The sequence below is a fragment of the Nelumbo nucifera genome, chromosome 6 (assembly GCF_055504915.1).
Source record: "Nelumbo nucifera cultivar China Antique chromosome 6, China Antique-T2T, whole genome shotgun sequence".
Classification (NCBI taxonomy): domain Eukaryota; kingdom Viridiplantae; phylum Streptophyta; class Magnoliopsida; order Proteales; family Nelumbonaceae; genus Nelumbo; species Nelumbo nucifera.
This window is the reverse complement of record NC_142654.1, coordinates 32,732,373-32,804,461: the sequence shown is the minus strand read 5'-3', so window position 1 is coordinate 32,804,461 and position 72,089 is coordinate 32,732,373. Positions and strand designations below refer to the sequence as shown.

Genomic DNA, 72,089 nt, shown 5'->3' with positions numbered 1-72,089 from the left:
CCGTAATCTGTCATAAACTTCATCGCGAGATAATAAGTTGACACTATTGCACATAAAACATGTGTAATAGGCCAACTTATGATTGCGTTGTAGGGGGATGGAGTCATGACCACTAAGAATGTATGCTCGAACCGTACAATATTCGGCCACATGCCTGCCTCCACTGGTACTGTGACCCGACCTATAGGCCTAACTTCCTCTCCGCTGAACCCTACTAGTGGGGCATCTGCTAGTTTCAGATCGCTCTGCTACAGTTGCAACTTGTCAAAGGTTCCTTTGAAGAGGATATCAGCCAAACTGCTTGAGTCCACCAAGATCCGCTTCACTTCGAAGTCATTGATGGTCATCTTTACGACTAGAGCGTCATCATGAGGATACTGAATCCCACGGGCATCGTCCTTGGTAAAATAAATGGTTCTTCAATCCGAGATCGCTTAGGTGGAGTCTCTGCCTCGTGCTCTAGTTCTCGGATTGAAGTTTTTTCTGCTGCTACTATGCACCTCGCTACAATGGATCCTCTAGTGATCATATTGATCACCCCACGGATCAGTCTTTCTTCTAGTAGCAGGCGAGGTGGTTGTTCGGTCTGCCTACTGCTCTCCGGGGTGTCTTTCTTCCGATCTCCTTGTCGGTCCCCCTGTCCTATCTCCTCGTGCAAAATGTATTTTTTCAAGTACCCACGGTGGATGAGTTTTTCGATCTCGTCATGGAGGTTTATGTAGTTCTCCGTGCTATGACCATGGTCCCAATGAAAGTGATAATAAACATTCAAGTTTCTGGTCGTTGGGTCTCCTTGTAGCCTGGGTGGCCATCTGACGATGGAGGAGTCTTTAATGGCCGTCAGGATCTCTCCTCTCTTTGCATTAAGGGGAGTATAGTTTGTTCTCTCCACTGGCGGGGTCCTGAAATGCCGACTTGACCTGTAACTTCGTGAGGGGGACTTACTCCTCATGCTCGGGGACTTGCTTCTTCGCCTCGGGGACTTACTCTTTTTCCTTTTCTACTTGTTGCTCGTTCCTTCTTCCTCTCTCTTCCTTTTCTCCCCTTGCTGGTTGTCGGTCTTCTGGTTTATTTCCTCTTTTGTACTAATGAACTGATCGGCCAGCTTGAGAAACTCGGTGATATTCTTCAGCTTATTTGCCATGACATGCCACTTGAACTTTGTGAGTAATTCCTCTACGTGCTGTGGTGAAACGTATCGCTGGATAAAGGTCTGGTATCTACAGGCATGTTTGTTAAAGCGCTTGATGTAGCTTCAAATTGATTCCCCTTCTCCCTACACCACGTTCAGAAGGCTCTACTACGACTTAGGGCACTTGTTTCTGGTGATGAAGTGGGCCGTAAACATGTCTGCGAACTACGCCCAGCTTCTGATGCAACCCATGTGCAAGGTTTCTATACGAGGTCCGGACTATTGCTCTGAATGTGGTGGAGAAAGCCACGCACATGTAAGGCTCGTCAGCCCCAGCGAGATGCATTTGGGACTGGAATGCGCCTACGTGACCGTTGGGGTCAAATGACCCATCATACTTGTCTAGCGGTGGTACCTTGAAATCTTTCGACATTGGGGCCGCCAGGAGCTCGGGTGACAGGGGGATGGCCAGCTCAACAGAGCAGGTGCCGTTCTCGTGGCCACCGAGCTTACCTCCTTTTCTTTCTCGGCCTTGATCTACTAAATGGTTGGGCTTCGCTGGTGGACTGTTCCTTGCTGAGGAACAACGAGTCTTGCGACATCGCCACTGCTACTTTTTTGGTGGTGCAACATTTGTACTGCCAGCCTCAATGTTGTTAGGTATCTCGATCTTGCTCCGAATGGTGGGGTGAGGTGGTTCAGGGGTTCTTCTTGCCACTTCTTCTTCGCTGCGTGTCCGATGCTAGCTGTTGCGGGAACCGAGGGGTCTCCTCTCAAGCCCGCGCCTCAGGCCCCGAGCTAGCGATCTACATTATCTTGATGCGGGAACTGCTGACTATGCCTCTTGGGCTAGCTGGGTTCAGGCATGTCCCTTGAGTTATCTCTTCGGGAAGCAGGGGGAGTATGTCGATCGCCTACTATACCCCGTGGTGGGGTCCGTCCTGAAGGAGGGACTAGTACTTGCAAAGTTCTCTCACCGTGGGGAGGATACTAGCGGTCGTTCTAATGAGCCTGGAGCTTATTCTAGCTTTGAGTCTACCCTTGGTGTTGATTTGTCGGCTGGTTCGGTTGTAGTGGTGGGAACTACTGCTGGTACTATTGATAAAAATAGTACTATTAGAATTGTTGGAATTGGTTGATCTGCTGCATTTGAATCTGCATCATCCAGATGCTCTAGACGAGGTCGTTAAACTGGGAGTGCCCGACCCCAGGGGGAATCACGGAAGGCTCCGAGAATGTGGCACTTACTTAGGGGAGCGGGACACTCACCTGTTGGGTAGTGTGTGGCACAGACAGTGATGGAACCCCGAAGACAGTCAGGAAGATGGTGAACTGGCCGATGGTCACCGAGGAACCCTTTGGAGTGATTGTTTGCTACTCTTGCCCCCCGGTGACGTTCATGTTGCTCTTTCCATTGTGGTTGGAAGATGCCATTGAGGTTGAGATTGGGATTGAGATTGTGACTAGGAGTGGGATGACCTTTCGATCGTTTCCCACAAACAGCGCCAATTGATGATGCGTGATACAGAAGCTCCTAGCTGGAAGGTTGCTTGGACGTTGCTCACGTGGTGAGCTGGATCAAACTGCAAAACAGGGATCAGAGAGACCGGGGTGGATGACTTCGATGAGGTCACTCCAATGCTTAAGTTAGTATTCTAGCTGGCTGTGGTTGTGAGTTAAAAGCTTGAATGTAAATAATCGCGCGTACCTAGGCCCTAGAGGGGTTGATGCCCTTATATAGTTGAGTTGCCGTGGGTCTCACGAAACGGTTTCGGGATCTTCGGCTTGAGTAGATGAGATCCATTTCCGCTTTAGACGGTGAGTAACGTATCAATCAATGAAGTCTATCATTACCGCCCGATCCGGGCAGGGAGAGGATAAGGCTTGCCATTACGTGGCGTGATCCCGAGAGGTTCGGAGTCCGCTGAGAAGTTTCTGGAGTCGATTACGTGTCACTTCGGTTCTTGGGCCTCGAATTGGCTTAGGTGCCGAAGTGCCTCTCTACCGAGGTGACTTTATGCCGAAGTGGCTTTGTACCGAGGTGACCGAACACCCGAGCTCTGAAGACTGTTGACTAGGCTCCTCTTGCTAAATTGTCATCCTATGGGCATATCACGTCCACATGATGTTTACTTGTTAGGTCGTGCAAAATTACCCCTCATAAGGGTCCATTTGATTTGCAGGAATAGCGGTCTTGATCATTCCGAATCAAACTACTTGGATGAGTGGAATTGTAATCTTATTCCCATTCCTGCAGGTAGAATGGCATTCCTCCATTTAAGAAAATGGCCATTCACTCCCTCTCCCTTGGCAATGAGAATCCATTCCAGCTGACTCTGATTCTGGTTCCATTCCCATCTGAACCACATAGATAAGAGGAATAGTCCATTCCGAAATGAATTTTGATTTTGTTTTCGACTGTGAAGTAAATGGAACCCTTAGATAGGCTGGAATATGATCTGCTTTAATCTGACATGTTCTAGTTCAGCTGTAGCCTTAGGCTTGTTGAATATTGTTGGGTACCAACAGGATTATACTGATTATACTTACCTAGGGGTGCTCACGGTTCAGATAATCGACAAAGCTGGGTTATCTTTTTGAAACCGAACCGGTACTATTATAAGTTTTTGCAATTCCTCGAATCGAATCGATACTATTGATTAACTGGTTGTCTGATTTCGATTTTTGATTTTTTTATATTTATAACATATATTATAAATAAATATATAAATATATTATATTATAAATAATAAATAATATATGACATGTTGGTATTAACCATTCAGATTTTTTTTTTTTTTTACCATCCGCAATGTATGGGCAAATTTCAACCCAAGCAGCTGCCATGTTGCTAATAGCCCTATTTACTCTTCCATTTTCAAATAAATCTTGGGTTACTGGCGTCTCTATCCCTTGAACGAGTTCAATCAGCTGCACCTTTTTACTACTACGCATCTGCTAAACTAACTAATCAGTGTGTGATAGGTGTTCAGGCCACATATAACTGCCCCATTGGAGTAGAAAATAGGTAAATTCATGTAGAAAAGGAACCTTATTAACCTGATTAATTAATGTTTTTTTCTTCTATATTCAAGTTATAAAATAAGCTTCTTTTACTTCTTTATATGTGTGTACCATTTCCTTGGGTGCTTGAATTCATAGGTGTTTGGCTTTCTACAAAGACAATAGGTAAAACCCCATAATTTATATATAGAACATTGCTCATAAGGAACTATACTTCCCTTTCTGAATCCCAAATTAAGCCTTCAAAAAACCACGTAAAATTAGCTTTAGTTCTGGAGTAATTTGAAATTGGTGTTTTGAAAATCGGACTAGAAAACTGGGAACTAGTCATTTGATTGGTTCTATTTTACCCCAAAACTGTTCTTTGGCCAAAAGCCGTTGGTTTGGTCAGTGAACTGTTGATCTGGGTGGTTGAATCATCGAATCATTGAAATATCTGGGTGGTTGAATCACGTTCCCTGTCCAGTCCAATTTTAAAAACCTTGCTTAAAATATCTCACCTAGATAGGTGCAAAGAATCTTAACATGAAACATCAAAATGAAATTGATCTTTCAATGGAGTGCTAGTGGGTGTGCAATTAATTATCTTGCAATGGATGTATGCTTGACAAAAACAGGCCATCCAGGGGTTGTATTGGGTCAGCCACTAGTTCAGAGGGTAGTCGGGCCTTAAATTGGTCCCTCTGAACCAATTTCGAAAAAAAAAGTAAAACATAAAAAAAGCACCAATACAGGCCGATACGCCCTACCTACGTATCAGCCCGTTTCGATATTTAGAACCTCGCAGCCCGACCCAACCCGAGTTGGTCGATTTTTCCAAACCACCAATCGGATTCAGTTTATATGAGAAAATAAACCGACAACTTGGTTCGATTTCAGTTTTATGTATGTTTAAGTAATTACTAATTAATCACTACCCTATATGTTAAATGTTGATATATTTTATTTGTGTTTTGTTTGAATTTTGAAAAAAAATGGTTATTTATGACAAACTAAAAACACAAAACCAATACAAATATAATACAATAGTATAATATTTAATTCAGTTTTGTATAAATTTAAATATGTATATTGATAAAAAAATCATTTTTGCATAAAAAACTAATTGATTTAAATATATATTTTGGTTTTGCATAAAAACAAAAAAGAAATAAACTTAAATATAAATAGATATTTTAGTTTAAAATATATATAAAAATCGACTAAACTGATAAACCGAACCTTCATGTTTGGGTTGATTTTACTTTAGGATTGATTGGTTTCAGTTTAGTCAATAAGTAAACTGACTAAATTGGATCAATTGAAGAAAATGACTCAAACTGACCCAATCCAACCCACCTTGTGAACACTCACTGTACTAGGTTAGGTCGTGGGTTTGCTTGCATCACACCAAGGTTCCCAGCAAGCTAATTCAAAACATGATAGAGACCCTGTACTAGGTTAGGTCTGATTGACCCTTCAGGCTTTTAAGACAGTCCAAAGAGAGGGACTGGTGATCCAATGAGCGCCCTCTAATCTAGCTGGTCAATGAATTGAATGAAAAAGAGCAGGACAGAGCGCGTTCATGGGTTCTTCACACAGAGACAGGCACACCAGTTAAAAAGCAGTGAAATGCATTCCCAGGGGCCAGAGGCCAGAGAGAGGTCCAGAGCCAGACCACCTTCATTGCCGTGGTACAGTGGGCGAAGGCCGAAGGGTCCCTTGCAGGTACGATGCCTTGAGACAGCGGAAGACTTCAAATTTTAAGGTGTCCCTCCTCCACTCCCACACCAATGCCCATACGGGTTCCGTACGGTACGCTGCTCCTGTAACACAAAACACTACAAGATAAAAGAAAGCTAAGAATGGAGCTTTGACGCTTTTGCTGATGCACAGGACGGTGTATTGTACCCTTATATATGGGCACCCAGCAATTATGGAGATGATGATGATGATAAGTGTATTAAGTAGGTTTTATGAATTGCTTAATTAGAAGTACTTTTTAGGATTTGAACAAGATGATCTCACCATTCTGGTCACTATTAGATTAATATAAATTGTTATCTCCACTTAAAATGTCAAATTTGATGTGTTTTACATACATATTGTTCTAATTTTGAAATCATACTTACAACATATTTCTAGCTAATTATCGATCAATATAGCATTAAACATAATGGCATTGTAAAATTAATAGGACTCATGTAGCTAACCCCATATAGTTGAGATAAGGCCTAGACAATGATGATGATGATTAGGTCAACTGGTTGTCATATGATTTATTTAATGAGAATGTTTCCATCTTATTCTCTTGTGCTTTGAAAAGAAAATAAGGCTGCGTTTTTTTGTGATACAAACACCGAACCGGGGTATTTATGCACCCCGGTTCGTGTTTTTTTGAAACTTAAAAGGTAATGATTATCAAAGTAAAATTGTATTTTCTGACACTTTTGTATTCTAAAAAGAGAGCATTACTGTACCTGTTTTTTATTTATTTAATAATAACTTTTTGACCAAAGTTGAGGCATTGGAGCATAAGATGGTTGGAGCAGTTAATGATGGGCCCACACCTTTGCACTGATTTCAAACAAACAGGATAAACGCAAAAACAGTTTAAAATGTGAACCGTATTTGCATTCGTAAACCGAAAAAATAGATAAATATATAATATACATATTTACGTTTGCATTTCAAACAAACGCAGCTTAAACTACAACAACAAAAGAATAAGAATAATTTAAAAATAACGGGGGGAGCGGGGGTAGCGTTTGTTTGGTCTAGAGTATCTATGAAAATCATGGATTCCAATCCGTTGATGGTCATGACCCGACTGATTTATCCTTGGCCAAGGAAAATACAACTTGTCATCATTGCACTCTTCATCATTTGTTTGATTCGTTTTTGTCGTCTCTTACAATTCTTCTACATCCTATCTGCATATTGTTGAATACCTTTTACTAATTTCTCTCACATTGTTTCTGAATTTGCACAGGTGTGTCCTAATCTGCACCATTATATTGTTCAGAGTCATTTTCCTGGATACTTGACATGTCCGCAACAATAGCAAGCTCAACATTAAGCAAAGCAGGTTACGTCTTCTTCTGTATCTTTTTATTGCCGTCCCTTCACCTAAAGTAAAGTTAAAGTTTAGGGTTAAAAAAAGACCACAGATGAAACACTCATTGGGTCAATGGTTAATCATTCAACCTGTGAAAACCATCCTTAGCCAAAGAATTCAAGGGTTAACTTCTACTGTTGAATTTGAAAACGCATCCCCTTAGGTCCATGGCCAAACAGTATTAAATACCCATGAGCTAGTTAATTCTGTTAGGCCAATTTATGAAAGATATTTTGTAATCCTCTTATTTTTCTTAGGTTCCTTACTGTGCAGATTTTTGTCTCTTCAAGCAACCTTAGCTTTTATCTGGAAATAATCATATATTCTTCTTTTAATGAATGATTGAAACTCCTATGCTGCAACTTTGCTTGTTCCATGGGAAACGAGAATCTTTTCTTTGGTGTTGGTGGGACTCCATTGTCTTCCTCTTTGGGCTTCATGAAACTCTGAGTCTCATAGTCTTTGAGTTAAAGTTGGGATAATGAACCTCTCTACAGCTTTTTTCTTCTTTTCCTTTTAATGCGCAAACAAAATGAGGCTCTTCAGCCTTATTCATATCATGACCTTTCTTTTAATTGTTCTATTCCTATTCCTCTTCTCTTTTGTTTTTTTCTTTCTTTCATGGGTGCAAGTGCGATTAAAGCTTCTCCTTCTTGCCATTAAGTGCTGTGCTTCTATCTATTTTTTGATGTCGTTGTGCATCACCCATTACACAAAGGGGCCACCCAAGATTTGATAAAAAATCATAGTTTGATTCTGCCAACATTAAGCCTATGCTGTCTCTCTCTGTGTGTGTAAGGGGGAGGTATCCATAATTTAATAGAATTTGCTGCCAGTAGTAAGTGCGTAAGTAATAATGGATGGATTGATGAAACGTGTTTTGAGAAGACGATTCCTGACACCGACAGCATAAGCAATTGTGGGGGCAATGTGAGTCCAAAAAGACTAAAAGATGCATGAAAATTGGATAAAAGAAATTGTTTGAAAGGTTAAGGATTAATTAAGATAGCCTACACAAAAGGTTTTATATACATACACTTCTACAAAGTGGGTATGATTAAGGTTCAAAGTATCGACATGTATCGGCCCATATTGATTGATATGTATCGTTTTGGGAGCTCTCTGATATGCCCTTGTAAGGAGTATATCGGGGTTCTGATCGATTCAGAGAGTAGAGGAGCTTTAAATCGATTCTCTAAACTGGTTTAAAAAAAAATATATCGGTATGGCCCAATTCACCTCTATCAGCATATCGGACATACCGACATTTTAAACCTTGGGTATGACAATTGAGAGGAGCTTTGTCCCTTTAAAGTTTTTGATCTATAAATTTGGATCATGTTGTGGGTACCACTTAAAAAAGCTCTACTGTTACAGTTAGGATCAATTATCTCTCTCTCTCTAATAATTTTCACTTTAGCCAAGAATATCTGCTAAGTAGGACCCTTTAAAACGATTTGGTTGGGCTCTGCATGAATATAAACCATATGTACATCATTCTTGAGATATCCTATTAATAATACCAACATTTTGTACTACATTAGAGTTCCAATTCAATTTACATATGACTTCTTTGATTTGTTTATTTATGAAAATTTATGATCTCCTCCATAAACAAGTATTTCCAAACTGCCTCTACATTCAGTTCTATCTCTTGCAAAAGCTCTCATTTTTGTTTTGCTTAGTAAAGGAAGAAAATATGTCTTAATTCTATGCATATAAACCTAACTGTTTAGTAAGAAAATAAGAGGTCAGATATATAATCAATCTATTTTTGTTAATTTGGTAGGTAAGCCGGGCATCTCATGTAGTCATATGTGATCTAATGTTCATGACCCTTCACCGCCCATTTGAGCTAGAGAGTTCAGTCCATTATTCAATAATTAAGTCATAGAAAAATATTCTCATTTAACTGCTATTTGAAGTAGTCAACAAGAATGACCCTATTAAAAAATTAAAAATTTTGTTATTATCGGTTGACACTGAGCCACTGGCTGGCTGTCTCTGATTAGTTAGAAGAATCCTAATCTGAATTTTCAAGATGTTGGATCACATCATTTCGTGTATGCTCAATCTCTGTTGTTACAGTATCAATTGATATGTGTGAATGTGTCTGGTGTTCTCTTTGATTTTATTATTTTCATTTGTATTAAGGTCATAATATGCTGCAAATGTCATTCTTGATAATTAGCTAGAAAGATCAATTCTTTCATGGGTCATAAGAAGAAAACAACATTGATTGAATACTCTTAATTCTTAACCACCCCATCTATAAAAACTTCTAATTAAATTATGAACTGTTCTACAAATACATATTTGTTGATAGCCAATGATATCATATCCATATCAATAGACCTCAAAATACATGCATACACTGATACAAAAAGAAAAAAAAAAAAGTTTGGAGAATTGATATTTATCGATACCTACAAGTGGGTATTGGGAGAATTGATATTTCATCCTTGTTGATAACCATCCAAATAAAATCAGTAAATATCTTTCCGAGATCATCAGATTTGCACAAAATAAAACAATGACTCAAGAATGGATGTTCTATCTACTGAACAATTTGCCCCAATTTTATTGCAAGCTTGGTTAGGTATAGAAAGGTTGGCCATTTGGTTTGCACAAAATAAAACAATGACTCAAGAATGGATGTTCTATCTACTGAACAATTTGCCCCAATTATGATGTTCTATGACACGAAGACAGCATAATTTGGTTTCACTTGACCAAGTAATCTGATGAGAGTGGGTTATTGGTCATTCATCATTGTCTTTTTCAGAATGAGAATCTTATAGTTAAAAATATAATAGAGGATTATAAGGAGTCCACTTTTAGTTTAACTTGGCTACGCTATATGTCTAAACCTAGCTTATATAAAAAAACAAAGAGAAGTAGAGTGCACAAGGGCTTAGCTAGAGAATGAAAACCTGCAGATTACATATTTTTTTATAAAGAGAGATGGCAGGCCGAAGGGGAACCGGCCGGAGGGTGCATTTCCCACAGTGTTCAGCTCTTATTGGCTCTAGAAGTTAGACAATAATTAAAAAAACATTTGAGCTTCTGACTTCTCGAGAAAACAAGAGCTGTACACAGACACAGGGCTCCACCCTGGAAGCGCTTTCTTCTGTTCGACTGTTTTATGTTATTGGACATTTGGACTCACATATGTCCAATAACATATGAGAGAGAGAGTAGACAATATGTGCTGCGACACCATTAATAATCTTTCTTACTATGGCAAGGGTAGATTATGTTGGCTCAGGCTTGTGATGAGCCTAAGTTATGATCTCAGGCTAAGACTTTTAGCAGTGTTTTAAGATTTGGCTTGAAGCGGATGGTCGGACCATGAAAATAAGAACCGGTGGCCTTTTCAGGCCCCAGTAAAATGGTTTTGGTGGGTTGAATGGGCAAACCGCCTGATTAACAGACAAAACCGGGACCCAGAAAGCATTCCAGTTTTTACTCCAGTCCGAGTCTAAATCACTGATTTTTAATCCATTACTAACCACTTGTTTAGGCTCAACTTAAGCCCGTTTTCAACATTTGAAACATCTAAATCTCAGAGTTAACATGCCCAATAAAGATAATACAAAGTCTTTATTTCAATTAGAAAGAAGATGGTACTAATTTGTTTAATCTTTTTGAAGCCCAAAACAAGATGGTACTTCCAAACCAGATCTAAGATTAATCCTATAGGATATTTGTCTAAGTTTGAATCTAAAATCTGATCTAATTTAGTCGATCTAAATTCGACCCATTTATAAGCATATGGTTCTGCCCAATTCAATGCATTTTTTTCTCTAGGATTATAGGTTCAAGCCACACAAGTTATCTCTAGTTTATTTTATTCATAATATGTAACAGTCTGATCATTTAAAGATTAATTTATTAATGATATATTGATCTGAGCCCAGTTTTGATCAAACGGATAAGAATATTCAATATAAACCTAGATACTATAAGATCAAATTGAAATCTAGGTATACCCAATCCTTTTCCAACCAGAGATAGAGCATGGCTAATATAACTCGATTGATCTCGTGAATAAGGAGATAGATCAGTTCATTCACAGCCCTAAGTGGGGACTTCTAATTTTTTACTCTTCCAAAGTGGGAATTCATTAAGTATGTGTTTGGTTTCGTTGGCGTTCATTGAAAAAATATCACCACATCAGCGCCACATAAACGTTGACGTTTATTGCATATAAAGCAAAATGAAACAACTATTTGGTTTCACCATTTATCAAATAAACGGTAAAAAACTAAAACGTTTTGATTTTTGTGCATGGGGCATTTGGGGAAATGCCAAATTCTTGTTTCCCCCAACACTCCAATATTTTTTGAAACCAAATGCTGATGTGTCACACTTTAATAGGTATTAATCTGAGATGAATAAAAAACGTTTAAAGTGAAACCCAACCAAACAACAAAAACAGAAAACGTTTAAAATAAAAAAATATAAATAAACGTTTAAAGTGAAACAACACAAATAAACGACCACCCATAAACATAGACGGAACCAAACACTCTCTTCCCTTATATTTGAGTGTCGGTGTTGATAACAAAAGAACTGAAAAATCAATCCATATATCTCTTGTACCTTACTACAACCATGGTGATTAGTAGTTGGCACATCTCTCTCTCTCTTCCATTTCTTTTAGGGAAGCAATCAAGCAAACTACTCTTTGGCAGATGCATTGTCTTCTCCTATCGTCCTTGCCAACAAATGAAAAACAGTAGCATTGATTATATTTATGGACAGAGACAAGATAAACGTACAAGGCTAGGGTACATCGTGGATTTGTGAGAGTGCCTTCACCGGTGATTTGATGAATTCATAGAGATTATGATCCATGTGTTGCAATTATGAGGCCATGTGTTGAACCAATATATCCAGCCTCCTGCAGATAATATCCACTGTCTCTGTAGTACTTAGAGAACCCACTTCAGTGTCACACAACAGTAGAAGCAGAAAAATAATTGCCACAAGGAAAAGCTTACAGACTTCCCAAGTTCCATGCAGTGAAGGGCTTTGATGGAGGTGGGTCTAGAAACAGCACACCTCTAAACAAAGGCACGTGGGAGACCAACCCACTAAATAGAGCTTGTATCTGACAACTGACATGAGAAGACAACCACAAACTTCTTAACTTTTCCTACTATTTCAGGCCACAAAAAGAGACAATTGAAGTACAATGGATTGCAGGAGATCAACCTTTATTTAGTTTGAGATTTAAGAGCATTACAGAGCCTTTGGTGGGTTTAGATGGAGCCCAACTCCTTAATCCTCTCTCTGTAAGTCTAACCAAACCAAAAATTGATAACGACCCATCAGACATTCGAAAGAAGAAAGCTTTTCCAAAACAAACCTTATTTTATTTTACCCTGGAAAAGATGATCTCACTTAAAGGCCTTCAACGACTGTTACATGGTCAATAAGAAGACAGATCCTCGCACAGACACGACCAAGACCCACTGAATTACACTCCCTGTCCTTCCTTGGAAAACAAGACTTCATTGACAGTATGTAGCTATTGGATCCACGGACTTGTTTTCATTTTCATCTCTTCAGTTTCCCCTTTTTCATGGACTCTGAACCATATGGCCTTGGAGCTGAATGGAGGAACATCGAACATGATTCATGCTGCCGACCCCATTTGTGTGGGATAAAAGCAAAAGATGAAAGGGAGGTTGACTGTAAAACCATTTCCTTGTCAGACCCATAATCCATACGTACCAATAAACCTTCATTCCTATTAAATATGAATGTTCTAACATGTAGGCCCCAACCAGCATGGCATGTTAAGAACCTTGAAATGATTTATCTTCTCTGACCAGATAGATGGCAAACATGGATTGCAAAGAGAGCTGAAACCACGGCTTATCACTGGAAAGCTGATCCCAATAAAAACCTGTTAACACTTTAGCACATCATGGTAAAATTTAACTGTGGCACATTACATTCTAAAAAAAAGGATATCTAGTGCTCACTGAACACCATTCAGTGCTTGCTGGACAACCAGGCTAGGTTAACGCAGATTTCATAAAACAACAAACAATTCATGGCATGTTTTGTACGTTCTTTCACTCTTTTGTTCTGCTCTTCTTTTGCAGGACAAGCCGGGTATGTGCCACCACATTTCCTTCCTTATCTTCTTTGCCAAACTGGGATGAGGCTTGGTGGATTGATGGGTCATCCTTGCCAAAAGACAACGTTGGCAATGATAATGGCAATCAATAATAATGGACTACATTAGAACAAAGACAGCTTACCAAATCATGGTGAGAAGTGGCCACAGCCTCGGCAATTTAAATTACAGACTTCTTGACCCATGTATTGCAATAATGTGAACGCGGATTGATTTTCAGCTCACAAACTACCTGGCTAGGGTTAGTATATATGGCTAACGAGGAAATAGTGTGAAAAATTTTAAAAGGACGAAAGGTAACACAGTTCAAACATTGCAGCATTCACATGATATACATAGAAAGAGTAGCACCTACCAGTCGGTGAGTCCCCACCGAGTAGGCATTCTACATCAAACACTAAAATATGGCAATCACAAGCCATCTGACCTTCATTATTGCCTTTCATTTGCTCTCAACATACCACCACCTTCTTTATGTTCAGCCAAAAATTATAAATTCTTATTATAAAACAATATGCTATTTCTTTTGAATGGTGAGAAATGCTCAAAAAATTTGGTGGGATCCATGGCAATCACAAGCCATTCACATAATATACATAGAAAGAGTAGCACCTACCAGTCGGTGAGTCCCCACCGAGTAGGCATTCTAGATCAAACACTAAAATAGGGCAATCACAAGCCATATGATCTTCATATTGCCTTTCATTTGCTCTCAGCATACCACCACCGTTTTTGTTCAGACACAGTATAAATTATTATTATAAAACAATATGCTATTTCTTTTGAATGTTGAGAAGTGCTCAGAAAATTTGGTGGGATCCTATCCATGGGAAGATTTACTCCACCCTTCTGTTAACCAAAATATGACTGCATCTAGGAAACCCAATCATAATCAATACTCAGTCCTTCAAACTCCAGTTGATATACTTGAAATCAATTTTAGCTGTTTTACAAGATATGTATTCCTCCAAGAAAGACTTGTGTGGAGTGTAGACTACCATCTTCACCTGCATCAGTAACAACTATGCTTATTGTCATATCTTTCATTCAATATATAATTCAAGCTCTGAACATAACCAGTTTTACAGATGGAATCCCAATGAGTGGCCCAAAGCATCAACCAGAGACCAAATGAGATTTTTACTGCAGTTCATCAATATGAGTATGGTCTTTCTTATAAAGAATTACAACATTTGAATGTGGTCTTAATGCAAGCAGTTCAAGTGAAATTGCTTTTCATTAGTATCTATCACATGTTCACCTACTAGAGATGCTAATTCTCAAATATTATACTGATTTTCCCAATTGGTAATGAACTAAAAATCTGTTAGGAGAATGGAAATAAAAAACTGGGCAACAAATGCCCAAAAATAATTGAAAGAAATAAAAAACAAAACGAAACAGTAAATAAGTATGGAAAACAACAAAAATGATATTAAGTAAATTCCCTAGAGCAAGTGAAAAGCAGCCAAAACACTTCTTCAAAACTCATTGTAAGAACGTCAGGGAAAGTGGTGGCTGGTTTCTGATACATCTCTAATGTTGTTGCACACAACATACCAACCTCCTAATTTGGTGCTTCAGATAAACCATCCATCTTGGCATTTGTCATTCAACCTCTCAGTAGGTTCTTTGAAAACAAAAGAAATATGCTAGTAATAAACGTAAAGACCACTCTGTTAATCTGTCTCAGCCTTCCACATATGATAACCATCACTAATCATCTGAAATCAATTTGAAGCTTACTAAAGCTCTTTATATTTGGTCCATATAAAGTTCTAAAAGTTTTTGTGTTTTATTTTTTATTATTCTTTTGAGCACAACTGCATACATAACATTCTCCTCATGGTATTCCCAACATTTGAACAAGTCCCAAGTTATGCACGTGAAAAATGAATTTCCTTGTCCACTAACTAGTTGTGTGTTTTCATAGTTAAATTACAAGTACAAAGTCATTGGTAATGAAGGGAAATTAATGATATTCTACATATGATGTAAGAATTCAACATAATTTACCACCATCAACAACTAACTTCCACAAAAAGAAACACCTATTTTGATTGTTAGTAAACATGCCCATATCCTTCCGCTTTTTGAATGTTAATTTATCCTCGTGGCTGGTAGTGAGCACCTCTATTCTCTACAGGCCATGAAAGAGATTTGGAAGACAGTAAAAGAGGTTGAGGCCACCTTTAGATTGGTCAATAGATCTGCAAATTCTTTGGAGTACTCTCTCGTCAAACAAGGGGTTTCTAGGGATCAGCTTTTCTGGGCTTATTTGTAATCTTAACAATAAGTGGGCTGGCTCCGTTGTTGATCTGTATACTTTTTAATTAAATGTAATTAATAAAATCTGCAGTTAATGGTCAAAAAAATTATCTATAGTTGTCATACTTGTGACAAAAATTGTTGGCCTCTATAGTATTTATGCCTTCAATAGCAGTGACTGCTTTTTTTTGCCCTCATTAACAATAAAAATCTATAAATATACTGCATATAAAGAAAAGAGAGAGAAGCATATAAGGAGTATACAAGAATGGAAACAGAACTCTACTCTGCACAAAACAGAAGCAAAAGCTTACCTACATACCAAGGTTCAAAGTATCAATACATATCGGTTTTCAGGGTCACCAAAATGCCAAATACTGAGATTTAGGTCCTTTAATAGGTTTATAAGTATATCTATGTCTGAATTATCAAAGTGGAAAAAAATATGGCATCAATGTAGAAAACCTTATGTGCTGATTTCGGCCAAGCTTCTTGTGAAAGGAAGAGTAGAAAGTTGGGGATTTCAGCAAGAGACAAAGGAAAGGGAAGAAAAGAGAAGAAGGTCGACTAGGATTGATTGACTTAACCCTAGCCGCCAGCCCCTCATTCTATTTATAATTAACTTAAGTATGAGATATTACAAAGATGCCCTAAGTAGGGTGGCAACTCAACCTAAGTAATTACAACTCTTTAAAAAATAAAGACTAATGGGCCCAAGGCCCAACAACATCTTAATTTAAAAGGAAATAAACTAAACACAAGTCGGCCCACTCAACACTCCCCCTCAAATTGGGAGTAGATGTCATACATCCCCAACTTGCGTAGATCATGCTCCAGCTTATTCTTTGCAACGCCTTTTGTGAGGACATCAGCAAGCTGCAGATCAGAAGAAATGTATGGAAGACAAACTTCTCCAGAAGTTACCCTTTCTCTGATAAAATGTCTATCTACTTCAATGTGCTTAGTTCAGTCATGCTGGACTGGATTATGAGCAATATTAATTGATGCCTGGTTATCGCAGTATAGCATCATAGGTTCTTCTGCCTGAACACCGATTTCTTCCAATAGAGAACGGATCCAGAGAAGTTCTGAAACTCCATGTGCCATGGCCCTATATTCGGCTTTTGCGCTTGATCTTGCCACAACTGTTTGTTTTTTACTCTTCCATGAGACTAGGTTGCCCCCAACTAGGGTACACACTCCTGAAGTTGATCTTCTGTCATCGAGGCATCCTGCCCAGTCTGCATCTGTATAGGTCTCTAGCTTGAGCTATCCATGATCAGTAAACAATATGCCTCTGCCTAGATGTTCCTTCAGATAAGCAAGGATCCTATCAACTGCCTTCCAGTGCTGGTCTCGTAGAGCATGCATGTATTGGCTCACTACACTTACTGCATAGGAGATGTCCGGTCTTGTCATGCACAAGTATAGTAGCCGACCCACAAGTCTTTGGTACCTCCCAAGGTCCTTTACTGGTTCACCTTCTGATGCACTGATTTTGTGGTTCTGATCAATGGGGGTGCTAGCTGCCTTTGTTCCAAGTTTCCCTGTTTCTTGGAGAAGGTCCAAGACATACTTCCTTTGAGAGATAAAAATTCCATGTTTCGATCTTGCAACTTCAATGCCTAAGAAGTATCTCAGTTCTCCAAGGTCCTTAATCTCAAATTCCTTATGCAGGTTCCTCTTCAGACTATCAATCTCACTCAGATCATTTCCAATGACAACAATCACATCCACATAAACAATTAGGATTGACACCAAGGATCCCTTGCGCTTTACAAACAAGGTGTGATCAGATTGAGTTTGAGTGTAGTCAAAAACAATCAGGGCCTTTCTGAATCTGTTGAACCATGCTCTAGGGGATTGTTTCAATCCATATAGTGACTTCTTCAGCTTGCATACCTTTCCCTCTTTAGCATTATCATAAAAACCAGCTGGAAGATCCATATACACCTCTTCTTGCAAATCTCCATTTAGGAAAGCATTCTTCACATCCAGTTGAAACAAGGGCCAAGAGTATGAGGCAGCAAGAGAAAGGAGTATCCGAACAGAGGTCATCTTTGCAACTGGTGCAAAAGTCTCTAGATAATCAATGCCATAGGTCTGTGTGTATCCTTTTGCAACAAGTCTTGCCTTATACCTCTCTATGCTTCCATCTGCCTTATACTTTACTGTGTAAACCCATCTGCATCCAACTGTCTCCTTGCCTTCTGGTAGGTCCACAATCTCCCATGTCTGATTCTTAATCAAAGCCTCCATCTCTTCTTGCATAGTTGCCTTCCACTCAGGTTTGGAGAGAGCCTCACTAACACCCTTGGGTATAGACACAGAATCAAGAGAAGAGAGAAAAGCACGGTAGGAAGGAGAAAGTCCACTGTAGGATAAGTATTGTGATATGCAATGAGCAGTGCACTTCCTCTTCCCTTTTCTAAGAGCAATAGGGAGATCCAGGTTATCTGTAACAGTGTTAGTGGGACCAATGGGAACTGAAATAGTAGAGGGATCAAGAGGAATACCTGGATCTGTATCAGCCGAATCTGGAGTCCTCCAAGGGATCGACAGGAAGTGGTGTGAGTTCTGCTGTAGTGGAATCAACCTCCTTATGAAGTCTCTGCCGTGAGTAATACTGTGAGACGGAACGCAAAGGGGGGGGGCAAGGTAGGTGACATCGAATGGTTGTCAAGCACAGTAGTAGGCACAGGAACTGGAACTGGGAGAGGGATAGACTGCCAACTTACTTCCCCAAAACACTCCCCCTGAGAAGGATTCCTTGAGAAGAAGTATGTAGATTCGAAAAAAGTGATGTCCATAGTAACAAACTGGTTCCCAGAGACTGGATCATAGCAGCGGTACCCTTTCTGATTCTCTGCATATCCAAGGAAGACACATTTCTTTGCCTTGGGATCAAGCTTCGAACGGTAAGGACCAAGAATATGTGCAAAGCAGACACACCCAAACACCCTTAGAGGAATATGAAACATCTCCCCCTGAGGAAAAAGAAGGCTGAATGGAGTGCTGAATCCAAGTATACGAGAAGGCATCCTGTTAATCAGATATACTGCCGTGAGAACAGCATCACCCCAAAAACGAACCGGAACTGTCGTTGTGATCATCATGCTTCTTGCCGTCTCAACAATGTGTCTGTTCTTTCTCTCTGCAACACCATTCTACTGTGGACTGTAGGAACAACTACTCTGATGGACAACACCATACTCCAACAGATATGAGGCAAGATGTCTCTCAAAATATTCCCTAGCACTGTCAGATCTGAACATCTTGATTCTAGTTCCAAACTGTGTTAATACCATCTGATGGAATTGTCTCACCAAGGATGGTACCTCATCACGTGATTTCATCAAGTAAATCCAGGAATATCGAGAGAAATCATCCACAAACAGGAGAAAATAGCGATAGCCGCCCATAGAGGGAACATGATAAGGGCCCCACACATCCGAATGAATAACATCAAAAAGAGAAGAACATCTGTTATTACTCGGTTTAAAAGAGTGTCTACAATGCTTTCCAAGTTCACAACCTTCACACTTCAACCTTGACAGACTCACAGAGTCAAACAGTTTTGGAAACAAAGAACTTAAAGAAGAAAAAGACAAATGGCCCAGACGATTATGCCAAAGTATAATCTGATCCACAAGTTTTGACTCACTGCCCTTGCAAACATGATGACTTTGGTGAATTGGAAGAGTATCCAGGAAGTAGATTCCATTCACTTCACGACCACTCCCAATCGTCCTCTTTGAATCCAGATCCTGCAAAATACAATGTCCAGGAGAAAAAATTACTGAGCAGTTCAGATTCTTAGTCAAACTACTAACAGATAACAAGTTGGTGCTCAATCTAGGAACATGGAGGACAGAGGGTAAACAAATGGAATCATTAATCTTGACAGATCCCTTCCCAGCAATAGGAACATGGGATCCATCAGCTGTAGATACCCTATCTCTACCAGAACTGAGCTGGTAAGAGGAGAAAATGGTGGAGCAATGGGTCATGTGCTCTAAGGCTCCAGAGTCTATAATCCAAGGAGATCTCTCCTTACCTGAAGCAGAAACATAGTTTGCAGTGACATGTGGACTACCTGTGTGGGCAAGGGAGGTAGAGTGAGTTCCACCTGTGCTACCTGTACCTTGTTGTCCGGTTGTGGCTGAATTGGAACTAGTTGTATCCCTCTGATTCAGAAGTAACCCAAACCTCTCAAGCTTGGCCCTTGCTGCAGCAGCTGCAACAGACTCCAAGGCAGTTGTAGTAGGAGGGGCCGGAGTGTCACCAATAACTGCCATATGTGCATTTCCTTTCTTATTCTTCAATCTGGTTGGCACAAGATGTGGGTGAAGCTTCCAGCAAGTATCTCTTGTATGCTTCGGTTTCTTACAGTAGTCATAGACTAAGTCCCTTTTGTCTTCCTTCTTGTTCTCATTGCCATTCTGTTTAGGTTTCACAGCACTTACCATAGCAGACTGATCAGTCATGAGATTCTTCATCATTACATCCCTCCTGCACTCCTCCCCTGACACGAATGCATATGCTTGGGAGAGAGTGACACTGTCCCTGGAAAGAAGATGCTGTCGTGCAATGTCATACTCAGGGTTAAGGCCAGCAAGGAATTCGAACACCCTATACTTCTCTAAGTGTCTTTGATAGGTAGCTACATCCTTGGTGGTTTCCCAAGCAAAGGTCTCTAGATGATCAATCTCCTGCCACAGGGTCTTAAGGACTGAAAAATAAGCTGCAACAGATCTATCTCCCTGCCTAGTAGCAATAATCTGATTTCTTAGTTGATAAGCCCTAGCAACATTCTCCTTCTGAGAATAGGTCTCTGCCACCCCATCCCATATCTCCTTAGCAATGTTTGCCCATAAAAAGTTTTTACTTATATGTGGCAACATAGAATTACACAACCATGTCATTACCATATAATTTTCTTGCACCCACCGGGAGTTGCCAGTTTCGGGTTTTACCTCTTCACCAGTAATATACCCCAATTTTCCACGAGCCCCAATGGCCATCTTTGCAGATTGGGACCATTCCAAGTAATTTGTACCATCCAACCTAACTGTAGTAATGGTTCCAGCTCCGAAGGGGTCTCCAGCACCTCCTCCCACTGGTCTCATTTCATTCTCGGGCTTATATTCAACTCTGTGTCCCTCCATGTGTCTCAAAGAGGTACAAAAAACAGCTAAAAAATGCAACAAGAATAAACAGAATACCTTCTGGAACTAACGACATTCCTTTGGTGTCCTGGACTTTCTTCCCACGAAAGATTCCTTTTCGGTAAGATGGGGAGAAGAGAGAGGAGAAGCAACCACCCTCTCTAGAGGCCTCCAAACCACATGGAACTTGAATCGCCCCTTACAAAAAACCCAGAGGAACCCTAAAAAAATAGGGCACCACTACCTAGGTCAAAATTGAAGAGTCCAACAAAATCAGGACTCTTCCCCTTTCTCCAGTTTTTCCTGATTCTAATGAGAAACCCTAGATCAGCTATAGGGCATACAGATCCACCAAGAAAATCCAAAAACTAGGCTTACCTGAAAGCTTCGATCAGCCTCTTAAATCTCCATGCAGTCGGCCGATCTAGGGCTGCAGGAACGAATCTCTTCAAGAACCTTCAACCCGCTCTGATACCAAGTAGAAAACCTTATGTGCTGATTTCGGCCAAGCTTCTTGTGAAAGGAAGAGTAGAAAGTTGGGGATTTCAGCAAGAGACAAAGGAAAGGGAAGAAAAGAGAAGAAGGTCGACTAGGATTGATTGACTTAACCCTAGCCGCCAGCCCCTCATTCTATTTATAATTAACTTAAGTATGAGAATACAAAGATGCCCTAAGTAGGGCGGCAACTTAACCTAAGTAATTACAACTCTTTAAAAAATAAAGACTAATGGGCCCAAGGCCCAACAACATCTTAATTTAAAAGGAAATAAACTAAACACAAGTCGGCCCACTCAACAGTGTGGAACTCTGGATACACAAAATTGTTTATCCAGAGTCAGTATTGATACTTTGAACCATGCTACAGACAAACATTTTCACAAAATATACATCTTACCTGAGATTTCAACTTCCACCCTCAAATTGAAAAAAAAAAAAAAGAAAACAACAGAAACAACGAACATAATCAAGTATAAAAGCAGTGTTTTAAAAGGCACAACAAGTGTATGCCTTGAGGCAAGCCTCCAGGTGAGGAGGCATAGGGGAAAAGCCTTGAGGCACATGGTGAAGGTGTTCATACACGTGAAAGTATGAAAAACACACCTCTAGTACAAAGGCGTAACAAAGGCATATGCCACATAATTCTTCTTCTTCTTCTTCTTCTTCTTCTTGAGGAGGCTTACATCTCTTTCCGCTCTCAGGAGACTCATGCCTCCTGGGTTTTGAATTGCCCCATGCCTCAGGTAATGGAAAGCATTGCATCACACCTCCATGTTTTAAACATTGGATCCAGGATATTGTAGAGTCGGCCCATAGGCTGTTTATCTTTTATGTTCTTTTCTGTAATGGACCTTAATCTGGGCCTATCCTTTCTTATGTTATGTTCTTTTAATTTTCTGCCCAACTAAGGGCTTCTCTGTAAATTACCAAAGTTTAACTTGATAAAATAGAATTAAGGGTGTAAGAGAAGAGATTATGTTAGAAAATCTCCCTCTCTGAACCCTAGTTGCCGCCACCTTCTTCATCTTCTCCCCTCTAGAATTCTGATTTCTGCTATTTTCTTTTGACTTTTTGCATCTTTTTAAACAGTCCTTTCCTCTCTAAAGGCTGTTTTTCTTCTTGGTATCAGAACAGGCTCGGTTTTCTTTCTTTTTCACCTTTTTTTTCCCATACACAGTGTGTATGGAAAACTGAATCGTATGAATAATTAAAGACACCTTTTTCAGCCCAGTTATTAGTGGTTTCTGGAGAGAAGATGACTGACTTTGTCGCCCCCTTGACAGATTCAGGGGTGTTGCCCGAAACCCTAATTTTTTGGAGAAATCTGATTGTGGGCCCCACAGGGAGTTTGGCCTAGGCGCTTAGTGACTGAAGGCTTTCTTATTCTCCTTGAAGATCAAATCAAGTGGTTTGGTGTTCTGTGAAGTCTACAAGGAGCGGCTGATTTTTCTCTATTTCTCCCAGATTCCGGGTGTGACAAATTACTATTATGGCAGCATAGAGGTTGGCTCACAACACAGGTTTTGTTCTGTCTTCCTTTGGTGTTTTTTGAAGTTACTTGAAATCTTTTTTAAGGCATTTAAGATGATGAAGCCATCAGACATTGAAAACAAACATGTTGCTGAATCCGGACAGGTTCCGGGAGCCTCTGTAGACTGTCTACTGGCTGTGACCACAGTCAAGCTGGATGGAAGTAATTATATGGCTTGGTCACAATCAGTAAAGATTCATATTTGTAGTAGAAGCAAGTGGGGTTTTATCTCTGGGAGCAAAGAGGCTCCTCCGAAAGATGATCCATCATATGAAAAGTGGGTGCAAGAAAATTATACTGTTATTGGGTGGCTTGTAAACTCAATGCAGCCACAGATTAGTCAGCACTATTTGTGGATGAATTCAGCAAAGGAAATTTGGGATAGTGTTGCTGAAACCTATTCCCAAAAATTAAATGTGGCCAGAGCTTACAAGTTGAGAAGTGATGTGAAGAATATAAAACAGGGGGAGAAACCATTAGTTGTATACTTCTCAACACTAAAGTCTTTATGGCAAGAAATAGATTTGATAGAAGATGTAACTTGGGACACCACTAATGATGTTGAGACCTACAGAAAACTGGTTGAGAGAAACAGGGTGTTTGAGTTCTTGACAGGACTAAATCTAGAGTATGATATTACAAAACAAAACATTTTATCCAAGGATAGTGGCTCACTGTTTCAGGCATATGCCTTGGTAAGTAGTGAAGAAAGCAAGAGACTTGTCCAGGTCCAAGGGGTTGGTCTTAATGATCACTTTGCTAATATGGGAGTGAAACCAAAGGGGGTTGCAAGAACTCCAAGTAGCTCAGGGAAGAAAGAGATTGTCTGTGAATACTGTAAAAAGCCAAAACACACTAAAGACAAGTGTTGGAAATTGCATCCTGAGCTACTACCACTTCGGTTCCAGAAGAAGCCTGATAATAAAAGGGCAGGGAGTGCTAATGTTGCTGCTGGTTCAGATAGTGACAAGTACCAAACTGAAGAGATGTCGGCTAGTGTGCAGTTAGCTGCTATGAAGGCTGAATATGAGAAGTTTGGGAGGATGATTAGTCACCTAGAGGATGTGACCTCTTCTTCCAACCCTTCAGAGAACTCAACCTCTTCTGCATTTGCTCATTCAGGTATACGGGCTTCTGCCAATCATGCAACCATTTCAGGTAATCGTAGGATCCCTTGGATTATTGATTATGGTGTTTCTGATCATATGACCAGCCTTTCTACTTTGTTTGTTTCATATGATTTACTTCTTGGACGTGACAAAATCACCCTAGCCGATGGCTCTCTTGCCCCTATCTCCGGCAAGGGAACCATCAAGGCTACAGACTCCTTGGTTCTTCCTTCTGCTCTTCATGTACCTAGACTAAATACAAACCTGTTATTTGTAAGTAGCATAACTAAGTCATTGAACTGTTGTGTAACCTTCTTCCCTTCCTACTGTGTTTTTCAGGATCTAGAGTCTCAGAAGGTGATTGGGAGTGGCCGTGAGGCGAATGGAATATACCTGCTTGATACTCCTGAACAGTGCCATGAACAATTTGGAAAAGCTGCTTTTTGGTCTACATCTATAAAGTCTATCAGTCGAGTCATGTTATGTCATTTTCGTTTGGGTCATCTTTCTTTTTCTGCATTGAGTCATTTATTCCCAGAGTTGTTTAAGGGAATTAGTTTGTCCAGTCTTCATTGTGAGTCTTGTGAATTGTCAAAACATTGTAAAAGCAGTTATCCTTTGAGTAATAAAATATCTTCTTTTCCTTTTAATATTGTGCACTCTGATGTGTGGGGGCCTTACCATTTACCCTCTATGGGTGGATACAAATACTTTATCTTGTTCATTGATGATTTTTCCCGGTTCACTTGGATATTTTTTATGAAGTCCCGTGATGAAGTACCCAGACTTGTGAGACAATTCCATGAATCTGTCCTAACCCAGTTTGATACCAGGATTAAAATTTTCAGATCCGACAATGCAAAAGAATATTTTGAGAAAAACTTGTCATGTTATCTCACTGATTTAGGGGTTATCCATCAAAGCTCCTGTGTTAGGACCCCAGAACATAATGGAGTTGCTGAAAGGAAAAATAGACATTGTTGAACTTGCAAGAAGTATCCTATTTGCCTCACATGTCCCTACAAAGTTTTGGGGTGATGCTGTTCTCACTGCTACCTACCTTATAAACCGTATGCCATCCAGGGTTTTGGGGTTTAAGTCTCCCTTCAGTCTCCTTCATCTGGACAATGACCTTTTTCCTATTCTTCTTCGTGTCTTTGGCTGCACCTGTTATGTACATATTACAAGTGTCCAAAGACATAAATTTGAACCAAAAGCCCACAAGTGTATCTTCCTTGGTTATACCCCCATACAGAAGGGTTACTGTTGTTTTGATCCGAAAACTAGCACTCGGTATGTCTCAATGGAAGAGGATTTGTCACAGGTGTTTGCTCTTCCTCTTCCTGTCCTAGTTGAGTCTTTTGATGAGTCTATTCCTCCTTCAAATGAATCAAGGGAGGATCGGTCACTTCACTCTCATTCCAGTGTTCCTATTCCTCCCCCTTTACCTCCTCGCCCTCTTTTTAATCCCAGCATGCATCAAAGGCAAAGAATCAGAAATGAGCAGGTTGTTTCCCCTACAACACATGAGCCTCATGCACTTCCAGTCACAGATGAGACAACAGGTACTATTACAGCCCCTTTGGTGTCATCCTTCCCAAACCTTGATATTCCCATTGCTATTAGGAAAGGAAAAAGGAAGTGTATTGCACATTGCATTTCCAAACACCTTTCTTATAATTTGCTCTCTCCTTCATATTTTGCCTACCTTTCTTCTGTTGCATCAAACCCAATTCCCAGGTCTGTGTCAGAAGCTCTTAATATTCTAGAATGGAGGGATGCTATGAGAACAGAAATTGATGCCCTGCACAAAAATGACACTTGGGAAGTGGTTGATTTGCATAAAGGGAAGGATCCAGTAGGATGCAAGTGGGTCTTTACTATAAAATATCATGTTGATGGCACCATTGAAAGGTACAAGGCTAAACTGGTTGCAAAAGGCTATACACAGACATATGGGATTGATTATTTGGAGACCTTTGCCCCTGTTACCAATATGACTTTTGTGAGAGTTCTATCTTTGGTTGCACACTCAGGCTGGCCACTTTATCAATTGGATGTAAAGAATGCTTTTCTGAATGGAGAATTACATGAGGAGGTTTATATGTCTCTTCCTCCAGAGATGTATGAAACAGATATGAAATGAAAGGTTTGCAGGCTACAAAGATCTCTTTATGGACTCAAACAGTCCCCTAGAGCATGGTTTGAAAGGTTTAGGGCTGCCCTTGTTATCTTTGGCTATGTATAGACACAATCTGATCATACACTCTTTGTGAAGAGGAGAGGATTCTTGGTTGTTTACCTGATTGTGTATGTTGATGATATTGTTGTGACTGGTAGTGATGTCTCTGGAATTAATGATCTCAAATCTTTCCTTCATACAGAGTTTGGGATCAAAGATCTAGGGGAATTGAGATACTTTCTTGGCATAGAAGTTGCTAGATCCAAGGATGGGATTCTTATCACTTAGAGGAAGTATGTTCTTGATTTGCTCACTGAAACAGGGAAGATGGGTGCTAGACCAGTTGCTACTCCTATTGATATGAGCCATAAACTCTCTGCTTCAGATGGAATATTGTTAGAGGACAAGGGAGTCTTCCAGAGACTATTTGGAAAACTTCTTTATCTATGTATGACTCGGCCAGACATTGCATATGCTGTTAGCTGCATCAGTCAGTTCATGCATGCCCCCAGGGATACTCATGGCAGCAGTTGAGCCGATTTTGTGTTATTTGAAGGGCTCCCTTGGAAAGCGAGTTCTATTTGCCAAGCATGGCCATATGAAACTTGAAGCCTACACAGATGCTGAATGGGCTGGAAACATTGATGACAGAAGATCTACCTTTGGGTATTGTAGCTTGGTGGCTGGTAACATTGTCTCTTGGAGAAGCAAGAAACAATCTGTTGTTGCTAGATCTTCAACCGAAGTTGAATACCGAGCCATGACACATGGAGTTTCTGAACTATTGTGGCTTAAATCATTGATGGAGGAACTAGGTATTGAGCATGATAAGCCAATGATGTTATACTGTGATAATCAAGTAGCCATCAACATTGCTCACAACCCAGTGCAACATGACAGAACTAAGCATATTGAACTTGACACTTCATTCGAGAAATAGTGGCTTCTGGTGAAGTGTGTCTAACTTTCATCACCTCTGAAGGATAGTTAGTAGATTTCCTCATCAAGGGCATTCCCAAGGCTAAACTTCAGCATGATACTGGCAAGCTTGGCATGATTGACATCTATGCTCAGCTTGAGGGGCAGTGTAGAGAAGATGGGCCGAATGACCCATAGGCTGTTTATCTTTTATGTTCTTTGTTGTAATGGGCCTTAATCTGGGCCTATCCTTTCTTATGTTATGTTCTTTTAATTTTTTGCCCAACTAAGGGCTTCTCTATAAATTACCAAAGTTTAACTTAATAAAATAGAATTAAGGGTGTAAGAGAAGAGATTATGTTAGAAAATCTCCCTCTTTGAACCCTAGTTGCCGCCACCTTCTTCTTCATCTTCTCCCCTCTCGAATTCTGATTTCTGCTATTTTCTTTTGACTTTTTGCATCTTTTTAAACAGTCATTTCCTCTCCAAAGGCTGTTTTTCTTCTGATATCAATGTGCCTACATCCTGTAATACAAGAAAACAAGATGCTAACTAAACAAGAACCCTTATTTTAGCATTTTTCTTAAACTTATATGGGACAACTCCATTCTCTTTTAGGCTCTAGTTGCTTTAATTTAAATGAAGGAAAACGAGTGACTTCCACATGACACTCTATTTTATGGTATTTGGTTGCAGATAAGAGCCATGAAACAGCAACATTTTCTGAAAGATGAGTAGTAGATTTAGGAAAAGGAAATTCCTTCTAATCTTTGATAGGTCATCCTCTGAAAAGGTAGGTCCTCTTGAATCTTGAGTCACCCATTCACGTCTCAACTATTCAGATTATTTTACAGGTTAAGCCAAACATCAGAAAGAAAAAGGTTTCCTATTGAAATATCATTTTTTTGAGGATATCATTCATTTTCATTTGTTTTACATGCAACCAGAACACATCTTAAATTGAACATCTTACACCAACCGAAAATTTCTATCAGAATTTTCCATCTCCAGAGGATCTAAATTTTACGGGAACTGGAACTGTGAATTTTGGAATAAAAAATCAGACTATATCATATGTCAATGATGTATAAAATCAAATCTAGCTAGGTTAAACTCGTATGAAATAATTTAGAAGTTACAAATTAAGCTCTCTCAATGTCTCCTACATAAGTTGAAAGTCATTTTTATGATGATCTCTCAAAATCTAACTAGGGAATTTATACAGATTAGTGAGGTGATAATAAATCATCATATGAATGATGATGTCTCATTACTACTTCAATAAAGAGACCTTCATATTCATGAAACCAAAAATATTACTTATAACAGTTGAAGAGACTCTTCATCCATGGGTTTCTGAAGAAAGAAATAGGTGGCAAAATCTTTGGGCCTTTTCACAAGAGCACAAGCAACTATGCCCAATTTCTTTTTCTTAGGGAAAAGGTCCAATATTTTATTCTCATCTATGTTGGCAGCTACAATGAAGTCATTCATGCTCAGACCACCTGCAATTTGGAGATAAAGAAACAATGTTATAAAAGCTATCTAAGAAAACATGAACATAACATTGTCTAATGCAACCTAGGTCAGAATGTAAAGTGGTCAATCTCATGCCTATACAATGCTACATTCACATACGAGTAACCAAGGCCCCCAATTAGGTGTACCCCACTTAAGCAATTTCTAGTCATGCAGACATGCAATCAGAGGATCATGATTATTGATCTGCCAAGATAATTAGAAAAACAGAAAAAAAAAATCTGGAAAACCATCAACAAAAGATCCGTATCTCAGACAGGAATTTGAGGTCTTAATACCCAAACAATTTTTAGCCCAGATCATTTTCCTTTCTCTGGGATTGGTTAAAACAGTTTTAGTAATAAGACATGTAATATTGGCGATTTGGCACTTAAGTAGCAAGAAATGATTTAAGCGCCAATAATTTAACAATGGATATGGCATTAAACAGAACAGACCAGCAAAACAGGATTCATGTAGCTGACCCCATATAGTTGGGATAAGGATTGGATGATGATTATGGTGGCATGTAAGATGTAAAAGGATGGTGAATATTTCTCCTTTACAAGGGAAGCATTTTACACATATTATAAGAAAAAGGAAGAATACAAAACACAAACAAACACAAAACACTCCTCACCATCTTTTCCAACTTGGTTTCAAAATTTGTCCCACTTCAATGCTTGAAGCATTTATGAGATAAAGCCCAGTTCATGACTAAAAAAATTGATGTCCTCTCCAAAGGCCATCTCCACAACCACATATCCAGCAAAGCTATATTCTTCTTCCCTCTATTATCCATGCCCAATCCTCCCTGCTCCTTACTCTTGCACACAATTTCCCATTTAACCAAATGATCCTCCTTCCTTCACTAGTCTCCTACAAGAAAACTGATAAGCTCCATAAGAAGAATATCCCAGACGAAACACTTCAGACCCATCAGACCCCTTCGAAGGTCCAGAGCTTCACACGGGTTACTCCACCAATTACATTGGTGTACACACGTCGCCCACGTACTAAGTAGAGGCATGTGTGCTCAGAGATTGTTATGGGTTGTACGGACATGCACTATAAAGGCCAAAACGTATTGCGTGAATGAGTAGTGAATCATTTTGCAAATTATCCTTCTCTCTCTCTCTCTCTCTCGTCTCCCACCGTCATCTGTTTCAGGAGGGCGAGCTCCCTCGAACCAGCTCATCGGCAACCCAGAAAGAGTAGGGTCTTAACAGTTGGTATCAGAGCCTAGCTACGATGCCAACCACCAGATCCTCGTTTGCAGAGGAACGTATTGACCACATAGAAGGTGAAGTCCGCCAGACCACCAGTGAGTTGAGGGAAATCAAGGAGACTCTCTCAGCTCTGGTAGGCCAGTTCGAGCGAATCTCGACAAGACCCAAAACCTCAGAGGCAGAAGGATTGAGCAGTAGCAACACACGACAAGGAGGAGCGTACCCAATCAAGGCTGCTAAAATCGACTTTCCTCTGTACTCAGGTGATGATCCCATCCCCTGGATTTACCGGGTTGAACGTTATTTTGACTTCCATGAGACCCCAGAAAATTAGAGGGTCTCCATTGCCACAATACATATGGATGGCGAAGCCATTATGTGGTACCAATGGTACCGGAAAACCCACCCTCGGACCACCTGGCTAGACCTTACCGAAGCACTACGTGTGAGGTTCGGGCCTTCTGAGTATGAGAACTTTAATGAATCACTCTCCCGAGTGAAGCAGACTGGTACAGTAAGAGAATATCAAAAAGACTTTGAAAGGTTAGCCACCCGGGTTCATGACTGGCCGGAGACAGCCTTGGTGGGTTGCTTTATAGACGACTTAAGGGATGAGATAAAAATAGAAGTGAACACCATGCAGCCAATCACCTTGATGGCAGCAGTGGGCCTGGCCAAGCTCCAGGAAGAAAGGTTGGACCAATTACAGAAGTTGGGGAGGCCAAATGGGCCTCAGGCAGGCCTGGATCAGAAAGGATCTTACCCCAAGATTGACCCAAAACCGGGACCTCTACTACCAACACCCACCACCACCCCTAAGCCCGTTCCCTTACCAGTCCCACCGAATAGGAAGCCGGGAGCTATGACCCTCCCATACCGGAAACTATCATGGACAGAGATGCAGGCCCGTAGAGAGAAAGATCTCTGCTACAATTGCGATGAAAAGTTCGTTCCTGGCCACAAATGCAAGACCCAACAAGTGTTCCTACTACAAGTAGAAGGGGAAGAGGACACGGATACCCAAATGGGAGACCTGGGTATACAGCAGATGGAGGTGGTACCGGAGGAGGAATACTACGTCATATCCCTACAGGCTTTGGTGGGTTATCGGGCCCCCAGGACCATGCGAGTGAAGGGGCTGATAGCAGGGAAGAGCGTTGCTGTCCTGATTAACAGTGGGAGCTCTTTGAACTTTATTACTCCTCAGTTGGCTGATCGACTGGGGTTAGCAGTGGAACCGGTTTCCCAATTTGCTGTAAATGTGGCAAATGGCCACCAAATCACATGTGATGGGAGGTACAAAGCTGTAGAGTTGTGGATTCAGGGGTACCAATTCAAAGTGGACCTACATCCATTAGAGTTCACAGGAGCTGATAATGTCCTGGGCATACAATGGCTACAATTGTTGGGTCCAGTGGTGTGTGACTGGACCGAATTGACCATGCAGTTCACCCATGATGGTAAACCTTGTACACTGAAGGGGGTTAAGGCCCAGTCCATAGCTGCAGGAAGTTTGGAAGTCGTCCTCAAGGCCTGCCAACATGACTCAACACCCTTGCTGATGAGCATGGGCTCAATGCATACTGGGCCCACTCCACTCACAGGAGGTAATGACCCAACCCCAGGGCCAAACCCAGCAACTCCAGTTACTGCTTCGAGCCTATTCGGATGTTTTCCAGGAACCCACTACATTACCACCCCCTCAAGCCCATGATCATCGGATCCCCATCCAACCCGGAGCCCCACCCACCAATGTCAGGCCCAGCACTACCCCCATTACCAAAGAGAGGAAGTAGAGCGAATGGTGACAGAGCTGTTAGGCAAAGGCCTAATTCGGCCCAGCAGCAGTCCATACTCATCACCAGTGATTTTGGTGAGAAAGAAAGACGGGAGTTGGAGGTTTTGCGTGGATTACAGAGCCCTGAACCGCATCACGGTCAAGGATAGGTACCCCATACCGCTGATTGAAGAATTGTTTGATGAATTGGGCCAAGCTAAGTATTTTTCCAAGATGGACCTACGGTCAGGCTACCATCAGATTCGGGTCCATCCAGATGACATCCACAAAACTGCCTTCAGAACCTCAGATGGACACTTTGAGTTCCTTGTGATGCCATTTGGGCTGACCAATGCCCCTTCTTCATTCCAGAGGATTATGAACGGAATTTTTAAACCTTACCTGCGTCTCTTTGTTCTGGTGTTCTTTGATGACATACTAGTTTATAGTTCCAGTTGGGCTTCTCACTTGGAACACTTGCAATGTGTGTTAAACTTACTACGGCAGCACCAACTATTTGCTAAGCCCTCAAAATGTTCGTTTGGACATACCTAAATTAGTTACTTGGGCTACATCATTTCTGGAGGGCAGGTACGCACAGACCCTGAGAAGACCAAATGCATGATCTCCTGGGCCCGGCCTAACTCCCCAAAAGCTCTTAGGGGGTTCCTGGGGTTAACCGGTTACTACTGGAGGTTTATTAAGGGGTATGGAATACTTGCAGCACCTCTCACCCGACTGCTTAAGAAACATTCATTCGAATGGGATCAGAAGGCAGAAGAAGCCTTTCAAGCACTTAAGGAAGCCGTCACCTCACCTCCTACACAGGCTCTTCTTAACTTTGAGCTGGAGTTCATAGTAGAGGCTAACGCTTCGGGTACCGGAAATGGTGCAGTCCTGATGCAGCAGGGCCAGCCCTTGGCCTACTTCAACAAGGCCCTCTCTCCATAGGCCCAAGCCAAGTCCACCTACAAGAAGGAGCGCATGGCCATCGCCCTAGCAGTCCAAAAGTGGAGAGCTTACCTGCTGGGCCGGTGGTTCATTGTCAGGATTGACCACCGCAATATCAAGCACTTGTTGGAGCAGCGAGTTTTGGGCCCTGACCAGCACAAATGGGCCTACAAGCTGATGGGGTATGATTTTTCTATTGAATACAAGCCGGGACCCTCTAATGCAGTAGCAGACACCCTCTCCAGATACCATCAGGAGCTACTTCGGCTCTTCCATAACTCAGCCCAAGGAGGACACTTGGGAGTTCTGCGGACCTATAAACGTTTAGCAGCCCATTATTACTGGAAAGGAATGAAGCGGATGGTTCAGGAGTTTGTGACCTGATGCACCGTGTGTCAACAGCAGAAATACAGCACCCAGAACCCAACCAGGCCGCTGCAACCACTGCCAATACCTGAGAAGGTATGGGAAGAAGTAACCATGGACTTCATAACAGGGTTGCCCACATCCCGAGGGAAATCCGTAGTGCTGGTGGTGGTAGATCGGCTGAGCAAATATGCACACTTTATAAGCCTCTCATGACCCTATACAGTAGCCACGGTGGCCCAGGATTATCCAGGAGGTGGCCAAGCTCCATGGGACATCTCAATCCATCTTGACGGACCGGGATCCACTTTTCATGAGTGCCTTCTAGAAGGCATACTTAACAGCTCAAGGGATTCAGATGTTGCACTCCACTAGCTACCACCTTCAGATGGACGGGCAATCGAAGGTCGTCAACCGATGTTTGGAGACTTATCTGAGATGTTTTGTGGGCGATAGGCCCAAGCAGTGGGCCCAATGGCTACCCTGGGCAGAATACTGGTATAACACCACCTTTCAGGTGTCTGCCGGGACCACCCCCTTTAAGGTGCTATACAGTTACAAACCTCCCTCCATACTGCCTTATGAATAGGGCACGTCACCGGTAGCTGAGGTGGACACACAGCTGCAGGCAAGAGACACTACACTGAAACTCCTCAAATTCCATCTACAGCAAGCCCAACAGCGAATGAAGTTGGCCTATGACAAGAAGCACCGAGAACTGGAGTTCTCCATGGGGGATTGGGTCTATCTTCAGCTCCAGCCGTATCGGCAGACCTCAGTGGCGAGGAGGGTGTCTCAGAAGCTATCCCCTCGATTCTTTGGCCCATTTCAAGTGACAAAGCGAGTCGGGCCAGTAGCATACCGTCTCTGCCTACCAGCTGAATGCCAACTGCATCCAATATTCCATGTCAGCCTCCTTAAGCCCTGTGTGTCTCCTACCAATACTATCAATCCTACTCTCCCACCATTCACCGAGTCAGGGGAGGTACTATTTGAGCCCATGATGGTTAAGGACTTACGCTGGGTTCGTAGGGGAAGGAAGGTGGTCAAACAGGCCTTGGTAGTATGGCATGGCTTGCCTCATGAGGATGCCACGTGGGAAGACTACATTCAGCTTCAGAAGCAGTTCTCTACACTTGACCTTGAGGACAAGGTTGTTCTTGAAGAAGGCGGAATTGATAAGCCCCGTAAGAAGAATATCTCAGACGAAACACTTCAGGCCCATAGGCCCATTCGAAGGTCCAGAGCTTCATGCGGGTTACTCCACCAATTACATTTGTGTACACACGTCGCCCACGTACTGAGTAGAGGCATGTGTGCTCAGAGGTTGTTATGGGTTGTACGGCCATGCACTATAAAGGCCAAAATGTATTGCGTGAATGAGTAGTGAATCATTTTGCAAATTATCCCTCTCTCTCTCTCTCTCTTTTCTCTTCCGTCTCGTCTCCCACCGTCATCTGTTTCAGGAGGGCGAGCTCCTTCGAACCAGCTCATCGGCAACCCAAAAAGAGCAGGGTCTTAACAAAAACTCTCATAATCCTCTCTAATTTCAACACCTCCCTCGGTGACATCTTAAAGATTGAAAGGTAGTAAATTGGCAGGTTAGCTAAGGCGGGTTTTATCAAATGTTATTCTTCCCCTAAAGAGATGTTTTTCTTCCGCACTGCCAATCTCTTAGCACATCTTTCTACAGTTGGGCCCCAAAACCTGATTTCTCTTGGGTTGTCTCCTAAAGGCAAGTCTAGGTATTTCATTGGCCACAAAGTAGTAAGGCAACCTAAAGATTCAGCTAATGCATTCAGCTCCTCATTTAAGTTTTTTTTTTTTTTATCAGCAACACAGAATTGATTTCATTAATAAAAACAAAGCATGAATACAACAAAAAGGAAAAAACACAGCTACAGAAAAGCTGACCCAACCCAATATTACAATTGAGCCCAATACAATTGAGTTCTTTGTACCCCTTGCTTAGCTAGACCATCTGCCAAGCTGTTAGCAGTTCTTCTCACCCACTAAACTCTGATTGTCATGTCCTTTGATAGCCATTTAAATCACCTGAATTCATTCCTCAAGTGCCATGTCACCCCCTCCCCCTCTCTCATCCATTTCACAAGAGTTCTCAAGTCACCCTCAATGATTAGTCTATCAATGCCCAGCTCTTTTACCTTCTCGACCCCATATACTGTAGACAATAGTTCTGCACTTGCCACATCACCTTGTTCAGCAGGTCCAGAGTATAAGGCTATGATGTTTCCTTCCTCATCCCTAATGACCCCCCCCTCCCATGTTCAAGGGGCCCGGATTACCCAGACAATTCCCATCAAAATTCAGTTTCTTCCAGCCACATATTGGGGGTGCCCACTTTGTCAACAGGTTTCTGTCTTCTAGATGATGAGGCAGCAATAGCAGCCCAAGCCCTAAAGAAATCTTCAACCTTAAAATCTGAAAAAAGTTTCAGACTTTTTGCCCAATGTGCCACTCTTAGAGTTATGATTTCTACCAAGGCTTCCTTGCTTCTTTCTCTTTCTTCAAATATTATTGAATTTCTTTCCTCCCAAACTGTCCATAACACCGCTGCTCTCCTAATCTCCCCAAGACCATGCCCCTCCTTTTTAGTGCAGCTAAAAATAGAGGGGCTAAATAATCCTTCCAACCTGTCAGGAGAAGACCATCTGCATCCAAAAAGGGAAGAAAACCAATTCCAAATAAAGTTAACAATAGGGCAAGAGATTAAGAGAAGAAAGGCAGTCTCACCACCTAACTTCCATAGAACGCACCAGCTAGGGGACAAACACTGTTGAGCAGGAGAAGAAGAAAGGAGGAAGGAAGAAGAAGAAGAAGAAGAAGAAGAAGAAGAAGAGGCAACTGAGTTAAGGCCTCAAAAGCTCAGCTTCAGTCGAGTGAAGCATTGTATTTATACTATACTGGCCATACAACACAATAGGTCTACAAAATTACAAAAATATCCCTGTGGGTACTAAACCTATGTACAGTACATATAATACACCTGTCAACACTCCCCCTCAAGTTGGGGCATAGATATCAATCATGCCAACTTGTCACAGAGACCTTGGTATTTGGAATGGTTTAGCCCTTTTGTAAAGATGTCTGTTAGTTGGTCTTCAGAGCTGATGTATGGAGTGCATACTTCGCCTGTATAATTTTCTCTCTAATAAAGTGCTTGTCAACTTCAATGTGCTTTGTTCTATCATATAGTACCGGGTTGGCAGCGATACTTATAGCTGCCTTGCTGTCACAGAGTAGAGTCATGGGTTTATCAACTGGAAAACCCAACTCTCCCAATAAATTCTTTATCCACATACCTTCAGCTACTCCGTGTGCCATTGCACGGTACTCAGCTTCAGCACTGGATCTAGCTACCACGGTTTGCTTCTTACTCCTCCAAGTAACAAGGTTCCCTCCTACAAAGGTGCAGTAACCACTAGTAGACCTTCTGTCACTTTGAGGTCCAGCCCAATCCGCATCTGTGTAAATTTCAACTCTCAAATGTCCATGTTTCTGGAATAATAAGCTAGCACCCAAGAACTTCTTAAGATACCGCAGTATTCTCTCTGCTGCTTCAAGATGAGTGGACCTAGGTGCATGCATGAACTGGCTGAGGACACCAACAGCATATGCTATGTCTGGACGAGTCATAGAGAGGTACAACAATTTCCTTACAAGCTTCTGAAATTGCTTCACATCCTTAAGAGGTTCACCTTGGTTGTCACTTAACTTATGGTTGGGGTCAATGGGAGAGTCAGCTGGTTTAGCCCCAATCTTTCCAATGTCCTTAAGCAAATCTAGGACATATTTCCTTTGGGAGATGAAGATACCCTTTCTTGATCGGGCAACCTCAATTCCAAGGAAGTATTTGGCGGGTCCTAGATCTTTCACTTCGAACTGAGTGGCAAGGAAGTCCTTCAAACTTTGAATTTCATCCTTCCAGTCACCAATAACAATTATGTCATCCACATATACTATTAGGGCAGCCATTTTACCTTCTACTCTTTTTACAAACAGTGTGTGATCTGACTGACATTGCTTGTATCCCCTTTGCTAAACTGTAGTATGAGATCTGCTGAACCAAGCTCTTGGTGATTGCTTCAGCCCATATAAAGACTTCTTCAACTTGCACACCTTTTGTTCACTTCCTTGAGCCAAAAAACCGAAGGGTTGAACCATATAAACTTCCTCTTCAAGGTCACCATTCAAGAAGGCATTCTTGATGTCAAGCTGATGTAGATCCCAATTCAGATTGGCAGCAAGAGAAAAAAGGACTCTAATAGAGTTCATTTTGGCAACAGGGACAAAGGTTTCTGCATAATCAACCCCATATACTTGAGTAAAACCCTTTGCCACTAAACGAGCTTTATACCTCTCCACGGTTCCATCAGCCCCATGCTTAACAGTGAACACCCATTTACATCCAACTGGATCCTTTCCCTTAGGGAGATCAACAAGTTCCCACGTGCCATTCTTATGAAGAGCATCAATTTCTTCCTTCATGGCCTTCGTCCATTCTGGTACTGAGAGAGCTTCTGCCACATTCTTGGGAATAGGGATACTGTCAATGGAGGTAAGAAAAGCACGAAATGAAGGTGAGATGTTCTCATAGGAAACAAAGTTGGAAAAGGGGTGTTTAGTGGTGCACGACCTAACACCTTTCCTATGGGCAATGGAAAGGTCAAGATCATTAGCAACAGGGAGGTTGGGAGTCCAGTTACCTGAGTGAGTATTATCTTCCCCCAAAGAATTTGATGGCATTTGAGGTACGGCTTCTGGATTCTCCACAGCTCTTGAACCTGGTTGGCCTTTACGACGACGAGAAAAAACACGGAAAGGTGGAGGATCAGAAGGAGAAGGGGGAGAAGGAGAAGGAGTAGGAAAAGGAGGAAGTTGAACCAGTTTCTCCTTATGCCTACACTCCCCCTGAGGAGAAACAGGAAAGAAGGGCTCATCCTCAAAGAAGGTAACATCCATGGAGACATAGAATTTCCGAGAAACAGGATCAAAGCAACGATACCCTTTCTGAGAGAATGAGTAGCCAAGAAATATGCACGGGATAGCACGAGAGTCCAATTTCCCCCGGGTGGGAGATAGGTTTTGGACAAAGCACCGACAACCAAAAACACGAGGAGGAATAGAAAGAATAAGGGCCTTAGGAAAGAGAAGCTGATGTGGGGCTTTGTACTCTAACCAACGAGAGGGCATTCGGTTAATGAGGTATGTAGAACAAAGGACGGCCTCAAGCCAAAATCATTTGGGAACATTCATGTGGAGTAGTAAACCCCGTGCCACTTCAAGAAGGTGTCGGTTCTTCTGTTCAGCCACACCATTTTGTTGTGGCGTGCGGGCACAAGAGCTCCGGTGAAGTGAGCCATGTGAAGCAAAGAACTCCGTGAGGTCATATGAAAAAATTATTTTGCATTGTCTGATTGAAATATTTGGATTTCAGTCTAAAATTGGGTGAAGACCATCCGCTGAAAATCTTGGATAATTTTTGGTACTTCCTCACGGGTTCGCATTGGATATACCCAAGTGTATCTGGAATAATCGTCAATGAAGGTAATGAAGTACTTGTAGCCACTCTCAGAGGGTAAAGTAACAGGGTCCCACACATCAGAATGCACAATGTGAAAAGGAAACTCAGCTTTACTATTTCTTTGAGGAAATTGAGTTCTACAATGCTTGCTCAACTGACATGTTTGACAAGAAAAATTAGAAACAGACACAGACTTACACAGTTCTGGGAAAACAACTTTCAAGGACTCAAAAAACAAATGACCCAGACGACAATGCCACAAATACATTTTACTCTTTCTGAACTGACTCATGGACTCTGTAACATGAAGACTAGTCGTATTCTTCAGCATATAGAGTCCATCAACCATACGTCCCCTACCAATCGTCCTCCCCGAGCCAGATCCTGAATCACACGATAGGAAGGGAAAAATGTCACCGAACAGTTTAAAGAATTTGTAACACTACTGACTGAAAACAAATTCATAGGGAATTTTGGAACATGAAGAACGTTAGAAAGAGTAAGGCCGAGGGGAAGAGAGAGAGTTCCTTGACCAGCTATGGAAGTGTATGATCCATCAGCTAGTCTCACTTTATCTCTTCCGGAAAGAGGGTGATAAGTTTGAAAGTAAGAGGACATACCAGTCATGTGTTTTGACGCTCCAGAATCAATGATCCATGGAGAGTCAAGGTCGTGAGAAGCAACATGGAAAGTTGTGGCAGAATTACCTGATGTGGATGCAAAAGAGGTGGTGGGAGGAGCATCCATCTGGTGAATTGCTCTACCATAAAGTTACAAATGGTCACGGAAGGAGTTTACAATATCCTCCCTTAGGTCAGATCCAGAGTAGCTATGTTGGCCATGTGGTGTTTGAGTCACAGTAGAAGTGGAGGGCTGATTCTCCCAAGTAACCATATTGACCATGTGGTGTTTCTTGGTACCTTGTTGTCCGGGTCTTCTAATTACATCTGAGCCTTGCTTCTTAGGTAAATCCTGAGCCCACTTTGGTTTCCCATGGAGATCCCAACAAGTATCTTTGGTGTGTCGGGGCTTTTGACAATTAGTGCACCACAATTTTTCCTTATCTTCTGCTTTCTTCTGGTTATCCCCTCTCTTGGAAGGTCAACCACTAGTAGAGGAACCCCCCTTTGCCGCTAACACAATTGCATCCCCTCCGGTGTTGTTCATCAAGTTTCTTCTGCTCTCTTCAAACTGGACAAGAGCATAGACCTCCTGAATTGAAGGAAGATCCTTAGAACCTAGAATTTGTACTCTGATGGATTCATAGATAGGATTGAGACCATGTAAAAAGGCAAACACCCTTTGCCGTGAGACAAGTTTCTTGTACAATTTTGCATCTTCATCACACTTCCAATCAATATTCTGGTAATGGTTCAACTCCTTCCAAACAGTTGTCAAGTCAGAGTAATAAACTGATAAACTCCTCTCCCCCTGTTTACAAGTAGATGAAACTGCTTGCAGTTGATAAATCTTGGCATAGTGTCGAAGTTCAGAATATGTGGATTTTGCCTATTCCCAGATCTCATTTGCAGTTTCAGCCCACATGAAGTCCTTCCTTATTTGCGGTTGCATGGGGATCAAAAGCCAAGATATAACCATATTGTTCTCCTGATCCCATCTATCATGTTCTGCATTTCCAGAAGGTGGTTCTTTGATTCTTCCATTTATGTAGCCTATCTTTCCCCTTGCAGTTATGTATAGCTTGATCCCCCTTGACCACTCTAGGTAGTTTAACCCATCAAGAGGAACAACAGCCATAGGGAAGGATAGGTCACTGTTCCCACTCATTCCATTTAGCATTGTGGAGATTCCGAATGTAGCTGAATCTTCACTATTCATGGTTCTAGGTTTAGAAGTACACAAAACTAAAAGCACACTGCCTTACAGAGCTGCTACAGTCCACAACTAGGCACTTGCAGATTTTCAGTTTCACAGAGAACCAAGCACAAACACTGCAGCTGTAGTACAAGGTTGTATGACCTACACTGTGTAGGAGTCCACAGAACAATATACGAACTGCACTTCTGAATGACCTACAGTTTTACAACTTCTCAACTGAAAAAAAAAAAAAAAAAAAAAAACTCAGTAGGAACAGCAATACGAGTGGTGGTTCACCACACCTAATCGGCTGATATCCACTTTCCAGGGCAGCCGAACAGTCACTTAGGGTCTAGGGTTCATCAACAGTCCCTTAGAGAGCTGAATAGAGCAACACACAATCGGAGGAAGGGGGACAGTCCCTACTCATATTTTGGGACATCAACAGTCATACAAGAAGAGAACCATAAACAGAAAAAAAAAAAAAAAATCAGTTCAGTACCTAGGTCACCCGAACTGTGAATAGGCAGTACAGTCATGGACTCAAACTTCTCTTCAGATCAGAACCTTCCTTCGTACATCTAGGATGGTTTTCTACAGTCTTCTTAGCCGAGCAACTCCAGTTACCAGCACCTAAGGCTGAAGAAGAAAAAAAAAAACTTGTAGCAGAACCCTTTTCTGCACTAGGAAGTTGAACAGTCGGCCTTCTTGTAGCAGAACCCTACTCGGCAGTGGAGACTAGCAGCAGCACTAGAGAATGCTTCCTCTTCCTTGTCTTCGAGCATCAGGACTATAGCTTCTACACAGCAGTGGAGAGAGACCTCAGCTGGTTGTTTTCCAGGCCTGGACAGTCCTGCTCTGATACCATGTTGAGCAGGAGAAGAAGAAGAAGAAGAAGAGGCAACTGAGTTAAGGCCTCAAAAGCTCAGCTTCAGTCGAGTGAAGCATTGTATTTATACTATACTAGCCATACATACAAAATTACAAAAATGCCCCTGCAGGTACTAAACCTGTGTACAGTACATATAATACACCTGTCAACAAACACCAAGTTGGTCTTTTTCTTTGAAGCAAGTCAAAGGTATTAATACAACCATGAAACACTTCCCAACAGAAAGCACTATTTTTGGGGGAATGGGAAAGCACCAAACTTCCTTTATTGGGAAAGGAGAGGGGGAGGTGGCTACCAAAGAATTAAAGAAAGATTTACAAGAAAACAATCCATCAAGATTAAGGCCCCAAACCCTAGAATCCAAGCCCCCTTCTCCCAAACACACTAAATTCAGCAAGCCTAACAACTCTAACATAGTAGGAATTTCAGCTTCTCTAAGGTTCCTGTTAAATTCAAAGTTCCAATTCAACCCTGAAGGATGAGGTTGCTGGCCCAAGAAGTCAGATATAGGTCTACCCTTAAAAGTAGAAAGATCAAAAAGAGCAAGGAATCTCTCACCCAATGAGACATCCCCAATCCCCAATCCTCCCAAAACCTAATTTTCTGACCTAAAGCCAAGTCATACCTGACATGATTTAGAAAGGTAGGAAGAATCTCATGGATGGCCTTCCAAGGAGCAACGAAGGTAGCTCTACGAATATAACCAGCATCCCATCCATTGTTTGATATGTCGTGAATGCTTGCAACAATTTTGTGCCATAATTTCTCATTCTCACTAGGGAATCTCCATACTCATTTTCTAAGCAAAGCCATATTCTTCAACTTGATATTATCAATTTCCAACACCCCTTATGCCTTTAATTTCACCAATACACTGGAAGGTTTGCAAGGGTGGACTTAATAAGAGTTAATCTCCCCCCTCCCATCGAAATATGGTTCCTTTTCCACCCAGCTAAATACTTCTCAACCCTCTCCACTACAAGGGTCCAAAAACTAGCCAATCTAGGGTTGTTGCCTAGGGGTAAACCTTAGTATCTCATAGGCCACTCTCCCCCTCTCACAACCTAAAGAACCTACCACAGCCTTCAATTCATCTTCTTCTACGTTGATTCCAACAATTAAACTCTTCGACATTTTTTTTGCTCCAAATAATAGATATTTTATTAATTGAATAAAGAAGATAAACAATCAGGTGGGTCTACCGACCATTCCAAACAAACAACTCTTCGACCAATTAATCATCAAGTTAGACAACCTCCCAAAGAATTTCACCACCAATTTCAAATTTTCCACCCCCTCACAAAAAATCAAGATATCATCTACAAACTACAAATGAGTAATCAAAATATTGTCTCTCCTAATTGACCAACCTCTAGATAACTACAAGTAGTTTGCTCTTGAAATCAACGTACTCAACCAACCCTTCAGCTAACACCTTTCCATTAACAATAACTGAGTAATGACTAGATTGTAAGCAACCTCTAATCCATTTACACCACAAGTCCCCAAGACCACACCTTCTCATGATATTAATTAAGAAATTCCAATCCACCAGGTCATAGGGTTTCTCCAAGTCCAACTTGATCGCCACTCCCTTCCTTTTTTAACCTCTTTTGGGCCTCCACACATTCATTCGCAATTAGAATTTGATCAACTATCTGCCTGTCTTGTACAAAAGCTCCTTGAGATTGTGAAATAAGTGGGGGAATCACCTTCTTATTCCTCAAAGGCAACAACTTTGGTATTACCTTGTAGATACTGGTGACTAGGCTAATAAGTCTAAGAACTAGCTAGTTAGCATTACTCTTCTTTGGGGCCAATGCTATGAACATAGAGTTCATACCCAGACTAATAACTCCTCTTCTATAAAATTCATTAAATACTCTGAGAATATCATCTTTGATTATGTCCTAGCAATATTGGTAAAATGCCATTATAAGACCATCAGGCCCCGGAGCTTTTGATCTATTCATAGAAAAAACTACTTCCTTAACCTCCTCATTTAAGTTTACCCCAACCACACAACTCCTCTAAAAATTATTTTTCAACTTTGAAAAAAGTTCAAACAACTTCACCACCTATTTCAAATTCCTTGCCTTGGAGATCTCCACCCTCACAAAAAATAATTGTATCATCCGCAAACTACAAATGTGACATTCTCCACCTATTGTACCATTCCTTCCAATCCTCCACCCTCTAAAAATGTCCATCCTATCTACTCTCATATTCATCCTATCTAAAAATGTTTTAATGCCACAAGGACTCTTCCCATATTCATCCTAGTCCCTAGAAGCCTTCAAAAGACGAAGTCCTAATGCAACTAGGATTCCTCTCCAAGAGTCCTAGTTCAACTAAGATTCCCCTACACTCAACTCGATGCCACCCAAGTACTCATATAGGAGTCCAAGTTTCATTGGGATTCCTTTGCTACAGTCCTAGTTTGATTAGGACTCCTAGATAGAGTCTAAATTTGAATCAACTACTTGGTAGTGACATTCTCCTCTTGTCTAAGGGTGCAAAATCCTTGTTGGACATTCACACAACCATAGAATCATTCACAAACACCCAACATACGGAGTACCATAGCTGGAGGTCATCAATAATTGTCCTATATCAAAATGGCTGATCACAATCCTACAATCCTAGAACTCCTTAGGTTTAAGAACTAAAGAGACTTTGTATAAGAGAGATTCATGCAACTAACAGTGACAGATAAATCTTTTCATGAATCAATCTCTAAATCGGATCATATTAATGTGTATCACAAATCACATTCAGATGGTAGTCTGAAGAATCACCTCAATGGAGAAGATCCCACCACTCCACCTAGTGGAAACTATCTATGTGCTAACCTCCAAAGTGAATGGTTCATGTTCACCCATAATTAGGATGTTTTAGGTCTATAAGGAATTGGGTTATCCGGATCTCCCATGATAGAGCTCATCTATCATTTGGATGCCCTACAATATTGACTATGGACATAACAATCATACAGAAAAGTTAACTATAAAGAGCATGCCTCATGAGAAAGTATAACTTTTATTAGCAAAGAGAACGTGAAAATGAGCACATCTGCCTTTGAATGGAACACATGGAAATCTCATTTCCAACAGAAATAAAATAGAAAACTGAAACGTAGGTGCTTCTAATAGCTTCCTTACCAATGGATAGGGTCCATAGCTCAGCCCTAACTTGATTGGGCTGTTCCAAGTGAAGATTTGGGTAATGACCAGATGATGCCTTCACAACCCCATAAATCCTATTGATGAGATCCACTTCACATTTGAAATCTCTCAACGTCCATAGGCACTCAAGCTTAAGGGTCCATCATCCATCAGTTTCCAACCAACTACCTAAAAACAAGAGGAAATAACAAATAAGATGGCGACATCAAGAAACCAATGCAGGTGTCTCATCCTCTTAAACTATTGGACGGAGGAGGAAGAAAAACTACTGGAAATCTGCACTTGACATAGTTTGAGAAGAACAGTTAGAATTTAGCTATGCGAAAGTTGCTTCTGTTGAGAGATTTTAAGTATAAAATAAAACGATTGAATTTGGAATCCATAGATTAATATCAGAAATTCAAATATGAGGTTTTCTTCTAATATATCCTTGAAGAAATGAAATGGGATGTCCCAGTAATATACTATGGATAGCAAGTTTTGTGATTAGAATAATGTGTACAGTAGTTTCGATCCCTTAGTAGCTTCTGAGATGAAAATTAAAATCAGTATCAATGTGGTGCCAATTAAAATAGCTCTACATAATATGGTTCAGGCGCAGCATAGGCAAGTCCTGATCGTTCTTAGTTGAATCTCTGATGGAGTTAAAACTCAAAAAACAAAACAAAAAAAAAAAAAAAAGTTTTTGTGGGCTTTAACCAAGCAAAAAACCCACACGCCCACCCCCTATAAATAAATAAATAAAAAGAAATAAATGTAAACAGCTTGAATTGTAAACATTTCGGGAGTGGGCATCAAAGTTATAAAGCTCCAAGGACAAAAATTGAAAATGGGTAGTAAATATTTGCCTCCTCTGACACCTAATTAGCTGAGAAGACAAAATTTTTATCAAGACTTTCACTCTTTTCAGTAAATTTTAGCATAAAAAAACACTGGACGTTCAATAATCACCTTTCTTATTAGCTTCTGAACGTCCTCTTCCGACATCGGAGGCTGATAAGAAGAAACTGGGGTGCACTCTTGTTGAAACAGAGAGAGAACAAAGGCATTAAGAATAAGGATTTTATGCTCGGTATCGACGTTGCCCAGCACCCTCTCTGCAAAATTACTCCCTATTTCTGCCGCGAACGGCTCTCTCGCGCCAAAATCACCCAAAAGATCGCCACACAAAGCGTGACAGCTTCACCTTTTGCCTCGTAGAGGCGTATTCGAGCTCAGAACGTTAATTTAGCCCGTTTGCCAAGTCTTTTTAGGAATATCTTATGGTAGCTCTGATGTTAGGCATTGAACTTTTGTACGAAGATCTGAGCAGGCCGAAGCTATTTTGGCATATAATGTCTTTCCGTCTTTTTTTACGTGAGGATAAAATGTAAAAATTTTCATTTGGAGCTTTTTCAAATCAGTCTAAAATGGATTTTAGTTCCGACTTTTGATGACTAGATCTTCTATAAATCAAATGGGAATAGACTAAAAATCGGTCTATCCAATTTGTAAATAGCCAAAGGTCGCCCAAAAAGATATACCAAACAGGCCCTTTGTCCTTTATAAAGGCTGTGGAGTTGAAGGAGAACAAGAAAGAGATAGAGAAGGCAAGTAGGCTTGGCGAGACACCATGGTATAAAATGGAAATTTGGCTTAGTTTTGCATCAATATCTTGTCAATTTGTCATCTTGGCAAACGATTTCAGTTTGAAAAGAATACAAATACAAATACATAGAGTGCAAAGTTGGTTTACTTTTGCAACGATAAATTTACTTTCTTTCCAAACGATTTTTAATTAACAAATACAAATACAAATCCCGATGTTGAAATATATCTTTTTAACATCAACCACCTTAGACTTTGAAAGGAGTACAAATATAAATATGAACAATATAAATATACACAAAATACAAGGTTTTGCACTCTATTTATATATTTGTATTTGTATTCCTTCCAAACTAAACCTCGGGTGCAAATATTTACATGTTCTTTTTCAATACAAAAATACCTCTCATTTTAGTATAAACATGCCTTGAAAATTGTATCTTTTATCATTATCAATATACAAATGCATTTTTGTCAAACACTAGCAAGAGTATATATTTGCACTAAAATATAGCTTTTTAACGCAAACATGCCTTAGGCTGGAAAGAGTAAAAGTACAACTATATCTATACTACCATTAAATTTGTGAATGAGATTGTGGAAATTTTGTTTAATTAAAATATCTCAATTTTTTAATTGTACTAGTCATGGAAGATTAAAGATTGAATAGTGATACTATACACCACTATATCTATTTCTTAGTTATGGGCCCAAATTTAGCCTTCTCATAGCACATAGAAGGCATAGAAGAAAGATCCATCAAATAGAACAACAACTTCCTAACAATTCATCTTTACAGCTGAAACACTGTAAGATACAATAAGAAAGGAAGAAGATAATGGAGCATGCACATCTAAAATTTTAAAATAAAGTGGAAAAGAATCTCTGTCTAAAACTTAATAAAGATGTATGGATATGATTGATCATCTCTATCATTTTCCAGGTTGTTATAGAGGATGATAATTTCAATTGAATGGAGACAATTTTGGTCAAGATTACTTAGACATTGACTGGCTATGCTGGAACAAATCCTAGTTGCATTTTATATGCTTTGGTGATTATTTTGGAATCTTTCTGTCCATCTGTGTAAGGGGAAGGGATGGAGTGGGGCATTTTTTATTGTTGAGGATTGAATCAGACTCCAGCCTTAAACAATCACCTATTATATATCTGGAAGGTGTGTTTGTGATTGTAGAATATTGAACCACATTTAAACCTTTAAACAATCACCTATACATTCAATTCAACTCAATTAAGCCTTGCCCCAACTATATGGGATCAGCTACATGAAGTCTGTTCTGTCATTCCGTTCTATCCAGTGCCATATCTAGTGTTAAATTATGGGCACTCAAATCATTTTCACTACTTCAACCCATGTCCTTTTTGGCCTGCTCCTATCTCTTCTAGATCTTTAACTTGCCACAAGTCACTTCTTCTCTTGGTGTTGAATGTTGATGATCTTCTTTGCATGTGACCAAATCATCTCAGTGTATTTCTCTCATTTTATCTCCTATTGCGGCTATTTCTAAATTCCTAAAAAATGTTCATTTTTTATCATGTTCTTTATAGATTTCTTACTCATCCATCTCAATATTTGCATTTCTATTACACTCTTTTTTTGGCATGTTGTTTCTTGGCTTTCCAAAACTCTACTCCATGTAACATCACTGGTCTTATAACTGTTTTATAAAAAAAAATTTTAGCCTAAGTGGTATTCTCCTATTGTATAGGACTAGATAAATCCCTCCATTTCACCCATCCGACTCTAATTCTATGGGAGATGTCCTCCTTAATTGAGCCATGATGTAATATGCCAACATTTAAAAAAAAAAAAAGTCTTCATTCCCAAAAAAACCCTATAGATCATGGTCATTAGATTGCACACATGTTCAACAACATTTTAAGCTGATTATATCACCAACAATTGCTGATTGGCTGCTTAGCATATCTGATACAAGGTGATTTTGAGTCCTTCCATCACTCCCACCCAAAACACCTTCCTTCCTTCCCCCAATAAAAAAAAAAAGGGAAAGGAAATGAAAGGATAGAAACACAAGCGCCCACAACAAAAACATGATTCTGCATAGTCAATAAAGATGATATCAGTCTATACATTTATAATGTTTGGAAGATTGGTAGGGATGTGTAACACAATTTATGCAAGAATATCTGCTTTCTCTTGTTCATATTTTTCCCTCCAATATTTAGCTCTTTCATGGCTAATTTCATGAATACAAGTAAATTAATTAATCACAAAGCTTTTTATTTCTAACACAGGCTAATCAACAAATGGAAGAAAGTTTGGTTTGCTTCATTGAATTGTCTGATCAAGGCGCTCTTGATAAAGGGCCTATGTACTTTCGACTTTCAAAGGCTCAAAAAGAGGGTTCTCCAATCATAGAATAGAAGCTACTGAACAACAAAACCAAGAAGGTATTACCCACTTTGATGTTCTGGAGTTCATTGCAACTGAAGGATATGTCGAGCTTCCTTCTCATGTATGGAGTAATTAATTTATTCCTTACTGACCCTCCAAAAGGGAAGGTTCCCTTGATTGAGGTTCGCTATGTTAAGGCTACCAAAAGGAACTTATGCCAAATTACAACCATATGGGAGGAGCTTCCTGGACATACCCAATCACAAGGCAATTCTTGAAACAAGCCTCTGGTAGTCTCTCAAGGTGATGTAATCATGGTCAACCATGGAGAACTAAGCTACAAATAGTGGGTTCTAGAGCTAAAGCCTTCTTGGGAACAGATATTGAGGTTGATATTGTAGGACCTGATTCAGCCTCAGAGAGGACAGATGATTATGTCTTAATCCCTCTCACACTAGGAAAGGCTGAATATGGAATTGTTGAGGAAGGTAAATACAACTATTACAAGTTCACAATAGATACTGAAATTAGGTTAAGATAGAAGCAGAGATACAAATGGTGGGGATATTGATCTCTATGTATCCAAAGTTAAACAGAAGAATGAATCATCATCAAAGCCGCATAGCATTCAAATGTTAATAGAGATTATGACCTAATTTAATTCACCCAGAGGGGAAAAAGTTATGCAGACCGAAAATGTTAAAATAATAATAATAATAATAATAATAAAGATTACCAGCTAAGAATAGGGGTGCAAATGGATCGGATCATGATCCAATCTGATCTGAGATCCGATCATATTTGGTTGAATTCGGGTCACCCTTGATCGGATCTTCGGATCGGATTCAAATCACCTGGCCCTATCCGATCCAATGTGTTATATATTTATAAATATAAATATATATAACACATATAGTATGATATATATGTTATTTTATTTCTTTATAAATATATTATTTATATTGTATTTTTATAAATTTGTTATATTATTTATTTTTATAAAAACATGTATATATGATGAAAATAATTAAAAATACTTGTATTTTTTGTTTTTCTTTATTTAAATTGGTATATTTTATTTTTTATTTTTAATATTTATTAATTTTTAAAGAAAACAAGTGGATCAAATCAGATCCAAAGATCCAATAGGATTCAAATTCAGATTGAGTCCTATCAGATTCAACCGGATCTTTGGAACAAATTGGATCGACATATACAGTGTCATATCGGATTCAAATATACTCTGATTCGAATCCAATCCGATCTATTTGCATCCCTAGTTAAGAATATACTATTTCTTACTACAAGATACCACCCAAATCAATTAGAACTACAAATCCGAAAATGTTGAATAGGTGAAGAACATTCTATTTATTTCTTTCAGGTGGTCTAAGAAGGCCCTGGAAATGGATATGTTGAAGCCACAAACACTTAGATCGAATGTAGAAGTCGCCAATGACTTGAATGGGAAAATAGCTAGAGGCTCATACGCTCAAACAGACGCTCGGATGCTCGAAATCTCAGATCTCAGACGTTGTGAACAAGAAAATAGCCATTACTCGACTGCATCGTTCTGGTGGATGAGGGTAAACTCCTCGCCTATTTCCCTCAATGGAAGAAGGGTGTGACTTCGAAAAAACCGAAGTAGTTTTTCACCCAAGATCCATGTAAATCCCAACATGTTTGCAATTATACATCGATCTTAAGGGTGTTTTTACAACATCTCCAAACACATACATCTGTGGACTGGGGTGCAATAATGCATTGAACTGGTATTTACACTCCTTCCAAACGCACCCTTAAGAAACAAGTGGTGGTGGGCAGTTGAAACCTAGAATAGTGGAATCCCTCACAGCTTATCCTTTGCTCTTGTGAACCAAACTGTTATTGGGCAGGATAGACCGGTGGACAAATTTATAAGTTGCAACAACAACAAAAAAAAAATGAAAATTCAGCTGGTCCAGTATTATTAGTTGAATTTAACCTTTGTCATTTGTCAACAGTCTCTCTTGATAATAAACTTAGAGAAGGTTTGAACTTTAAACCTGGTACAGTATTAGACTAAACCCAGCTCTCTCCAATCGTATATTCTTATTGTAAGGCACATAAAAGATGTGTATTATGTATTGAATTTAATGATGTTTTATATGTTTTTTTATAAGTTTCAATCAAATAATTAGAAAAATTGGTGTTTATTAATATTATTTTGCTTGTTTATTCCTTATAAATAGCAAATAATAATAATAAAAAAAATAGATATGGTTTCTGAACCTGCTCTGCCCTGCCCCACCCTCAAATGCGGGGAGCCTGGGAGGGTAGGGTGAGGGAGGTTCTTGCATTTTCATGTGTGGAAAAAGGTTTGAATTCTGAAAATCCAATCCGTTACGAGTTCTATAAAGGGTACAGATTGTTCAGTTTGGGAAATGGGGAAGGTGTAGAATTAAATAACCCTCTCCAACCCAAGCCCAGTCTCATAGGTCTAAAAGTGTTTGGGTTTAGGTTGGGCTTGACTTTGGGCCAGGCCTGGGCCCAGTCCCTAGGTTTCACATTTAAAGTTGGGCCTGGATTGCCCCCAAGCCAAGCCCAGCGCAACCCGCCCAAGTTGCTGCCTCAGAAGGTAAGGTGTATGGAAAGGTGACGACTGATGATACCCCACCATCTTCAGCCTTAATCCTTTGATTTGACATAGAACAAGCACACAAGCCATAGTAAATTGAGCGTGCAGTAAATATTAACAAATGTACCGTAGTTTAACTCAAATTAGAAACGATTAAAATGGTCTAATCCTGATGGAGTCACATTATCTTTTTTCTCCAATAGCTCTGAAATCTTTTCAACAAAATCAATTCACTCCTGATTGGCAGTTGAGAATAGAGGGTCGATTTTCCCCCATTAAAGGAGTGGTGGGCCTGGTCCAATTGACAGGTGGGTCTGTCCAAACCGACCAACTGATGTAGACCCAATGTTTAATCGAAGATTGGACCGGTATCACATCCTTAATCTAAATTTACACGTAATCTTGCCAAACAGCATCCAATAAAATCAAGTCATTTGACTGTGTAAAACATCTAGCAAAGGATTAGCATGAATTCCTCATCATCCAACAATGGGCTAATGGGCCCTTAGCAAGATTCAAGTCAAAATCTCAAAGCCCAAAATAATTTTGGGATATCCCTGATTATCTATCCACTTGGCCCACTTTATCGTTCACTGGCCCAACTAGATCTCTCATGGGCCTTCCCCCATGGTTTCTGCCTTCTGGCCTTCTGGGAGATGCTTAGGCTTTCTAGATGACATTGCTATTGACAAAGTGGGGTATCCCAATACGTGGCTTCATGCTATCCATACACGTGTCACCTGAAGTGAAATCCGTAAACCTCAAAGGTAAAGCAAGATCCAAGAAAGGATTTTATGAGAAAAATGATATAAAAAGCTTAAAATTAAGTTAAATATAAATAGTAATATATTAAAAAGTACTCTTGCTGTGTGAATTAATTAATTAATCATGTAATTATTAAAAAAAGGGAACCCAAGGGGCAAACAAAGGCAAGAATGATACAGGTTTTAAGACATGCTGGTGGTTGGGGGAACACATGTGCATGACAATAAGTTCCCACGTGTCCAGATTGGCACGCTCGCCTGTCCCACTTTAGAGGTCCCACAGCTTGGTTTTGTTTATTAATTTTTAATTAATTAAAGCAAAACCTCCTTGATTCACAAAATTGAAGCAATAGCAAAGCGCATGTGGAGTGTTGCTGGTCCAAAGAAATTTTTAGTGTTGCAAATACCAACTTAATAGTGTATCTATGGCCCACAAAGATGCCAGTCAAATGGTACTCAAGAAATGGGGTTTTGTGCCTCGTGCGCTGATGCACATGCGGATTGTTGTGCATGTAAAGGCCCGTTTGGCTTATTGTCAAGTTCTGCTATGCTCTGCCGATTCTTTCTAGAAATGAAATTTGATTTGAATCAGAAATAGGAGAAAAGGAAACCAGTTTAGATATTTTTCCAACAAAATACTGGAACCCAACATGTATGTAGATCATGTTGAAGGGTGTTGGTATGAGATCCGGACTAGAAGGAAAGGAAACATCTTAAAACAAATAAAAAAAAAATGCTGTTTGGCTCAATTTCATGCACATGCCAGTTTTCATGAATGTAAAGCCTCGCTTGGTTCATTGTCAAGTTTCTGCCATTCTCTATCATTTCTTGCTAGAAATAAATTTTGATTTTAACCAAAATATGGGAGGAAAGAAAGCAGCTTAGAAAAAAAAGTGTAAATTGTTGAGACCTTTCCTAGAGTTTAGTAATTGTAATTATCTCCCCTAAACTTTTTGATATAATTGTAAATAAACCCCTTAAGTTAGAATCTTCTAAAAAGAGGCATAAAAATATCTAAAATACTCATAGAATTACTTTGATCAAAATGTTTATTTTTCATATTTTTTTTATTTATAAATAGCTACTTCAAATCCTTTCAATCTCTTTTTTGAAATTATTATATTTTTTAAATTTACCTTTCACATCAATGAATTAAAGGTAAAACTGCAACTTTAAATTCTCTTTTTCTTTTTATTTTAATAAAATTTGTATCATTTTTTTTTCTGCAAAACCAGTCTCAATAGTAATTCTATGAATATTTTAGATATTTTAATACTTCTTTCTAAGAAAAGAAGTGGTAGATTGCAATTAACAAACTTCAGAGGAAGTTTCAGCAATTAACCCAAAAAAAAGTTAAAGTTGTTTGTTTCAATTGATATCCCATCAACTCATAGAAAAACCGTGAGCGTCACGTGTACAACTACTCAAACCTACATTGTAGATGATGTATTTGGTGAATCACAAGCTACCATATCAAAATACTCTCTTAGATATATACAAGCTACCAGTGGCAGTGGGTTTGCATTAATGGGTTCCAAGCAAGGAACTCAGAAGGACAATGACAGGGCTTCATCTTCATCTTGAAATCCATTGAATGTGGGAGTTCACAAGCAGGAAAATCTTCTCAAAAGTCTGTGGACAGTGGTTTTGAGACTCTGAATCTGTGGGTGGCTTGGCTGGCCACAAAAATCAGAATCATCTCAACTCTAATAATTCCCGGTGGTTTATAAGTTCGGAGTTTGACAATCGTTCTGTCACCACCAATAAAGGGAAGGGTTTCTCTTTTTTTTTTTTAGTGAGAGATGCTAATAATTGTTTATATTTTTATTTTTCTTGAAGTTGGGGATGCTTACGACAAGTAAAGGTGAGTTGTCTGCTCTTTGGTCCGTCCAATTCTGTTGTTAGGAGGTAGGACTGAGGCAGTATCATACAGTGTCAGATATTTCAATTTTTAGTGTAAATTTTTTATCTAATGTTGATTAATTAAACATTTTAATGGATGATAAAATAATTTAAGTTGTTGTGGCTCATAGACCAGAATCCTTAGGCCTTGGACCATAAGCAATTTAACTATTGAGGTGTGAAATTTTATTTATTAGTTTAGGGATGTAGATCGATTTTTTAGACTTTAGACTGTTTGCAGTTGAATTGATGAAAGGTTTGCATTTGTTTTTTCTTTGTTCTTGCATGGTTGAATTCTACATCTTGCTACCTGGAAACTGATGTATCTGGACTAAAGGGTAATCCCAAATCATAACTTCCAAGCATCAATCACAATTTCTCTCTCTCTAGTCTCTACCCCCGCAAGAAAGACCTCATTAGAAAATTGGTTGTATTTTACTATTTTTTTCTGATATCAGTGATGACAACAACAAGAAGAATGATTATATCCATGATGGTTCTAAGTTGTCTCTAAAATTTTAAAATGAAATATGATTCAGGGATTTCAATGAAATGAATGTATTTTAATATACTTTTCCCTTAGTCTGTGTTTGGTGTGAAGGAAAAAATAGGGAAATGAAGGGAAAAGTAGAAAACCCTTTAGGCTCCGTTTGATTTGTGGGATGGAGATGAGAAAAAATGAACATTCTAAAAATATTCTTTTTTCTCATGTTTGTTTTGAGGAAAAAAGTGGGATGGGGAGAGAAAAAGTGGGATGCCAGATCTCAAAATCAAGGATTTGGGGTCGCATCAAAACCGTACAATCCCGGTGGAAAAGCTCGAGAAAACTCGAGATCGCCTTCATCCTCGCTGCCGTTGTCGGTAATTGCCACCACCTCCAGTAATAGATCGTCTTCATCCTCCCTATTGGTTTCGTCTTCTTCCTTCAGCTCGAGATGCATTATCGTAGCTGCCCAAGTAAAGAAACCCAAGCAAGACCTCCGATAGAAAAGCACTTGTTTGAATGTAACAAAAACAACACGAGCACAACAAGAGTATAGCAAGACCAAAAGACGAATTAAATGCGCTTCGATCCAACAGAGATTAGCTCCACCATCAAAATCCAATTTTCCAGCACCAGAGTTTCCATCATCAAAATACTAGATAGAATAGGTAGGTAGAGGCTTTTTCTTGATTGTCACCAAGTATCTCAACACCAGAATTTCTCCGATTTTCCAATATCTATAGAGTGATCGTTCATTAAATGCTCTCTCTCTCTCTCTCTATCTCTCTCTCTCTCTCTCTCTCTCTCTCTTAGAGTCTTTCCCAGAGAGTACCTTGAGATGAACGACGCTAGTTGTTCTTTTTTTTTGTTGTTTTCTTCTCGTTATGTTGTCTAGGTGTGAAAGTCTGCAAGAAACATCTCCAATCACTCAAACGTCATTACTCGTCGACAACATATTGACACTCTCCGATGGTCGAATCTTGGAGTAAGAAAGGATGTCGTTCAATCGGCACTAGCTAGAAACCAACAGTGGCAGAAGGTAGAAGACGAAATAGATCCGATGCTGCTGTTACTAGATCTGCCACTACTGGTAACACCGTTGATGACGATGGTAGGCATTCACAGGTGATGAAGGCGGATTGAACCCCCGAGATCTCTATTTCGTCTTCATCCTCCCCCTGTGGATTGAACCTCCAAGACCTCTGTTTTGTCTTGGATAATTTTCCTTCTATTTTCCCACGTAAAACCAAACATTGGAAAGTTAAATTTTTACACTTTCCCATCCCATCCCATCTTTTCCAATCCCACCCAAATCCTCCCATAAAACTTGTATAGGTTTCCCTACCTTTCCCTTCCTTTACCTACTTTTTCCCTCAAACCAAACATAGCACTAGAAATCAATGGGAGGTTAGAAAGTTGAGGGTTCAAAAAAACCATGAAAATTCCATGTAAACAAAAGTTCACTTCGATGCAATGACCTATGAAGTGGGCTATAATAACTAAGGGCTACAAAATGAATGTTGCTATTTTCATTTGTTTATAGAATCGCCACACCAGCAAAAAACAAAAACATTAACTCTATTTTTGTTTTCAAAGAAAAAACAATTTGGTTTGTTTCAAAAAACGATACATGTTTTTAGAATCAATAAAATATTGGTTTTTAAAACAAATACATATTTCTACTATAGAAATTATATAATTTATAGAACATCACATGCTGTTGAACAATCAGATCAAAACATGTTTTTGAAAACAGAATCAAGAACATATTTTTGGTTTCAGTTTTGAAAACAAACACACAATCACAAATATGTTTTTTTGTATTTTTATTTTAAGAAACAATCTATTTTTAAACAAGATGATTTTTTTTTTTATTTCTTTTTAAAACCTGCAACAATAAAAACAATTCACATGTAGAACACCATTTTAAATTAATTTTGCTACTTTAATATGGATCCAAAGTGGGCTTCTATAATGCTTCTCTTCATTGATTGAACTAGCCACACTATTAGCTGGCAATTTGGTCTGGTTTTTATTAAAAAAGGGCCGACCTCCATTTATTTGATGAAACCTGATGATATATTGTGTTTTTTTAGTACCATACAAGTTTTGGTCAACCTCGATTAATATTGATGAACTTGTTGACATTTTGATAACTTATTTTTCAATGTTTAAAATTCCCTTTATTTGTTTGTAGGGATTCCTTGTTGATGTTAAATGCTGTTAAATAATGACTATTGAATAATCTCCCAAAATTAATTCTAAAAAACTGCAGTGAATTAATGAGAGATGTAACAATTTCAGTTCATTGTTTAAAGTATGTTAATGGGGAAGGGACCGCCACCCCATGATACTAAAAATCAATGAGAGGCCAGGTGGGTCCATTCATTAATCAGATGGCTGAAAATTATATGAGATTTCTTAATCTATTTGATGGTGGGTCCAGATCCTATATACATGGGACACATGAATGCAGTAATTAAGAGAGTATCTTCATTGTAGACTGGCCCAAAATCAGACCCTATATTTGAGACATCTTCATTAATAATGTGTTATATCACTTGCTACACTTTCCCATTTTATCATTGTTTTATAATATTTAGTCTGCATTCTACTATTCAAGGTTATGTATTATTGCTACCATTAATTAAAATTTTTAATATATATTTATATATATAGAGAGAGAGAGAGAGCTTGAAATTAAAGGAAAATTATTTAAAAAGTACAGAATAAACAGGAAAAAAATGCTGGCAAAGAAAATAATTGAGATTCTGGTTTCTGATGCAGAATTTCATCATATATCTTTGAACCCATATTTGGTGGAATTTGTTCACAAATTTCCTTGTCCAGAAATCATTTTCAGAGCTGATTGATAAGATTTGATTCTCATATGCATGGCCTTTCCACTTTGTTCATTAAGCTAGCCTTTGTCCTGCACCTCCCACCACTTGCCAAACTGAGCTCGAAATATCTGACATAGGGTTCCAATTATCACACATCACCATCCATTTGGCCAGAATAAATCAATAACCATCATATAGAGAAGCCCAAGGACCCCCTCTTTTGAATTTTGATTTCTTTCTCCCTTAAAAATATCTAGCTTGAGGCTGAGGTGAAGTGGATTGATTTGAGGCTCTAATAGTTTGCCACGTGTTGCATACATAAAGAACCAGGCCCAGATTGAACTGGCTCCCGGCCTACCTGGTTCAACCCATTGTTATAGGCTTATAGCCTTAAAAGATTCTGGCTGTCTCGGTTTTTATTGGTCAGGGAATGGTTTGGTTTCATATGACCCGGGTTCAACCTATGAGAGAAGTTCTACTTCTATCAAGTGCTCTCAAGAAAATAATTTGATCAGGTTAGTTTTTGGTGCAGGAGAAATGTTTTAAGCTTTAGCTTTTAAATTTTTAATAAGTAGATGTGGGCCCAAATGGGCCTCCTGACCCAAAGCCCACCAGCCCTTTCCGTTGATGAGAATAAAATATTGTCACTGTCAGCTGCTGTACAACCTTGGCCCAACACCACCCACCGGTAGAAAAAAACTTGACCAATTGATGCTCGTAGGACCTGCAATTCAACACAGTGGGCATACCTGACCTCACCAAACCAAACCGCCATAGTCGTCGGGAACCGGGTCACACTAAAACCAATACATTTTCCAGAAGCAGAAAGCTTCCGACTCAAGAGCCGGGCCCACTCAACGAACAGTCCAAACGCTCAAGTCCGAACCAGTTAATTCCGTGGGCTAGCTCAGTCTACGTGCGACAAACACCACCAGGCCTTCAGTGGCCCCATCCTCTCGATGGGCCAACATCATCGCTCCGATCAGGATCGTGCGGCTGCTGCCGAGCCCAATTGATCACCTGCATCACATCACACACAGTAAAATGTAATAGGACAAACTTGATTAAGGGTGACCCAACTTGCATAAAACGAGGGAAAAGGTAATCAAGAAAAAGACCCCCACTAATATTTTGAGTTTCTTTCTTGTGGGACCCCCTTTAAACTCCAATCATTCGGATTTACACAGAGATGGCACCACCCCTTTTCTTTTCCTTTTCTTGTGGGCTCATAATTAGGGCTCGTTTACGCTAATGTGCGCCCTGAATTAGGTTCCTGCTAGTGTGCGCATCGCGTGAGAGCCCTCGCTCGCCCTCGGCTCCGAGAACGTAGAACGAGGCGTTATTATTTTCTCTTGCCCGTTGCGTGCCACGTATCTATAAACGACAAAAGGCTCTGCGGCTGTGGTGTGCAGGAGACTAGGATACACGTGTACGGGCAGCCTGGGCAGATGCCCGCCATTCTCGGGCAGGGGTCGTGGGCCGGGGGAACAATAACGTTGGAAGGGGGAGCGCACAAATGAAGGCCCAACCCAAAACGGTGGGGAACGTGGGGCCCACACTTGATGGTTTCTTTTTTTTTTTTCCTTCTGCGGAGTGGGCCGTGGGCGTGCGTGGGGTCAGTTGAAAAAACTACGAGTTCGAGAGGGGAAAACGACAAAAGCGTCCGGCAAAAAGCGAGAGAAGGGTGACGACATAGTTTTGGGTGGAGTTAGTTTTACCGAGTATCCCGGTTCATGGGAATTCACCCGTACAATTTGGAAATCGGGAGGGCCGGTTGATCGGTCATGACTCCTGAGTGAGGTGGGCAGCTCGTGGGGAGAAAATGAGAAATGTGGACAGTTGGAGACTTGTGGAGAACTGGATTCGGATTCTTCTGTTTAATTTAACATCCTCCGTTTTATTAAAATAACGAGATTGCCCTTGTACTCTTCCTACCTAAAAGACAAAGAATGCCATCTTCGTAAATTTTGGAAGAAGACAAGGGCAATTCGAGGGAGGGGTCTTAAAAAATCGATGCAGGTTTAGTAGCCAGTGGATTAATGCAGGGAATCCAGAAATCCGCCGGTGGTTTGTAGAGCCCAAGTGCGAAAACTACTAACTAAGAAAACCCACTACAGTCGGCCCAGGCCCACCATTTCTTTCTCTTATCTTACACTCACCAACTTCCTTTATAAACACATCCACTCCTCCCTTCCTTCTCACCTCTCTCTCTCTTTCTCTTTCTCCCTTCTCTCACTCGACTATCTGAGCACTCAGCGCAACTTAGCAAATTAAAGGAACAGCGAAAAGCCACCGGCGACAGTAATGGATTCGTGCACCGTGAGAAGGCCTGCTTTCTTTGAAGACGACGACGGTCTGGCCTCGATTGTGAACATGGAAGCTGGGTTCTCGGGAAGTCACCCTCCCGTCACGTGTTACGGCGTTTCTAAGCGGAGAGGTAGTTACAGGGCTCTTTCCTCTTATTCGTGTTCTTCCCCGAGATCGGGGAGGTTTTATGACGCCAGGTGCGAAGAGCACCATTTCCTCGAAGCTTGTTTTCTATGCAAGAAACCACTCGGAGATAATAGAGACATCTTCATGTACAGGTTAGCATCTTCAAAAAATAGAAAAGGACCCATTTGGGTTTGATTTGTTCTTTTAATTCTTCTTTTTGTAGTTCGTTGGTTCATGGAGATTCTAATGGGTAATTCGGGTGATATTTCAGGGGTGACACGCCATTCTGTAGCGAAGAGTGCAGGCAAGAACAGATAGAGATCGATGAGGCAAGAGAGAAGAACTGGAACCATTCTTCTTCTATGAAGATCCTCAGAAAGGATCAAAAGAAATCCTCAACAAACAAGACCCAGAATTACCCTGTGCGGACTGGCACCGTTGCTGCTGCTTAAAATCCTAGTTATGAATACTACGGCTTCTCTGAGAAAGAGAAAAGGGGCTGAACGAGAGAGAAAGAGGAGGCCCCATTTTTTGAGATATATCTTTCCTTTTTTTTTTCGTTTTCTGGTATATATTTGTGAATGTTTATAAGAGGACTGTGGTGGGTTTGTATGGTGTAAGATGTAATGGCCTTTTTTTTAATCTTTTGGGCGGAAATTTTCAAGAGAAAGAAAGGATCAAGGAAGGTTCCTCTGTGATTCCTGTTTACTTTTGTTTCTTGGTATTCATGCTTTTTCTTTTTTCTTTTCGGAACTTTCTTTAGTAACTTCGATGCTTTCAGTTTAGTTAATTTATTGGATTTCAGAGAGAGAGAGAGAGACCAACAACTCATTTAATGAATTAAGTGATTAAATACCAGGTTTTAAGAGCCCAAACTGTGGATTTGCATGGAATCGTGTGAGTGGAGGTGGAGTAATTTCTACTATTACAGAGACAGGACATAAGTAAAATATTATGAGAGCTTAAACTGTGGATTTGCATGGGATCATGTGGGGTGTAGTAATCAATTACTACCGTTACAGGTTGCAGGAGATGAGTAAAATATTCCAACACTCTTCACTTGTTTAGATTTTAAAATCATCCCTATTTTAGTTTTGACAGTGAGATCAACAGAAAGAATTCTGCATCGGATGTATCCGTAGGAGAAGAAAAAAATAAAGGGTGAATCACTGAATTGAGAAGGCAAATGCATGATCAACTCACGGTTGAATAATTGAGTTGAGAATGAGACCCAGCCAGAAGAAATAAAGATAGCCCTGGAGAAGAGAGAGAGAGTCTGGACAAAGTTTTTCAGAGGATTCCACCAGGGCTGATGAGTGATGACTGATGGATGGAGACCCACGGAGCAAATTATCAGAGTTAATGAAATGGTTCTTGGACGTTATGTGGAACGTTGACTGGACTGGTTTCACCTGTGGCCCAAAGAAGGAAGGAAGAGTAATTATCAAAGCAACTGTCAGGACAGTCTGTGACTGCATGTCTGCAACTAATTGGAGTTGTTTTGGTTTGGATCTTCTGATGGTGAAGAAAACCAAGCAAAGCAGACAGATTGATAAAGGATATTTGGTTATTGATGAATGGCCTCAGCTGATAGGCTCTGAGCTTCCCCCGCGATTTGCTCTTGGGCTCTTGGCTCTTGGGGATTCTTCAGCTGTCAGAACACTGGGTACTGGGTAGTGGGGAACCCTCTACCCTGGAAGAAAGCTCCCTTTACCCTGGAAGAAAGCAAACAAATCTGATTTCATTCTATTTCTATCATCAGAACTCATAAAAACCCTAGAAGCATTGTTTGGGAACCGATTGGGTTGACCAAGAGACTGGCTTGATTCATACGTCTCACCTAAAGAAAAAGGAATCTTCAATCTCATCATTTCCATCCCATACATCTGTCTCCATGATGAGGGCCACAGCCCACAGCCCCACAGGGTTAGGGTGGGCTTTGGGCAGTAACAAGATGATAGACGTGTGATTTGGGCCTTTGCATGCCTAGCCCATTTGAAATCAGTCTTTAAAGCTTAGGCTTTTTACACACTAAACTACTAGATAGATGGGCTGTCTGTGCTAGATAATAAAATCTAAGCCCACTTTCCATACTACAATAAATTCACCTGGGTCCTGGGCTGTGTTTTGTTTGACAGAAATATAAAGTTGATGCAAAATTTGCCCCACTTGCCTCCTACCTCAATCATCTCGCTTATAAAGTGGAGACTTACATTACTTGCTTCCTACCTCATTCCCAAACAAAGTTAAATCTAAAGCAAAAGTAGAACAGAATTTACACGGTCAATTTGCATTATTTACACCAACGCAAAGGAAATTCACACTCCAAACAAACTGAGCAAAATCTTGTATAGAGAGTGCACCTGAATGGCCGGAAAAAAGCTTGAATAACTAATGCAATCATACTACAATAGACCATATATGGCTTCATATAGCACATTTACAATAAAAAAAAAAGAGATAAATAGGGGCAATAAGCTTATATGATATATGTAAAAATAAATCCATAATGCATTTAAAATTCACAAAGGGTTTTAAAAATAAGAAGGCTTCTCTCAAGAAACCGTTGAACCTAAAAGCTTAAACTGATAGGTGAAGTCCCTGAATAGGTTTTTTATTCTTTAACACACTCCCTCACATGAAAGTCCATCGGGCTCAGGCTTGGAGTGTGGACAATCACAGACCTATCCATACTATGTGCTGAAATTTAATTATTTATAATGAGGGGTGATGAAAACCAAACACTAAACCACTTAGTGAAATAGTCTCTCGTACCATCACAAAGAAGCATTCAACTTAAAAGCTTAAATTGCTAGATAAAGTTCTGAATAAGTTTTACTCTCTAACAAACCCTTAACCAGGTCTAGTGTATGACACTTTCTTCCTATGATGCCGAGTTGATTGGTTATCAGTTTCAAGGTATCATATTTCAGTTTTGGACAACTGCATTTTATAAAATAGTATAGATTATATTACTTTTGGACTCCATTTAGAGCCACTTAGATTATGCATTGATTTCTGAAAAAGAAAGTTGGGTTGGTTTTGGAGTTGTTGTAATATTATATTTGGTTTTTGATTTTGAGAGGTCGGGATTAGATGAGAAAATCAGAAAACATCCAATATCTTGCGTGTTCAGTTTTTTCTTATCTGTATCTATGGGGTTCAAAGTTGAAACCGGCAAATACAATACATGTACCAATTAATTTAAATGCACTTTTTTTTGGGTAAAGGAAGAAAGTATGTTATTGCAAAAGTTTCTCTGTCTCTAGAGAAAACTCATCTCCCTTTCTTCTCTCAATTACCTACTCAATACAAACACGAATTATATTTTTTATTTTATTTTTAATGATGTTGATTAAAGATTTGATGGGTTTAACAACAATCGAACTATCATGACAAGCAATTATTTTTCAAAAAAAAAATTATTATGGTTTTACATTGGTGAAGACCCCTTAGGCTCAATTTGAAAGGATATAAATACAAATATGTAGAATGAAAAACCTTATATTTTGTATTATTTTATGTATTTGTACTCCTTCCAAATTGAGCCTTAATGGTTAAATCATCAAGATCGATAGATGATGATTCGATTAACCGAACTGTGTGCACCCCTAAAGATTCACTACATTGGAAAATAGTTCATGTATACATTATTGGGGGTGGTAATTAAAGAGATGCCACCCATCCTATCATTCTAAATTTCTAATACTTGTTTCAAAGTTTAGACTGTGGGCCGCCACCATATGAATGATCTTTGTGCTTTGGCATTATTTAGCCCTATCTTCATTGGCTCACATTTCATTTCATATCATATAAAATGAACAGTGTTTTCACACATTAGCATTTTGTAAAAAGATCAAAGAGGATAGAGGAAGTGCGGTGAACTTCTCCTAAAATCTAGAGCCATAAACGGTCATTACCCACTACCACTAGGATTGCAACTTGGTTGGGCCCAAGTCGATTTTGACCCGACCCTTTGCAAGGGCTAGGTTTGGCATTGAAGCCTTGTGAAGCCATAAGCCCAGCCCGACCCAATTCCGAGATGTTTAGGGTTGGGCCTTGGCTAGCCTTAACCTGGCCCGACCCGTCCAAGTTCCAATCCTATTACTCAACCCACCATCCCGAGTTCCACACTTCTTCCACTTCAAGTTTTCAACTATATAACTACATTTGTGCTCTCTCGTCGATAAGGTTTTAAAAATCAACCCAGAATCGAAACTGTTTTCGCCACCGGTTTTTTGGTTGATGGTTCGAAGAGATGGCTTGTTCCAATAAAATAATAAAATAATTAAAATAAAAATGGTAAAAAACCATTGAATTGGTTTCATTTTACCCCAAATTCAGTTTTTGGTCAAAAAACCATTGAATGGGTCAATGGTTTGATCGGGACCAATTCAACGGTTTTTTTACCAAAAACTGAATTTGGGGTAAAATGGAACCAATTGCCTAGACGGTCCCTCAGCCAAATGGTCCAACCGTCCAGGTCAATGACGGTTCAAAAACACTATTCAGCATTATATTTCACCTCTCCCCACCTCCACCAAACCAGTCTCTCTGTGATCCAGAGATATACGTGAGATGGATGGTTTGATTAAGGGCTTGATTGATGTAGCCCATGACCAAGATGACAACGACGATGAAGCCAACTCTCTGTCTCGAGAAGAGCGGCCAAGATCCACTTAGCTAGGCACAGGTGAATTCCAGTCTTATGGCCATTAGCTTTGATCCTGTTTGTGTATTATGAAGCTAAGACAATATACAACTCATAGGTGGAACAGAGAAAGGTTGGTTTTGATTTTGTGCTGAAATATGAATTGAAGTATTGAACTTAGATCATGTTTGGGAGTGTTTAAGTTAAAATAAGTGTTTACTCAAATAAGTATTTATTTGCATTTGATACATTTGGTAGTTTTTTTCTCCAATAAGCACTTAAATAAGCATTTGTGACTATTTTGTCTTTCATTTTTTTTTTAAATTTTCAAAATATACCATTGTGAAAGTACTTTTATTAAACTATTTTTATAAAAAAAACTTTTGTGAAAGCACTTTTACAAAAGTGCTTTTATGAAACCATTTTTATGAAAGCACTTCTATAAAAGTACTTTTACAAAAGTACTTTTACGAAAGGCACTTTACAAAAGTACTTTATGAAAGTACTTTCATAAAAGTACTTTTATAAAAGCACTTTTATAAAAAGTACTTTTATGAAAGCACTTTTACGAAAGTACTTTTATAAAATTTAACTAGGCATAATTTTATAAGTGGTATTTTAAAATTCAACTAGGCATAATTTTATAAGTGGTATTTTAAAATTTAACTAGGGATAATTTTGGAAGAAAAAAAATGAATAAGTGCTTATCGTATAAGCACTTGAAAAAAAACTGGAAATTTAGGGTTAAAAAATAAGCCCTTATTTTTAAAATAAGCACCTATTTCGGGCTTATTTCCCAAATACCAGTAAGTGTTTAATGGCCCAAATAAGCACTCCCAAACATTGCCTTATTCGAGAAGTGATTGTGCAGGATGAGAGTAATGAGAGGAATGAAGAATGGGAAAACGTCAGAGAGATCTAGTCCTTCGAGGCGACCCCATAAGGTTATCTTTGTTCTACACATGCGTTCCATTTTCACTTCTTCTCTGCTCTGTTAGTGATTGAAGTGTTTGGTGTCACAAGGCATGGAAAATTATAATGAGAATCAAGAAGTGGAAAATAAGAGCAGGAGTGGACGTGAAAATCAAATTCATTATGGCTGCGTTTGGAAACAATGCAAATAAGTGTGAATGCAAATATGTAGAGTGTAAAACGGTTCATATAAATTGTAAAATTGGGTTAGTTTTGCACTGACAAATTTACCTTTTTACCAAATAGAAATTGAATCAAATTCAGATCACCCCTTATCCAATCCGAGAAGATCTAATCCAATATATATGTTATTTATTTATTTATATAAACATAACACACACACACATATGTTATTTATTTATTTCTAAATATATTATTTATATTGTTTTTTTGTAAATTTGTTATATTATTTATTTTTTATAAAAAAACATGTATATATATATATATATATGATCAAAATAGTTGAAAAGATACTTGTATTTTTTGTTTTTCTTTATTTAAATTGTTATATTTTGTTTTTTTCTTTTAATAATTTATTTATTTGTTTAAATCATATCAAATCGGATCAGATCCGAAGATTCGACCACCTTGTTAGATTCAAATTTAAATTCATGTTTATGAGATCCAATCAAATCTTCGGATCAAATCAGCAATCAATAGTATCAGATCGAATTCAAATATAACTTAATTCGAATCCAATCCAGTTTTGCATCCCTAATTTTTGGAACCTAAACAAATCAACCCATGAGGTCATGGGTTCAACCATAGCTTACCTGTCAGAAGTACAAAATGAAATATAAGCACAAAAATGAACTATAGCTAATTTTTTTATAGATAAAGTTAAAAGGAGAATCTAGCCCCATATTTGATTCTCTAAGTTGAAGAGAAAGCTTCAAAGGTAAAAAGAAGACGATTAATAGACACCTGGTTCAGCAGATGGAATTAATGTACAACCAAACTTTGTTTTGATAATAGTTTTAGAAGGGAAGTAAAGAAAGAAATAAGAAAAGAAAACTTTATTAAGGGGGCGTTCTTTTTTCGGATTTTGAGAGGGGGAAGTTGGTCAATGGGATTTTGGTTCACATTGACCAAGAATCCCATGTTCTTTTTTCAGGTTTACGTGGGGACCGGACCAGAGAAAGTTTATTTTCCTGGGTATCACTTATATCTCCTAGGTAGGTAAATAACTTTCTCACCTAGGGGAAAGTTGCTAACACTTGAATGGGACAAAAATTCCCTTTTTAATAATGAATTTTTATGGCTAAAATGGTTATTTCCTTATTTACATTGCAAATAAAAGAACATGGGTAAATGCACTTACCCGGGTAAGTATTTCCCAATAAAAACTTACCCAGGTAACTGCATTTATCCGGATAAATAACTTACCGAAAAGCAAACGGAGCCTAATAATTAAAAGGAGGTGTCTAGAGACCGTATCCTTGAAACAAAATTAGGGAGCTGGAGATCAATAAAAAGGAAAAAATGAAAATAATAGAAACAAAAGTAATTTAAGAATAACGGGAGTGGTAACCTTTATTTATTCTAGAGGATCTATGAACATTTTATGACTGAGATGTTCCTTGGTTTCCACTGTCACTCAATCTTGATTTGAACCATTTCCCTTTGGATAGGATCACATTTCCTTGCAGGAGTGGCCATATGGACAGAGGTCATTGCACCTATATATTTTCACGACTCCATTGATTAACCTTTGGCCAAGGAAAATATGGCCTTTCATCTTGACACCCTTCTTCATTTTCTTGTGCCATTCCCGTTATCTCTTGCGATTCCGTGTTAGAAAGCATTATATTACACTCTCTTGTTTGGTCTTTTTGTTCCTTGTCTGGTTCCTTATTGGAATTTTGCCGAATACCTTTTGTACCAACATCTATCTTTGTTTCGCATTGTATTAAGACTTGCATAGATGTGCCATGATTTGCACCATTATTCATAGCTTCATTTTCCCAAACACCTAACATATCATGTATAACAAGCCAATCCTTAGAGATATCGTTCAAGGATTTACCATTAAATCTTGGCTTTCGCTCTTCCATCGGAGTTTAAATAGCTAAATCTGGTACAGAAGCAGTAAGTTGATCACTTTGAACACCTCCATTTTTCACAATTTTGACTTCATCTAGATCCGAATTGGTGTTACTGGTAGTAACCGCTGGGGCTATATAAGTCAAAACAATTTCTGTTCTTCTTTCGGTTGCAGTAACCATTTCTATTCGTCACTTTACACAAGTGCTTGGCTATGTTACAAATTCAGGCTGTCTACAAGAAGCACCAAAGGTATAAAAAGGGTGATGAGCATGGTTACAGCTACAACCCTTAGAGCAGAAAGGTTGATTTGTTTCTCATTTTTCTTCATTTCTCATTATTTGTCTGAAGCTATCAACGATAATGCCAATTGTTTTGGACCATATTTTACAGCCGGATAATGAGGGAAGCAGTGATGGTTAGGAGACTGTTGGCAGAAGGCCTCTAAAACATCCTCATAAGGGTTCTTTCCATTTCACCCAACTACATCTTTAATCTTAGTCTTCATGCAATTGTGAGTGTTCTACTATTTAGAAACATGATAAACAAGAGCTTTACAGGTACTAGACTCCAAACAATTTGAGGTAGAGTATAGCATTATGACTTAACTAAGACTTCACCCATTCAGTTGCAGAGAAAAAAAAATATTAAGAAAATATAGAGGAAAAAATAGGATTACATGGTATGGTATGATACCATGATGAAAATTGAATGTCATCAATTTCAGAAATGCATGACTATAATGCCTTGGGAAGAAGAACCAACCGTATCATCCCCCATTATTAGCTTTTATTTATCTTAATCCTAAGTCTTAGTCATAGTAGGACTTTTGTTTATGGGCATTTTTTTTATTATGGAAAAGTACGGATAGGCCCAATGTAGATTTCTGAATTCCTCTGTAGATCTATAAACAATCAAAATGTCAAAAACCCCCATTCTATACATCAATGCGTGCCTATGGATTGGCATAAATTCCGAATTGGCGCCTACCAAACTGTACTTTGGACCTAAAAATTCTGACCCTGGACTGAACTGACATTCTCCCTTTATTTTAAACCTATAGAGACGTATGTAAAAGTATAAAACCACACTTTAAGTAAGGATGCACAAGTATTTATTTTAACAACCACTTAAGATTGTTTGGTAACCCACTTTTCAAATCACTTATTATGTTTTTAAGTACTTATTGGGGTGGGGATGTTTGGTAAACTACTTTCCCCATAAGTACTTATATTGACACAAATGACAATTTTAACTTTCACTTCACTCATACATATATACAATGCTTTCACATGTTATGCTATACATTTTAACTAAAAGTCCACATGGACTCACATGTGAATCTCCATGTAGACCCAAATAATAATAATAATAATAATAAGCTCCCATCTAAACTCTCATACTAGATTGTATAAGAAAACCAGAACCTCAACTCGAGCAAACTCTCTACCAAGGCACATTCTGAGGCCTCCTCTACAACTCTATTTCCCTTTTCTCTGCCAAACAACAATTCAATGTTAGACCCAATGCAGATACACAAGAAATCCAATGCTCTACTAAGAGATAAATTATAGAAGAAGAACATACCTGCGAGGACTCGCTGGTAGCAGTCGGGCATCTCAACCAAGTATTTGATCAACATCATCATGGTAGAACTGTTGGTGTCATGCACGACATCCATGACTAGTATAACATTGTCTATAATCTCCTCGTTGCTCAATATCTTCCTGTTCTCGTCTCTCCCCTTCATCAAATGCGAGATCAGATCTTCTGATGACGACTCGCTCATCGTCCCGCTCCTCCGCTTGCTTTCAATCACCTTGATCAGCTCTTGGCATAAATTGGCCACAAACTTCACCACCTTGTAGTGCCTTGTGCCCGGAAAATAGATGGGAAGCTAAAACATGCCTATGAGCAACATGTTGAACTCTTCCAGGAGGTGGGATTGCCGGATAGGGTCATCTATGCTCGCAAACACATTGCAGGCAATGGCGAAGGAGTACTTCTTGATCAACGGGAATGCCTTCACCTCCTTCTTCCCTATCCAATCATCTCTGAAGCACTCTCTGCACGTCCTACTGAACCTCTCCACGAGTTGGTACATCACCTCCTGGTTTAGAAAAGATGTGATCAACTTCCGGGTATGGATTGCCTTCTCGTAGAGAGCTGTAAAGAAGGCGTCGCCGAACAACTTCTTGAGAGAAGGGGGCCACCATGTCACAGAGAAGGTGCATAGTGGTGTATCAAGTTCTCGTGTTGGCAGAGAGATAGAGACAAGGAGAGAGAGAAAAATGAGAGAATGAGTGTGGGGGTATTTTAGGTATTACAAGAAAATATTAGGGACTGGTTCATCCCATTTTTTTGGAGAAGTACTTCTTCAAGAAGTGCTGAAAAAAAGCCAACTTGAAGTCACTTTTTTATAAAAAAAAGTACTTCCCCACTTTTTTATCAAACACACAAAACTACTTAATGTGTGGTCCCAGCTCTTAAAAGAAGTACTTCTTATTCGTGTTCTCAAACAGGGGCGAAATATTTTATTTAAAAAGAAAGGGATCGATAAATCATTTTAGTGAATAGCAAGCCCTAAGTTTGTTGGGCCTTATTTATGATGCAATAAGCATTTAATGAGACTATAAGTCCTAAAACAATTAAATTTATATAATTAATAATTTTATAAGGTCTTACATTTATTTATAAAAGGGTTGTCACTTCTCCTATCTTAACAAGAAGGTTTTTTTCTCTCACTTTAAGTTGTCACCTAGGAAAAGGGAATTATTTTCCCTTTTCTACCAACTTTAAGTAGGGTCATATATGTCACCCTAGGAAGAGAAGACTTTTTTCCCTCCTCTAATCACCTTAGGAAGAGAGAGTTATTTTCTCTCCTTTAACCATTTTAAGTGGAATAACACATGTCACCCTAAGAAGGAAGAGTTTTCTCTCCTTTAACCAATTAGGCCTTATTTGCATTTTAGGAAGTTACTTACTCAAGTAAATGCACTTACTTGGGTAAGTGTTTCCTTTACTAGGTAAGTGCATTTACCCATGCTCTTTTATTTCCTAGGTAAATAAGAAAAATGATCATTTTAGCCATAAAAATTCATTATTAAAAGGGATAATTATTTGTCCCATTCAAGTGTTGAAAACATCCCTCCAAGTGGAAAAGTACTTGTCCACTAGATAAGTGATACCCAAGGAAAACAAATTTTCCATGGACCCAACATAAATTTTAAAAAAGAAAAAAAAAACATGGGTATCTTAGTCAATGGGAACCAAAATCCCATTGACCAACTTCCCCCCTCTCAAAATCCAAAAAAGGAACGGGCCCTTAGAATTTGTCTACAATATTTCCAGTATTAAGAATCAAGGAAAAGAGAACAAAGAAAATTAGTTTAAAGAGCATAAAAAAGGATGAAGAGGAAGGTAGAGAATCTTGTTTTCCTCTTACACCTTTTTACTATAATAGCCTTAGTGCCTCCCTTATGAGATGGAGGACTGTATTCTTTTTATTCCTCTCACCTCATTTTTTTCAGTGTCTCATATTAAAATACATGTAGGGAGATAATCATCTACAACCCTATTTATGAAACTTGGTTAACTATGGATCTTTACTCCATCCATCTTAACCCATAAAATTACTATTTTATATGTAAAGAGACAATCATCTACAATCTTGTCCATGAAACTTGGTTGATTATGGTTTCTTACTTCATTTTGACCTCAAAAACCATTATTTTGTGTGAGGGAAAAAAATGTCTGTAACCTGGTTTAAAAATCTTTGGCTAATTATGGTTCCTCACACCATGATAATACAAATAATCATTATTTAAAAGTCACTTATAACCTTATTCATGAAAAATGGCTATTTATGATCCCTATTTGCTTGTTATGCATGGAGAAAAAAGTTTATTTAAGTATATTTGCTGATTTATCTCAAATAAAGAGGGAATATACACCAAAATTTTTAAAGAAAAATTCTACTTAGCTGATTATGCTTATTTGTACTTCTAAACCAAAATTAAGAGGTTAGTAGAGATGTAATTAATGGAATATCTACGTAATTTCTTAAATGAAACTTACCCAAATATCAAAAAGCCCAGTTATTATTAGTCTAATTGAGTGAATTATGTTGTGTGAAAATTTATACTAAAAAATTGTTCACTAACACAACCATATAAAATCTTTCTCCTCTTTGTTATTTTCTTGATATTTTTTCTTCATTGAGGTTTTCTGTAAGGTTAAGGTTGAAGTTGATAGATTCCCAACATTGCATATATGCCACTTCTTTTTTTTTTAATTTGGAGAAAATGAGTAAAAGAAAAGTTTGAAAACAAATTTTTTGCCTTCCATTCTTCGGTAAAAGATGGGCATCATCTGTAGTGAGTCGCTTTTCTACTAAATATGGTGTTTGAAACAAATCTATGCACACATCCTCCTCTTTGAGAGACTTTGGTCATCAAAAAACCTTCATTTCTTTCCAAAAAAGATCCCATCAAATGGCCATAAGCACCACATAAAAGACTTTACCTTCAATGACAAAATGAACTACGAGCCATTGGGAGAAAATTGCAAATGGTCTACCAGGATGAGATAAAAAAACATCAAATAATGTTGATAGAAATGAGGTTATTTTATGATTCAAATAAGCAGTTCATTTTTACTTTTTAATTTAATATTCCATTGATTTTCCATTTCTTTTCATTACAGACTCACGTTTGAACTACTTGAAAAAAGAAAATAAATTACTGATTCAGCGAATTTCCCTGTAGTGCAGATAATATATAAAGCCATTACCCAATCTTGATCCCATCTACCTACAGCCCAGCATGCACACCCATTCTTTCTAGTTTCAGGATAGCATCCGATCCAGATTAGACATGATGCTAGCTTATGTTATTTCTGTCAGACCATTAGTGATGTCATATATTGTATAATATTGCAATCACGATTTTACAATTTTACCTCTGTGAACACTTGCAGCCAGACTCTAAAACCCAGCAGCTTACAATTTAGTTTGAATGGAATTGTAAGTATATGTGAATGCAAATATGTAGAGT

At 39.3% G+C, this 72,089-nt stretch overlaps 1 protein-coding gene, 1 long non-coding RNA gene and 1 pseudogene across 3 annotated transcripts; 2 read left to right on the top strand and 1 right to left on the bottom strand.

The window, feature by feature from the left end:
• The first annotated feature begins 5,644 nt into the window (after nucleotides 1–5,644).
• On the top strand, nucleotides 5,645–7,285 carry LOC148790739 (uncharacterized). The gene is made up of 2 exons (XR_016077785.1): nucleotides 5,645–6,102; nucleotides 7,128–7,285. It is a non-coding gene; the product is annotated as an uncharacterized LOC148790739 (long non-coding RNA).
• Nucleotides 7,286–12,461: 5,176 nt separating this feature from the next.
• Nucleotides 12,462–45,544, bottom strand: LOC104606399 (putative pterin-4-alpha-carbinolamine dehydratase, chloroplastic pseudogene; annotated as a pseudogene). Its single transcript, XR_016077677.1, has 4 exons — nucleotides 45,314–45,544; nucleotides 44,339–44,530; nucleotides 28,402–28,586; nucleotides 12,462–14,414 (listed from the first exon to the last, which is right to left on the bottom strand). The product of XR_016077677.1 is annotated as a putative pterin-4-alpha-carbinolamine dehydratase, chloroplastic pseudogene (transcript).
• A 13,586-nt stretch (nucleotides 45,545–59,130) lies between these two features.
• On the top strand, nucleotides 59,131–60,077 carry LOC104606398 (FCS-Like Zinc finger 3-like). The gene is made up of 2 exons (XM_010271567.3): nucleotides 59,131–59,521; nucleotides 59,641–60,077. Exons 1-2 carry the CDS (start codon nucleotides 59,241–59,243, stop codon nucleotides 59,819–59,821), a joined length of 462 nt encoding a protein of 153 aa, XP_010269869.1. The 5' UTR covers nucleotides 59,131–59,240; the 3' UTR covers nucleotides 59,822–60,077.
• Nucleotides 60,078–72,089: the final 12,012 nt, after the last annotated feature.

Bases quoted from the DNA above. Each gene is read 5' to 3' on its own strand.
- LOC104606398 (XM_010271567.3), top strand. From the start codon at position 59,241: ATGGATTCGTGCACCGTGAGAAGGCCTGCTTTCTTTGAAGACGACGAC. The intron at 59,522-59,640 runs GTTAGCATCTTC...GTGATATTTCAG, and splicing joins AGAGACATCTTCATGTACAG to GGGTGACACGCCATTCTGTA.